General features: G+C 47.7%; 1 protein-coding gene and 12 pseudogenes across 4 annotated transcripts in view; 12 read left to right on the forward strand and 1 right to left on the reverse strand.

Annotated features, from left to right (window-relative positions):
• The first annotated feature begins 3356 nt into the window (after nt 1–3356).
• Nucleotides 3357–3461, forward strand: LOC134946684 (U2 spliceosomal RNA; annotated as a pseudogene).
• An 11468-nt stretch (nt 3462–14929) lies between these two features.
• LOC134946688 (U2 spliceosomal RNA) lies at nt 14930–15034 on the forward strand (annotated as a pseudogene).
• Nucleotides 15035–23818: 8784 nt separating this feature from the next.
• On the forward strand, nt 23819–23942 carry LOC134946694 (U2 spliceosomal RNA; annotated as a pseudogene).
• A 2723-nt stretch (nt 23943–26665) lies between these two features.
• LOC134946702 (U2 spliceosomal RNA) lies at nt 26666–26789 on the forward strand (annotated as a pseudogene).
• A 2729-nt stretch (nt 26790–29518) lies between these two features.
• LOC134946705 (U2 spliceosomal RNA) lies at nt 29519–29642 on the forward strand (annotated as a pseudogene).
• Nucleotides 29643–32371: 2729 nt separating this feature from the next.
• LOC134946695 (U2 spliceosomal RNA) lies at nt 32372–32495 on the forward strand (annotated as a pseudogene).
• A 2728-nt stretch (nt 32496–35223) lies between these two features.
• LOC134946696 (U2 spliceosomal RNA) lies at nt 35224–35347 on the forward strand (annotated as a pseudogene).
• A 2731-nt stretch (nt 35348–38078) lies between these two features.
• LOC134946683 (U2 spliceosomal RNA) lies at nt 38079–38183 on the forward strand (annotated as a pseudogene).
• Nucleotides 38184–39113: 930 nt separating this feature from the next.
• LOC134946692 (U2 spliceosomal RNA) lies at nt 39114–39237 on the forward strand (annotated as a pseudogene).
• Nucleotides 39238–41967: 2730 nt separating this feature from the next.
• LOC134946699 (U2 spliceosomal RNA) lies at nt 41968–42091 on the forward strand (annotated as a pseudogene).
• A 2718-nt stretch (nt 42092–44809) lies between these two features.
• Nucleotides 44810–44933, forward strand: LOC134946700 (U2 spliceosomal RNA; annotated as a pseudogene).
• A 4642-nt stretch (nt 44934–49575) lies between these two features.
• On the forward strand, nt 49576–49699 carry LOC134946701 (U2 spliceosomal RNA; annotated as a pseudogene).
• An 11805-nt stretch (nt 49700–61504) lies between these two features.
• The window catches only part of WDR75 (WD repeat domain 75), a 1043598-nt gene continuing 1033760 nt past the window's right edge, over nt 61505–71342 (reverse strand). For all 4 annotated transcript variants that reach the window (XM_063934110.1, XM_063934109.1, XM_063934108.1 and 1 more), the window contains one exon: nt 61505–62444. In XM_063934110.1, the coding sequence (XP_063790180.1) occupies nt 62240–62444 (205 nt within the window). In that variant the 3' untranslated portion in view covers nt 61505–62239. The remainder of the gene's footprint in view (nt 62445–71342) is intronic.

The raw sequence follows: 71342 nt of genomic DNA on the forward strand, positions 1-71342 counted from the left end.
AAGTTGCTGAGGTCCTCTCCACGGGGGGAGGACCAGACGCAGTTATCGGTCCCCAGGGGGACGCTTCGGCTAACCCTGGGGACACCCGAGGGTTCCCCTGCGCTTTGGCAAAGGGGGACCCACAGTCCTTTTTTTCCCTCAGGGCCTTTTGGCTCTGAGGGTTAGAGGAGTAACGGGGCCCTTCTCCTTTGGGAGAGGGTCCAAGTACCTATGCCCCCAGCACGTTTGGTCACAGACACTGGGTGATGAAGCACCGCACCTCGGGCTTCAAGTAAAATAAAAAATAAAAAAATTTGTTCTTATCAGTGGAGAAAAACCGGGCCGGTCATCCCTACTGCATGGGGGAATAATTCAACCCTATGTGGTATAGGGAGCGGCCCGGTGGAGTATCTGCGGTAGAGAAACATGGGGTGGAGTACCTGTTCTTACACTAGGAGCGTGAGAGGTTCCTAGATGTGGAATGGAGAAACACCCTGTGGAGTACCGTGCCGGGGTAAGGAAGGTCTCTGGTCGAGGATGGAGAAAAACCATGGCTCAGTTCCCTACAGCGTCAAGGAAGGCTACTTGCGCTGATTAGGGTAATGGCCTGGTCTAGTATCCGCCTCGGACGGGGACTGGCAAGGCCCCTAGTTGAGATTGGAGAAAAACTGGGCTGAGTATTCCTATCTTCGTATGGGCTGATGGAACCCTTACGTTGTTTAGGAACAGCCTGGTCTAGTACCTACTCTCGTACTGGGGGTTTACCCTGGCATAGAGCAGTACGAAGCTTGGTCTGGCTGAGAGGCTGGAAGCTGCTTAGAAGCTCGAGGTGAAACGTGCCCCTGGCACGGGGAGCCAGGGGTGCCTGAACCCGCACTGGTGTAAGGATCTCACCATGTGCACAGTAAGGCACTTTGCACTGCTCACCTCCCCAACTTCTGGTGCACCACGTCCTTTGCCCTGGCCTTTTGGCTAGGGCAAGGATAATTTTTTACCCACCCCCGGCCTTCTGGCTGGGGTCTATTTATTTATTTATGCCCACATATGTTTTTGCACTTGCACAAGCATTAGCACTTATTTCTGTTTTTCGTAGTGTGTAGTGTGTCACGTTCACGTTTTTTGTTTGGGGTTTAGGTGAGACCCTTATGGGCCGCCCTCTCCTCTTCGTTGCTGAGGTCCTCTCCACGGGGGGAGGACCAGACGCAGTTATCGGTCCCCAGGGGGACGCTTCGGCCAACCCTGGGGACACCCGAGGGTTCCCCTGCGCTTCGGCAAAGGGGGACCCACAGTCCTTTTGTTCCCTCAGTAGGCCTTTTGGCTCTGAGGGATAGAGGAGTAACGGGGCCCTTCTCCTTTGGGAGAGGGTCCAAGAACCTATGCCCCCAGCACGTTTGGTCACAGACACTGGGTGATGAAGCACCGCACCTCGGGCTTCAAGTAATAAAAAAAAAATTTTTGTAGTCGCTTCTTGGCCTTTTGGCTGCAATCTTGTATCGTGGTTGAAGGGTCTGCTGGAGCCAGGGATCATTTTCTTTGTTGGTGATAAACCGAAGATATTCCAGGATGGAAGGTTTGGGAACACTATCTGTTTTTCAGTTGTGGAAGAGCAGAAAGACCGGATTGGACTACATTCTATAGTAAAGGATATCTTTCTATTTATTGACCCTCCCCTTATACAGTATGTGTCTGTCTTTCAATAAAGCTTCGGGCTTGTGATTCCCTCCACCCTCTTACACTCCACACCCATATTAACTGTTGTAATATTGTATAGTTTAAATGTATAGGGCAGTTCATGATTTATAGTGTAGGCTGGCCTGTGCTGTAGATCTTGAACTGTACTATACCGTCTGCATTTGTATTGTGTTTTGGCTGTGCTGCAACATGGTACTTATGTGTGTAATGTTTATGTATGTTTTTTTCTTCTTTATGTCAATAAAGACTGCTTTTTCAATCCAATATCTGAAAACAATCAATGTTCGTCTTTGATGGCAATAGTAGTAGTATGATATTTGCTGCTTTTGAAAGCCAATATCTGATATGTCCCCTATCTGGGGACCATATATTAAATGGCTTTTCAGAAAAGATGGGAGATGAGCTTTCAGTACTTGCAGGACCGATGCACATTTCCTATTCTATCCTCCAAAAACAGATTCAGTTGCATTTTCCAGTGTGTTTTGGATGCGCCTTTGCAAATGTCTTACATCAACAAACTTATTTAGTACTATTTTGCAAATAGGGTTACATTGTCGCAACATTGTGTTCCCTAATTGCTTGATTTTTTTAAATACAACAATTGATAAAGACACCTGAAAACTGCTCTGTGGAGTCTTATTTTGTGTCTACTGCTTATCTACATTTAATTCCCTACCTCTAATCAAGGCATTTTTAAATGCTGGGGGCTGCCAGGACTTTAGATCTGAATTCGAATGTACTTGTGATCTAACTTAATTTCCTACATCTAAATTCATTCCTAAATTCACTACTTACATTAATCCTGTAGTTGGGCATTTTGGGCCTTTGATTGTGGGCATTGTTTTGTGTCCAGACCAGCGGCAGGTGGTGTGCATTTGTTGGAAAGGCATCGAAGACCTCCGATACGCTGTAGCTCCAGATGTGTGTCTTCCTCAAGTGGCTGTCAGCAAATGCATGCTAGACACCCCATTCCAAGCTGATTGTGACATCACGGAACATGCATCATAAAACAGGCATGCTAGAACATGGGTCTTCAACCTGCGACCCTCCAGCTGCTGTGGAACTACACATCCCAGCATGCCCTGCCTCAGTTTTAGCATACCTTAATAGCAAAATTGTGGCAGGGCATGCTGGGATGTGTAGTTTCACAGCAGCTGGAGGGCCACAGGTTGAAGACCCATGTGCTAGAGCCAAGCCGCAGGTAAATTGAATGCTAGCTAGCTAAATGTTTAAATCCTTTTTTTCCGCAGCATACCAATGCGGAAGATTCCATGGAACCAGGGATCCTTCCATTGAGAAATACATGCTGCCTGGATGACTGCACTGTGCAAATTAAATCACGGAGCCAGTTGGCTTGTGGGTGGCTCTGGTGACTAGGTGTATAGGTGGGCGGTGTGTCGGAGGTGGAGCACATGCAAATGATTGTGTATCATCCAGCTAGTGAGAGACAAAACTCACGCAGGAGTGTGCCTGCTTGTCAGTGGGTTATGCACCTTGCAAGACGTCAAATCTACATGGAGCAGCTGGAGGGGACAAGAGTAGGTTTGCAAAATATAGATAGAAGAGCATATATGCTGGCGCATTCTCCATGATTGTGTCAGCTTATGTTTTGGTGCACTGCACTTTCCTTCACCCCATTTCGGCCTATGGCTAAGTTTTAGCCGTTTTGGTTAAGATCAAGTGTAGTCGCTTCTCGGCCTTTTGGCTAAGATCAAGTGTAGTATCTGTTCTTATCAGTTCACGCTGACTGACGGTGCTACCTTGTTTCTTGGACCGACAATTGTCCTTCTCAGGGCTAAGCTGCACCCGGGCCGAGAAGCCAGAAAAATCGAAAGTCGAGACTGCGAGGAGAAGGAGAAGATCGCTTGAAGAGGGTGAAGATTTGCATCGCTCCCCAGCTACAGCAGAGGGTTAGACCTGTTTGCTCTGCCCTCTGGAGAAGATACCCCCCCCCTCCGCCAGCAAGACCGCGTGGAGAAAAGGGACTTCGCCGGAGAAGCTCTGCAGCGCCCCCTACCTGCACTGGAGGGCTAGACTTGCTGGCTCTGCCCTCTGAAGCGACCGACCGCCTCTCCTCCTCTCGACGACAGCGCTGATCCTCCGCCCCGCCTTCTACGCCAAAGGAGCTGTGAGTATGGCCACCGCTGCCCCAGCCGCCGCTGTTCCAGCCCCCGCTGCTCCAGCCCCAGCTGCTCCAGCCTCTGCCTCCACTCCGGCCACCCTCGCCAAGAAGAGCCAGGCCAAGACGGCGAAAAAAACCGCCAAAGCCCCCACCGGATCGGCCGCACCCAGCGCCACTACCCCTGCAGCAACACCGCCAGCGACACCCACCCAGGTGAGCACCAAAGACAAACCGTCCCTGGAGCCCTGGATGAGATTCACCGTGGTGATGAAGTTGAAGGAGGTGGATGGACGGATGCCGGACATGACAGTGGAGACCTTTGGGAAGAAGATGATCCTGGACCAGGGCTTCTCGACCGCTGAAACCCTCAGCATCCAGAATTACCTGAAGGGGATCTTCTACGTCACCTTCGCCTCCCTTGCCATCTGCAAGAGGTACTGGGAGGCAGTGAAATCGGCGAGACCCGAATCCCCTTTCTCCCGCTTTGTGGGCAATTGCCCTATTCAAAGAGAGGAAAGGCGGGTGACGGTTTCAATGAGGAACCCACACACGCCCATCAAGGACATTGTCACCTTCCTCAGCCGGTTCTGTACCGTCAAGAAGGACCCCACAAGGGTTCTGGATGGGAACAGCTTCTGGACTGGAAAGTGGGCTGTGATCGTCGTCCTGCAAAAGGACACCTCGTGCCCAGAAGGAGTCAAGCACCTCCCACAGTGCTTCTCCCTGGGGGGATCCCAAGGACTTCTCCACTACACCGACCAGCCACGCAACTGCAGGAAGTGCGGCGGGACGGGCCACGTGATGAAGGACTGCAAGGTCCCGGCATGCAAGAATTGCCACATGGCCAGCCATGAGACAAAAGACTGCCCCACGAGGAAAACCTGCAACCTGTGCGGCAAAGTGGACCACGTCTACAGGGACTGCCCGAGTAGGTCGAGAACCTACTCAGCTGTGGTGACCGGACGTGCCAACCCTGCCCTCAAGCTGCTGCCCTCTGCTACGCAGAAGGAAAAGAAACCGCAGGAGGGTAAGAAACCTGTCAAACCCACCCCCCCCCCATCCCCCCTCACCACCTCCCCCCCCATCTCCACCAGCCCACCCCCTGCGACAGTGACTCCCATCCCTACCACTGTCGCAACCCTCCCTGACCCCTCCTCCGACTCTCCTACCCAGCCCATTGTCTCTCCCAACCCAGCCACCCCTGCCCCACCTGACCTTTCTTCCCAGGAAGATTTCCCCGCCCTCCCCTCCCCTCTTACTCCAACTGCAGGTGCCGAGAAGACGAGGAACTGCAAGAGGAAGGAGCTCGACAGCCCGTCTGCGGACTCCGAATCCTCTAAGAAACTGGCGGTCGAGATGATCCCGCTGGAAGAAGAAATGGAGGAGCTGGCGGAGGCATTCAGCAGGGAGGAGGAGGAGGAGCTGGATGCCAACGCCGACGCCTTACTCGACCGGATACTGGGAGACAACTCGCCGCTACCCGAGCAAGGGAACCTGGCATCCGATGCCGAGGAAGCCCCGCCCGACGGAGTGGTAACGTAAATGTAGAACTGTTGCCTAACCTCTCTTTTTTCCCCAACTAATGGCGTCATTTTCAATTTTCACCATTAATGTGAGGAGTATTAAGGATAAGCTTAGAAGACAGTCTGTGTTTACTTTCCTAGATAGTCAGAAATGTGATGTGTACATGTTGCAGGAATGCTCTCTTCCTTTCTCCAGGTCCTACAAACATCTGGGCAGGCAGTGGTCTCACGGCGCCTCCTATTGGTCCGGTGGGGGTGAGTGTAAGTCTGCAGGGGTCGCCATTCTTATTAGGGGGAGCCTCTTCACGCTAGATTCTGTTCAGGAGCTTGTCTGCGGCAGATTACTTGTCGTAGATGGCTCCTGGGCAGGTGAGCCTATTAGGCTTATCTGCGTGTACGCCCCCCCTTTCAAGAATGAGCGTTTGGAGCTTTTCCAGACCCTGCGACCGCAGCTCGCAACCACTAGGGCGGTAGTGATGGCAGGAGACTTCAACTGCACCATGGAAGAGGATGGACGCAGCACCAGCAACTGTACCAAGCTTGATGTGACGTCTAAACTGCTCATAGAAATGGTGACCGAAGCATCACTGCGGGACGCTATGGGCTCCATGGGGTCCGGCTCCGTGAATTATACATGGAGCCGCCCCGATGGCTCTGTGCGTTCCCGCATTGACTTTGTGTTTACCTCTAGAACAGTGAAGCAGACCAGGCATTCTATGGTCCCCTGCTTCTTCTCAGACCACAGGGCCATTCTCTTCCAAGGAGTCCTGGGTAGCGGTTTCGCACCTGGCCCAGGCTCTTGGAAGTTGAATTGTGCCCTGCTGGAAAGAGAGGATGTGCTGGCGGAGCTGAAGGATGCCTACATCACATGGAAAAATGACAAATGTTATTTTGAATGTATGAGCGACTGGTGGGAATATGCTAAGGCTAACATTCGCAGTTTCTTTCAGGTTAAAGGGAGACAACAGGCGTGCGACCGAAAGAGGAACTTCAAGAGACTGCAGAGAAATTTGCAGTCCCTGCTGGACCTCCAACGGTGCGGCTGGGACGTGAGAGACGAGCTGGATGAGACCAAAGAGGGCCTGAAAGGGCACTTTGAGGAGGAATCCAGACGTATCGTCTTCCGTTCCAAGGTGGAGAACCTTGAGAAGGACGAGAAGTCTAATTCTTTCTTTTTCAGGAAACTCCACTCTGGCCACACGCCCCTGACTGAGCTGCGAGATGAGACCGGCATCCCCAGACAGGGGAAGGAGGGCGTGATGAAAGTCGTCCGCGACTATTACAGCGACCTCTACTCCCCCAAGACTACAGACAGCGAGGAGGCCGATAAGTTCCTGTCAGGTATCACTAATTCTATTGATCCTGCAGGCAAAGCCACTCTGGATGCTCCCTTGGCGTTGGAGGAGTTGCACTCTGCCGCCAGATCCTTCAGGCAGGGCAGGACCCCGGGCAGTGATGGTCTCCCAGCAGAGCTCTATGTAGCGCTGTGGGACCTCATTGGACCGGACCTGCTCGAGCTGTACGGGGAGATGGTGGTGGAGGGCAAAATGCCCCCATCGCTGAGGGAGGGAATGATCACGATCTTGTACAAGCGTAAGGGGGAGAGATGTGAGCTGAAAAATTGGAGGCCCATCTCTCTCTTAAACGTGGACTACAAGATCCTCGCCAAGGTGCTCGCCAACAGGTTGAAGGCTGTCATCGGACAGATCATTCACCCGGACCAGACCTGCGCCATTCCTGGTCGCAGGATTGCAGACAGCCTCGCCCTCCTCAGAGACACGGTCCATTACATCAAGGATCGGAACGTTCACGCGGCCCTGGTCAGTCTTGACCAGGAGAAGGCCTTTGATCGTGTCTCACATGAGCTGATGGGCAGGGTTCTGCATAAATTCGGCCTCGGTAAAATGTTTTGTACGTATGTTAACCTGATGTACCTTGATATCCACAGCTCGGTGCTGGTGAACGGCTGGAAGACTGACCCCTTTTCCATCTTGTCCGGGGTCAGACAAGGCTGCCCTCTTTCACCTCTTCTTTTTGTTTGTGTTATAGAGCTCATGGCTGTATGCATCAGACGGAATCCAGAGATCAGAGGGATCGCCGCACCGGGTCGTGACCGACGAGAGGCCAAGTGTTCGCTGTACATGGATGACGTCACTGTCTTCTGCGCGGATCACCGTTCGGTGACAGCACTCGTCCAGACCTGCGAGAACTTCGGCCGAGCCTCAGGGGCTAAAGTCAACTGCGGGAAGTCAGAGGCTATGCTCTTCGGAAAGTGGCACCTGTCATCCTCTGCACCATTTCCTTTCACCATCAAGCCCGACTTCATTAAGATCCTCGGAGTCTGGTTCGGCGGCGAGGGTGCAGCCCTGAGATGTTGGGACGAGAGACTGGCGACCGTTCGCCAAAAGATTGGATTGTGGAGCCTCAGAGACCTTACCATCGAGGGGAAATCACTTGTGCTGCGCAACGAGATTCTTCCTGTTCTGCAGTACACCGCGCAGGCCTGGCCACCCCTGGCAACCGTCTGCAGGGCCATCACGAGGGCAGTGTTTCACTTCATCTGGGGCTCCAAGATGGACAGAGTAAAGCGGTCAGTTATGTACAAGGAGCCCCTCAAGGGTGGAAAGGGTATTCCGGATATCCCAACCATGCTTCGAGCCTTCTTCGTGTGTAACTGCATCCGCAGGACAATGTACGAGAACTTGAACGATTCTGCAGGAAACTCTATGTCCCGTTTCTTCCTCCTGCCTCTTTGGAGGAATCTCGGCTGGGACAAATGGGACAGCTCCATCCCTTACAACTGGAACACCCCGTGGTTCTACCTGGACGTGTCCAAGTTCGTGAGGGAACACCAACTGGAGGGAGTTAAACCTGACTTATGGAAATCAAAGACGATCTACAAGCTCATCAGAGCTAAAGACGATTTGGAGCCGATTCCGGGGCTCCCTTCAGCGACTGCCAAACAGGTCTGGGAGAATGTGGCCTCTAAAAGGCTCACAAACAGACACAAAGACCTGTCGTGGATGGCCATCCAGGGGGGCCTGCCCCTCCGGTCATTCATGCACTCCCGGAACCTGTGCAGGTACAGACATTGCCCCAGGTGCATCATACACGAGGAAACATCTATGCACCTGTTTTGGGACTGTGCCTGGGCCCAGTTGTTGTTGGACGCCCTGGAAAACGAACTGAAAAACTCTGTGCCAAGGAACTGTCTCACGTACCATTCGGTACTCTACGGACTATTCCCTGGCACCCACACCGTTGGGGCGATCCAGGAAGCCTGGCGCCTTATGAACAGTGTTAAGGACGCTTCGTGGCTTGCCAGGAACCGCCTCATTCTGAGGAGGGAGAGGATGTCTATCCAGGACTGTTGCAGGCTGGTTCACAGCTCGCTCAGAGACTATTCCACCATGGACAGCCCTGAGGAAGAAGAGGATTAAAGCCCCCCTTTTTCTGCCCCTCTCCCCTTGTCCGAACCGAAAATGAGACTTTGGGACCGTGGCCCCTTCCCCCTCACTCACAATGTCTGTTGTTTTATTGATGTCTTCTATTTATTGCCCTTCCCCTTATATGTGTCTGTCTTTCAATAAAGCTTCGGGCTTGTGATTCACCCTCCCTCACCCCCCCTACCCTCCACACCCATAGCCTTATTTACTGTTGTGTTATTGTATCGTTTAATTGCATAGTGCAGCCTGAGAACTACAGTGTAGGCTACAGGCCCGCGCCGTAGTTCTTCGACTGCACTATACAGTCTGCATCTGTGCTGTGTTTTGGCCTGTGCTGCGACACGGCACTTATGTTTGTCAAATGTAATCGTCTGTTTTTTGCAACTTTATACCAATAAAGACGCTTTTTCAATCAAAAATCTGTTCTTATCAGTTCACGCTGACTGACGGTGCTACCTTGTTTCTTGGACCGACAATTGTCCTTCTCAGGGCTAAGCTGCACCCGGGCCGAGAAGCCAGAAAAATCGAAAGTCGAGACTGCGAGGAGAAGGAGAAGATCGCTTGAAGAGGGTGAAGATTTGCATCGCTCCCCAGCTACAGCAGAGGGTTAGACTTGTTTGCTCTGCCCTCTGGAGAAGATACCCTCCTCCGCCAGCAAGACTGCGTGGAGAAAAGGGACTTCGCCGGAGAAGCTCTGCAGCGCCCCCTACCTGCACTGGAGGGCTAGACTTGCTGGCTCTGCCCTCTGAAGCGACCGACCGCCTCTCCTCCTCTCGACGACAGCGCTGATCCTCCGCCCCGCCTTCTACGCCAAAAGGATCCGTGAGTATGGCCACCGCTGCCCCAGCCGCCGCTGTTCCAGCCCCCGCTGCTCCAGCCCCTGCCTCCACTCCGGCCACCCTCGCCAAGAAGAGCCAGGCCAAGACGGCGAAAAAAACCGCCAAAGCCCCCACCGGATCGGCCGCACCCAGCGCCACAACCCCTGCAGCAACGCCGCCAGCGGCACCCACCCAGGTGAGCACCAAGGACAAACCGACCCTGGAGCCCTGGATGAGGCATACCGTAGTGATGAAGCTGAAGGAGGTGGACGGACGGATGCCGGACATGACGGTGGAGACCTTTGGGAAGAAAATGATCCTGGACCAGGGCTTCTCGACCGCTGAAACCCTCAGCATCCAGAACTACCTGAAGGGGATCTTTTACATCACCTTCGCCTCCCTTGCCATCTGCAAGAGGTACTGGGAGGCAGTGAAATCAGCGAGACCCGAATCCCCTTTCTCCCGCTTTGTGGGCAACTGCCCTATTTCACGAGAGGAAAGGCGGGTGACGGTCTCAATGCGGAACCCGCACACGCCCATCAAAGACATCGTCACCTTCCTCAGCCGTTTCTGCGCCGTCAAGAGAGACCCCACAAGGGTTCTGGACGGGAACGGATTCTGGACTGGAAAGTGGGCGGTGATCGTCGTCCTGCAGAAGGACACCTCGTGCCCAGAAGGAGTCAAGCACCTCCCCCAGTGCTTCTCCCTGGGGGGATCTCAAGGACTTCTCCACTACGCCGACCAGCCACGCAACTGCAGGAAGTGCGGCGGGTCGGGCCACGTGATGAAGGACTGCAAGGTCCCGGCCTGCAAGAACTGCCACATGGCCAGCCATGAGACAAAAGACTGCCCCACGAGGAAAACCTGCAACCTGTGCGGCAAGGTGGACCACGTCTACAGGGACTGCCCGAGTAGGGCGAGAACCTACTCAGCTGTGGTGACCGGACGTGCCATCCCTGCCCTCAAGCTGCCGCCCTCTGCTACGCAGAAGGAAAAGAAACCGCAGGAGGGTAAGAAACCTGCCAACCCCACCCCCCTCCCATCCTCCCGCACCACCTCCCTCCCCACCTCCACCAGCCCACCCCCTGTGACAGTGACTCCCATCCCTACCACGGTCACAACCCTCCCTGACCCCCCCTCCGACTCTCCTACCCAGCCCATTGTCTCTCCCAACCCAGCCACCCCTGCCCCCCCTGACCTTTCTTCCCAGGAAGATTTCCCCCCCCTCCCCTCCCCTCTTACTCCAACTGCAGGTGCTGAGAAAACGAGGAACTGCAAGAGGAAGGAGCTCGACAGCCCGTCTGCGGACTCCGAATCCTCTAAGAAACTGGCGGTCGAGCTGATCCCGCTGGAAGAAGAAATGGAGGAGCTGGCGGAGGCAATCAGCAGGGAGGAGGAGGAGGAGCTGGATGCCAACGCTGTCGCCTTACTCGACCAGATACTGGGAGACAACTCGCCGCTACCCGAGCAGGGGAACCTGGCATCCGATGCCGAGGAAGCCCCGCCCGACGGAGTGGTAACGTAAATGTAGAACTGTTGCCTAACCTCTCTTTTTTCCCCAACTAATGGCGTCATTTTCTATTTTCACCATTAATGTGAGGAGTATTAAGGATAAGCTTAGAAGACAGTCTGTGTTTACTTTCTTAGATAGTCAGAAATGTGATGTGTACATGTTGCAGGAATGCTCTCTTCCTTTCTCCAAGTCCTACAAACATCTGGGCAGGCAGTGGTCTCACGGCGCCTCCTATTGGTCCGGTGGGGGCGAGTGTAAGTCTGCAGGGGTCGCCATACTTATTAGGGGGAGCCTCTTCACGCTAGATTCTGTTCAGGAGCTCGTCTGCGGCAGATTACTTGTCGTAGACGGCTCCTGGGCAGGTGAGCCTATCAGGCTTATCTGCGTGTACGCCCCCCCTTTCAAGAATGAGCGTTTGGAGCTTTTCCAGACCCTGCGACCGCAGCTCGCAACCACTAGGGCGGTAGTGATGGCAGGAGACTTCAACTGCACCATGGAGGAGGATGGACGCAGCACCAGCAACTCTACCAAGCTTGATGTGACGTCTAAACTGCTTATAGAAATGGTGACCGAAGCATCACTGCGGGACGCTATGGGCTCCATGGGGTCCGGCTCCGTGAATTATACATGGAGCCGCCCCGATGGCTCTGTGCGTTCCCGCATTGACTTTGTGTTTACCTCTAGAGCAGTGAAACAGACGAGGCATTCTATGGTCCCCTGCTTCTTCTCAGACCACAGGGCCATTCTCTTCCAAGGAGTCCTGGGTAGCGGTTTCGCACCTGGCCCAGGCTCCTGGAAGTTGAATTGTGCCCTACTGGAAAGAGAGGAGGTGCTGGCGGAGCTGAAGGATGCCTACATCACATGGAAAAATGACAAATGTTATTTTGATTGTATGAGCGACTGGTGGGAATATGCTAAGGCTAACATTCGCAGTTTCTTTCAGGTTAAAGGGAGACAACAGGCGTGCGACCGAAAGAGGAACTTCAAGAGGCTGCAGAGACTTCTGCAGTCCCTGCTGGATCTCCAACGGTGCGGCTGGGACGTGAGAGACGAGCTGGATGAGACCAAAGGGGGCCTGAAAAGGCACTTTGAGGAGGAATCCAGACGTATCGTCTTCCGTTCCAAGGTGGAGAACCTGGAGAAGGATGAGAAGTGTAATTCTTTCTTTTTCAGGAAACTCCACTCTGGCCACACGCCCCTGACTGAGCTGCGAGATGAGACCGGCATCCCCAGACAGGGGAAGGAGGGCGTGATGAAAGTCGTCCGCGACTATTACAGCGACCTCTACTCCCCTAAGACTACAGACAGCGAGGAGGCTGATAAGTTCCTGTCAGGTATCACTAACACAATTGATCCTGCAGGTAAAGCCGCCCTGGATGCTCCCTTGGCGTTGGAGGAGTTGCACTCTGCCGCCAGATCCTTTAGGCAGGGCAGGACCCCGGGCAGTGATGGTCTCCCAGCAGAGCTCTATGTAGCGCTGTGGGACCTCATTGGACCGGACCTGCTCGAGCTGTATGGGGAGATGGTGGTGGAGGGCAAAATGCCCCCATCGCTGAGGGAGGGAATGATCACGATCTTGTATAAGCGTAAGGGGGAGAGATGTGAGCTGAAAAATTGGAGGCCCATCTCTCTCTTAAACGTGGACTACAAGATCCTCGCCAAGGTGCTCGCCAACAGGCTGAAGGCTGTCATCGGACAGATCATTCACCCGGACCAGACCTGCGCCATTCCTGGTCGCAGGATTGCAGACAGCCTCGCCCTCCTCAGAGACACGGTCCATTACATCAAGGATCGGAACGTTCACGCGGCCCTGGTCAGTCTTGACCAGGAGAAGGCCTTTGATCGTGTCTCACATGAGCTGATGGGCAGGGTTCTGCACAAATTTGGCCTCGGTAAAATGTTTTGTACGTATGTTAACCTGATGTACCTTGATATCCACAGCTCGGTGCTGGTGAACGGCTGGAAGACTGACCCCTTTTCCGTTTTGTCTGGGGTCAGACAAGGCTGCCCTCTTTCACCTCTTCTTTTTGTTTGTGTTATAGAGCTTATGGCTGTATGCATCAGACGGAATCCAGAGATCAGAGGGATCGCCGCACCGGGTCGTGACCGACGAGAGGCCAAGTGTTCGCTGTACATGGATGACGTCACTGTCTTCTGCGCGGATCATCGTTCGGTGACAGCCCTCGTCCAGACCTGCGAGAACTTCGGCCGAGCCTCAGGGGCTAAAGTCAACTGCGGGAAGTCAGAGGCTATGCTCTTCGGAAAGTGGCACCTGTCAACCTCTGCACCATTTCCTTTTGCCATCAAGCCCGACTTCATCAAGATCCTGGGAGTCTGGTTCGGCGGCGAGGGTGCAGCCCTGAGATGTTGGGAAGAGAGACTGGCGACCGTTCGACAAAAGATTGGATTGTGGAGCCTCAGAGAACTCACCATCGAGGGGAAATCACTTGTGCTGCGCAACGAGATCCTTCCCGTTCTGCAGTACACCGCGCAGGCCTGGCCACCTCTGGCAACCGTCTGCAGGGCCATCACAAGGGCAGTGTTTCACTTCATCTGGGGCTCCAAGATGGACAGAGTAAAGCGTGCAGTTATGTACAAGGAGCCCCTCAAGGGTGGAAAGGGTATCCCCGATATCCCCACCATGCTTCGAGCCTTCTTCGTCTGTAACTGCATCCGCAGGACAATGTACGAGAACTTGAACGATTCTGCAGGAAACTCCATGTCCCGTTTCTTCCTCCTGCCTCTTTGGAGGAATCTCGGCTGGGACAAATGGGACAGCTCCATCCCTTACAACTGGAACACCCCGTGGTTCTACCTGGACGTGTCCAAGTTCGTGAGGGAACACCAACTGGAGGGAGTTAAACCTGACTTATGGAAATCGAAGACGATCTACAAGCTCATCAGAGCTAAAGACGATTTGGAGCCGATTCCGGGGCTCCCTTCAGCGACTGCCAAACAGGTCTGGGAGAATGTGGCCTCCAAAAGGCTCACAAACAGACACAAAGACCTGTCGTGGATGGCCATCCAAGGGGGCTTGCCCCTCCGGTCATTCATGCACTCCCGGAACCTGTGCAGGTACAGACATTGCCCCAGGTGCATCATACATGAGGAAACATCTATGCACCTGTTTTGGGACTGTGCCTGGGCCCAGTTGTTGTTGGACGCCCTGGAAAACGAACTGAAAAACTCTGTGCCAAGGAACTGTCTCACGTACCACTCGGTACTCTACGGACTATTCCCTGGCACCCACACCGTTGGGGCGATCCAGGAAGCCTGGCGCCTTATGAACAGTGTTAAGGACGCTTCGTGGCTAGCCAGGAACCGCCTCATTCTGAGGAGGGAGAGGATGTCTATCCAGGACTGTTGCAGGCTGGTTCACAGCTTGCTCAGAGACTATTCCACCATGGACAGCCCTGAAGAAGAAGAGGACTAAGGCCCCCTTTTTCTGCCCCTCTCCCCTTGTTCGAACTGAAAATGAGACTTTGGGACCGTGGCCCCTGCCCCCTCACTCACAATGTCTGTTGTTTTATTGATGTCTTTCTATTTATTGCCCTTCCCCTTATATGTGTCTGTCTTTCAATAAAGCTTCGGGCTTGTGATTCACCCTCCCTCACCCCCCTACCCTCCACACCCATAGCCTTATTTACTGTTGTGTTATTGTATCGTTTAATTGCATAGTGCGGCCTGAGAACTACGGTGTAGGCTACAGGCCCGCGCCGTAGTTCTTCGACTGCACTATACAGTCTGCATCTGTGCTGTGTTTTGGCCTGTGCTGCGACACGGCACTTATGTTTGTCAATGTACCCGTCTGTTTTTTGCAACTTTATACCAATAAAGACGCTTCTTGGCCTTTTGGCTAAGATCAAGTGTAGTATCTGTTCTTATCAGTTCACGCTGACTGACGGTGCTACCTTGTTTCTTGGACCGACAATTGTCCTTCTCAGGGCTAAGCTGCACCCGGGCCGAGAAGCCAGAAAAATCGAAAGTCGAGACTGCGAGGAGAAGGAGAAGATCGCTTGAAGAGGGTGAAGATTTGCATCGCTCCCCAGCTACAGCAGAGGGTTAGACTTGTTTGCTCTGCCCTCTGGAGAAGATACCCTCCTCCGCCAGCAAGACTGCGTGGAGAAAAGGGACTTCGCCGGAGAAGCTCTGCAGCGCCCCCTACCTGCACTGGAGGGCTAGACTTGCTGGCTCTGCCCTCTGAAGCGACCGACCGCCTCTCCTCCTCTCGACGACAGCGCTGATCCTCCGCCCCGCCTTCTACGCCAAAAGGATCCGTGAGTATGGCCACCGCTGCCCCAGCCGCCGCTGTTCCAGCCCCCGCTGCTCCAGCCCCAGCTGCTCCAGCCTCTGCCTCCACTCCGGCCACCCTCGCCAAGAAGAGCCAGGCCAAGACGGCGAAAAAAACCGCCAAAGCCCCCACCGGATCGGCCGCACCCAGCGCCACAACCCCTGCAGCAACGCCGCCAGCGGCACCCACCCAGGTGAGCACCAAGGACAAACCGACCCTGGAGCCCTGGATGAGGCATACCGTAGTGATGAAGCTGAAGGAGGTGGACGGACGGATGCCGGACATGACGGTGGAGACCTTTGGGAAGAAAATGATCCTGGACCAGGGCTTCTCGACCGCTGAAACCCTCAGCATCCAGAACTACCTGAAGGGGATCTTTTACATCACCTTCGCCTCCCTTGCCATCTGCAAGAGGTACTGGGAGGCAGTGAAATCAGCGAGACCCGAATCCCCTTTCTCCCGCTTTGTGGGCAACTGCCCTATTTCACGAGAGGAAAGGCGGGTGACGGTCTCAATGCGGAACCCGCACACGCCCATCAAAGACATCGTCACCTTCCTCAGCCGTTTCTGCGCCGTCAAGAGAGACCCCACAAGGGTTCTGGACGGGAACGGATTCTGGACTGGAAAGTGGGCGGTGATCGTCGTCCTGCAGAAGGACACCTCGTGCCCAGAAGGAGTCAAGCACCTCCCCCAGTGCTTCTCCCTGGGGGGATCTCAAGGACTTCTCCACTACGCCGACCAGCCACGCAACTGCAGGAAGTGCGGCGGGTCGGGCCACGTGATGAAGGACTGCAAGGTCCCGGCCTGCAAGAACTGCCACATGGCCAGCCATGAGACAAAAGACTGCCCCACGAGGAAAACCTGCAACCTGTGCGGCAAGGTGGACCACGTCTACAGGGACTGCCCGAGTAGGGCGAGAACCTACTCAGCTGTGGTGACCGGACGTGCCATCCCTGCCCTCAAGCTGCCGCCCTCTGCTACGCAGAAGGAAAAGAAACCGCAGGAGGGTAAGAAACCTGCCAACCCCACCCCCCTCCCATCCTCCCGCACCACCTCCCTCCCCACCTCCACCAGCCCACCCCCTGTGACAGTGACTCCCATCCCTACCACTGTCACAACCCTCCCTGACCCCCCCTCCGACTCTCCTACCCAGCCCATTGTCTCTCCCAACCCAGCCACCCCTGCCCCCCCTGACCTTTCTTCACAGGAAGATTTCCCCCCCCTCCCCTCCCCTCTTACTCCAACTGCAGGTGCTGAGAAAACGAGGAACTGCAAGAGGAAGGAGCTCGACAGCCCGTCTGCGGACTCCGAATCCTCTAAGAAACTGGCGGTCGAGCTGATCCCGCTGGAAGAAGAAATGGAGGAGCTGGCGGAGGCAATCAGCAGGGAGGAGGAGGAGGAGCTGGATGCCAACGCCGTCGCCTTACTCGACCAGATACTGGGAGACAACTCGCCGCTACCCGAGCAGGGGAACCTGGCATCCGATGCCGAGGAAGCCCCGCCCGACGGAGTGGTAACGTAAATGTAGAACTGTTGCCTAACCTCTCTTTTTTCCCCAACTAATGGCGTCATTTTCTATTTTCACCATTAATGTGAGGAGTATTAAGGATAAGCTTAGAAGACAGTCTGTGTTTACTTTCTTAGATAGTCAGAAATGTGATGTGTACATGTTGCAGGAATGCTCTCTTCCTTTCTCCAAGTCCTACAAACATCTGGGCAGGCAGTGGTCTCACGGCGCCTCCTATTGGTCCGGTGGGGGCGAGTGTAAGTCTGCAGGGGTCGCCATTCTTATTAGGGGGAGCCTCTTCACGCTAGATTCTGTTCAGGAGCTCGTCTGCGGCAGATTACTTGTCGTAGACGGCTCCTGGGCAGGTGAGCCTATCAGGCTTATCTGCGTGTACGCCCCCCCTTTCAAGAATGAGCGTTTGGAGCTTTTCCAGACCCTGCGACCGCAGCTCGCAACCACTAGGGCGGTAGTGATGGCAGGAGACTTCAACTGCACCATGGAGGAGGATGGACGCAGCACCAGCAACTCTACCAAGCTTGATGTGACGTCTAAACTGCTTATAGAAATGGTGACCGAAGCATCACTGCGGGACGCTATGGGCTCCATGGGGTCCGGCTCCGTGAATTATACATGGAGCCGCCCCGATGGCTCTGTGCGTTCCCGCATTGACTTTGTGTTTACCTCTAGAGCAGTGAAACAGACGAGGCATTCTATGGTCCCCTGCTTCTTCTCAGACCACAGGGCCATTCTCTTCCAAGGAGTCCTGGGTAGCGGTTTCGCACCTGGCCCAGGCTCCTGGAAGTTGAATTGTGCCCTACTGGAAAGAGAGGAGGTGCTGGCGGAGCTGAAGGATGCCTACATCACATGGAAAAATGACAAATGTTATTTTGATTGTATGAGCGACTGGTGGGAATATGCTAAGGCTAACATTCGCAGTTTCTTTCAGGTTAAAGGGAGACAACAGGCGTGCGACCGAAAGAGGAACTTCAAGAGACTGCAAAGACATCTGCAGTCCCTGCTGGACCTCCAACGGTGCGGCTGGGACGTGAGAGACGAGCTGGATGAGACCAAAGGGGGCCTGAAAAGGCACTTTGAGGAGGAATCCAGACGTATCGTCTTCCGTTCCAAGGTGGAGAACCTTGAGAAGGATGAGAAATGTAATTCTTTCTTTTTCAGGAAACTCCACTCTGGCCACACGCCCCTGACTGAGCTGCGAGATGAGACCGGCATCCCCAGACAGGGGAAGGAGGGCGTGATGAAAGTCGTCAGAGACTACTACAGCGACCTCTACTCCCCTAAGACAACAGACAGCGAGGAGGCTGATAAGTTCCTGTCAGGTATCACTAATTCTATTGATCCTGCAGGCAAAGCCGCCCTGGATGCTCCCTTGGCGCTGGAGGAGTTGCACTCTGCCGCCAGATCCTTTAGGCAGGGCAGGACCCCGGGCAGTGATGGTCTCCCAGCAGAGCTCTATGTAGCGCTGTGGGACCTCATTGGACCGGACCTGCTCGAGCTGTATGGGGAGATGGTGGTGGAGGGCAAAATGCCCCCATCGCTGAGGGAGGGAATGATCACGATCTTGTATAAGCGTAAGGGGGAGAGATGTGAGCTGAAAAATTGGAGGCCCATCTCTCTCTTAAACGTGGACTACAAGATCCTCGCCAAGGTGCTCGCCAACAGGCTGAAGGCTGTCATCGGACAGATCATTCACCCGGACCAGACCTGCGCCATTCCTGGTCGCAGGATTGCAGACAGCCTCGCCCTCCTCAGAGACACGGTCCATTACATCAAGGATCGGAACGTTCACGCGGCCCTGGTCAGTCTTGACCAGGAGAAGGCCTTTGATCGTGTCTCACATGAGCTGATGGGCAGGTTTTCTGCACAAATTTGGCCTCGGTAAAATGTTTTGTAAGTATGTTAACCTGATGTACCTTGATATCCACAGCTCGGTGCTGGTGAACGGCTGGAAGACTGACCCCTTTTCCGTTTTGTCTGGGGTCAGACAAGGCTGCCCTCTTTCACCTCTTCTTTTCGTTTGTGTTATAGAGCTTATGGCTGTATGCATCAGACGGAATCCAGAGATCAGAGGGATCGCCGCACCGGGTCGTGACCGACGAGAGGCCAAGTGTTCGCTGTACATGGATGACGTCACTGTCTTCTGCGCGGATCAACGTTCGGTGACAGCACTCGTCCAGACCTGCGAGAACTTCGGCCGAGCCTCAGGGGCTAAAGTCAACTGCGGGAAGTCAGAGGCTATGCTCTTCGGAAAGTGGCACCTGTCATCCTCTGCACCATTTCCTTTTGCCATCAAGCCCGACTTCATTAAGATCCTCGGAGTCTGGTTCGGCGGCGAGGGTGCAGCCCTGAGATGTTGGGACGAGAGACTGGCGACCGTTCGCCAAAAGATTGGATTGTGGAGCCTCAGAGACCTTACCATCGAGGGGAAATCACTTGTGCTGCGCAACGAGATACTTCCCGTTCTGCAGTACACCGCGCAGGCCTGGCCACCACTGGCAACCGTCTGCAGGGCCATCACGAGGGCAGTGTTTCACTTCATCTGGGGCTCCAAGATGGACAGAGTAAAGCGAGCAGTTATGCACAAGGAGCCCCTCAAGGGTGGAAAGGGGATCCCGGATATCCCCACCATGCTTCGAGCCTTCTTCGTGTGTAACTGCATCCGCAGGACAATGTACGAGAACTTGAACGATTCTGCAGGAAACTCCATGTCCCGTTTCTTCCTCCTGCCTCTTTGGAGGAATCTCGGCTGGGACAAATGGGACAGCTCCATCCCTTACAACTGGAACACTCCGTGGTTCTACCTGGACGTGTCCGAGTTCGTGAGGGAACACCAACTGGAGAGAGTTAAACCTGACTTATGGAAACCGAAGACGATCTACAAGCTCATCAGAGCTAAAGACGATTTGGAGCCGATTCCGGGGCTCCCTTCAGCGACTGCCAAACAGGTCTGGGAGAATGTGGCCTCCAAAAGGCTCACAAACAGACACAAAGACCTGTCGTGGATGGCCATCCAAGGGGGCTTGCCCCTCCGGTCATTCATGCACTCCCGGAACCTGTGCAGGTACAGACATTGCCCCAGGTGCATCATACACGAGGAAACATCTATGCACCTGTTTTGGGACTGTGCCTGGGCCCAGTTGTTGTTGGACGCCCTGGAAAAGGAACTGAAAAACTCTGTGCCAAGGAACTGTCTTACGTACCATTCGGTACTCTACGGACTATTCCCTGGCACCCACACCGTTGGGGCGATCCAGGAAGCCTGGCGCCTTATGAACTGTATTAAGGACGCTTCGTGGCTAGCCAGGAACCGCCTCATTCTGAGGAGGGAGAGGATGTCTATCCAGGACTGTTGCAGGCTGGTTCACAGCTTGCTCAGAGACTATTCCACCATGGACAGCCCTGAAGAAGAAGGGGACTAAGGCCCCCTTTTTCTGCCCCTCTCCCCTTGTTCGAACCGAAAATGAGACTTTGGGACCGTGGCCCCTGCCCCCTCACTCACAATGTCTGTTGTTTTATTGATGTCTTTCTATTTATTGCCCTTCCCCTTATATGTGTCTGTCTTTCAATAAAGCTTCGGGCTTGTGATTCACCCTCCCTCACCCCCCTACCCTCCACACCCATAGCCTTATTTACTGTTGTGTTATTGTATCGTTTAATTGCATAGTGCAGCCTGAGAACTACAGTGTAGGCTACAGGCCCGCGCCGTAGTTCTTCGACTGCACTATACAGTCTGCATCTGTGCTGTGTTTTGGCCTGTGCTGCGACACGGCACTTATGTTTGTCAATGTACCCGTCTGTTTTTTGCAACTTTATACCAATAAAGACGCTTTTTCAATCAAAAATCTGTTCTTATCAGTGGAGAAAAACCGGGCCGGTCATCCCTACTGCATGGGGGAATAATTCAACCCTATGTGGTATAGGGAGCGGCCCGGTGGAGTATCTGCGGTAGAGAAACATGGGGTGGAGTACCTGTTCTTACACTAGGAGCGTGAGAGGTTCCTAGATGTGGAATGGAGAAACACCCTGTGGAGTACCGTGCCGGGGTAAGGAAGGTCTCTGGTCGAGGATGGAGAAAAACCATGGCTCAGTTCCCTACAGCGTCAAGGAAGGCTACTTGCGCTGATTAGGGTAATGGCCTGGTCTAGTATCCGCCTCGGACGGGGACTGGCAAGGCCCCTAGTTGAGATTGGAGAAAAACTGGGCTGAGTATTCCTATCTTCGTATGGGCTGATGGAACCCTTACGTTGTTTAGGAACAGCCTGGTCTAGTACCTACTCTCGTACTGGGGGTTTACCCTGGCATAGAGCAGTACGAAGCTTGGTCTGGCTGAGAGGCTGGAAGCTGCTTAGAAGCTCGAGGTGAAACGTGCCCCTGGCACGGGGAGCCAGGGGTGCCTGAACCCGCACTGGTGTAAGGATCTCACCATGTGCACAGTAAGGCACTTTGCACTGCTCACCTCCCCAACTTCTGGTGCACCACGTCCTTTGCCCTGGCCTTTTGGCTAGGGCAAGGATAATTTTTTACCCACCCCCGGCCTTCTGGCTGGGGTCTATTTATTTATTTATGCCCACATATGTTTTTGCACTTGCACTTGCACAAGCATTAGCACTTATTTCTGTTTTTCGTAGTGTGTAGTGTGTCACGTTCACGTTTTTTGTTTGGGGTTTAGGTGAGACCCTTATGGGCCGCCCTCTCCTCTTCGTTGCTGAGGTCCTCTCCACGGGGGGAGGACCAGACGCAGTTATCGGTCCCCAGGGGGACGCTTCGGCCAACCCTGGGGACACCCGAGGGTTCCCCTGCGCTTCGGCAAAGGGGGACCCACAGTCCTTTTGTTCCCTCAGTAGGCCTTTTGGCTCTGAGGGATAGAGGAGTAACGGGGCCCTTCTCCTTTGGGAGAGGGTCCAAGAACCTATGCCCCCAGCACGTTTGGTCACAGACACTGGGTGATGAAGCACCGCACCTCGGGCTTCAAGTAATAAAAAAAAAATTTTTGTAGTCGCTTCTTGGCCTTTTGGCTGCAATCTTGTATCGTGGTTGAAGGGTCTGCTGGAGGGATCATTTTCTTTGTTGGTGAAAAACCGAAGATATTCCAGGATGGAAGGTTTGGGAACACTATCTGTTTTTCAGTTGTGGAAGAGCAGAAAGACCGGATTGGACTACATTCTATAGTAAAGGATATCTTTCTATTTATTGACCCTCCCCTTATACAGTATGTGTCTGTCTTTCAATAAAGCTTCGGGCTTGTGATTCCCTCCACCCTCTTACACTCCACACCCATATTAACTGTTGTAATATTGTATAGTTTAAATGTATAGGGCAGTTCATGATTTATAGTGTAGGCTGGCCTGTGCTGTAGATCTTGAACTGTACTATACCGTCTGCATTTGTATTGTGTTTTGGCTGTGCTGCAACATGGTACTTATGTGTGTAATGTTTATGTATGTTTTTTTTCTTCTTTATGTCAATAAAGACTGCTTTTTCAATCCAATATCTGAAAACAATCAATGTTCGTCTTTGATGGCAATAGTAGTAGTATGATATTTGCTGCTTTTGAAAGCCAATATCTGATATGTCCCCTATCTGGGGACCATATATTAAATGGCTTTTCAGAAAAGATGGGAGATGATCTTTCAGTACTTGCAGGACCGATGCACATTTCCTATTCTATCCTCCAAAAACAGATTCAGTTGCATTTTCCAGTGTGTTTTGGATGCGCCTTTGCAAATGTCTTACATCAACAAACTTATTTAGTACTATTTTGCAAATAGGGTTACATTGTCGCAACATTGTGTTCCCTAATTGCTTGATTTTTTTAAATACAACAATTGATAAAGACACCTGAAAACTGCTCTGTGGAGTCTTATTTTGTGTCTACTGCTTATCTACATTTAATTCCCTACCTCTAATCAAGGCATTTTTAAATGCTGGGGGCTGCCAGGACTTTAGATCTGAATTCGAATGTACTTGTGATCTAACTTAATTTCCTACATCTAAATTCATTCCTAAATTCACTACTTACATTAATCCTGTAGTTGGGCATTTTGGGCCTTTGATTGTGGGCATTGTTTTGTGTCCAGACCAGCGGCAGGTGGTGTGCATTTGTTGGAAAGGCATCGAAGACCTCCGATACGCTGTATCTCCAGATGTGTGTCTCCCTCAAGTGGCTGTCAGCAAATGCATGCTAGACACCCCATTCCAAGCTGATTGTGACATCACGGAACACGCATCATAAAACAGGCATGCTAGAACATGGGTCTTCAACCTGCGACCCTCCAGCTGCTGTGGAACTACACATCCCAGCATGCCCTGCCTCATTTTTAGCATACCTTAATAGCAAAATTGTGGCAGGGCATGCTGGGATGTGTAGTTTCACAGCAGCTGGAGGGCCACAGGGTGAAGACCCATGTGCTAGAGCCAAGCCGCAGGTAAATTGAATGCTAGCTAGCTGAATGTTTAAATCCTTTTTTCCTGCAGCATACCAATGCGGAAGATTCCATGGAACCAGGGATCCTTCCATTGAGAAATACATGCTGCCTGGATGACTGCACTGTGCAAATTAAATCACGGAGCCAGTTGGCTTGTGGGTGGCTCTGGTGACTAGGTGTATAGGTGGGCGGTGTGTCGGAGGTGGAGCACATGCAAATGATTGTGTATCATCCAGCTAGTGAGAGACAAAACTCACGCAGGAGTGTGCCTGCTTGTCAGTGGGTTATGCACCTTGCAAGACGTCAAATCTACATGGAGCAGCTGGAGGGGACAAGAGTAGGTTTGCAAAATATAGATAGAAGAGCATATATGCTGGCGCATTCTCCATGATTGTGTCAGCTTATGTTTTGGTGCACTGCACTTTCCTTCACCCCATTTCGGCCTATGGCTAAGTTTTAGCCGTTTTGGTTAAGATCAAGTGTAGTCGCTTCTCGGCCTTTTGGCTAAGATCAAGTGTAGTATCTGTTCGAGGGAAAAACAGGGTGGAGTATCTGTTCTTACACTAGGAGCGTGAGAGGTTCCTAGATGTGGAATGGAGAAACACCTTGTGGAGTACCATGCCGGGGTGTGGCAAGGCCTCTGGTTGAGAGTGGAGAAAAACTTGGCTGAGTATTCCTACCTCGTAAGGGCTTATGGCACCCTTACGTGGCTGAGGAACAGTCTGGTCTAGTATCCACTCTCGTACTGGGGGTTGACCCTGGCATAGAGCAGGTATGAAGCTTGGTCTGGCTGAAGGGCCGGGAGCGGCTTCGAAGCTCGAGGTGATATGTGCCCTTAGGGTGAAAACCCTAAGGGTGCCTTAACTTGCACTGGTGTAGACGCCTTGCACTTTAATGGCACTAGCACTATGCACTCCCAACTTCTGTTGCACCTTATCCTTTGCCCTGGCCTTTTGGCTAGGGCAAGGACAATTTTTATCCCCCTCCCCGGCCTTTTGGCTGGGGCTTATTTATTTGATTGGAAAAGCACAGCACTTATATTTGTTTTTTGTAGTGTGTCACGTGCACGTTTTTTCGTTTTGGGGTTTAGGTGAGACCCTTATGGGCCACCCACTCTCCTTCGATGCTGAGGTCCTCTCCACGGGGTGAGGACCAGACGCAGTTTTCGGTCCTCAGGGGGACGCTTCGGCCAACCCTGGGGACACACGAGGGTCCCTCTGCGCTTCGGCAAGGGGGGACCCACAGTCCCTATTTCCCCTCAGTAGGCCTTTTGGCTCTGAGGGGTAGGGGAGTAACGGGGCCCTTCTCCTTTGGGAGAGGGTCCAAGTACCTATGCCCCCAGCACGTTTGCGCACAGACACTGGGTGATGGAGCACCGCACCTCGGGCTTCAAGTAAAAAAAAAAAAAAAAAATGTAGTCGCTTCTTGGCCTTTTGGCTGCAATCTTGTATCGTGGTTGAAGGGTCTGCTGGAGGGATCATTTTCTTTGTTGGTGAAAAACCGAAGATATTCCAGGATGGAAGGTTTGGGAACACTATCTGTTTTTCAGTTGTGGAAGAGCAGAAAGACCGGATTGGACTACATTCTATAGTAAAGGATATCTTTCTATTTATTGACCCTCCCCTTATACAGTATGTGTCTGTCTTTCAATAAAGCTTCGGGCTTGTGATTCCCTCCACCCTCTTACACTCCACACCCATATTAACTGTTGTAATATTGTATAGTTTAAATGTATAGGGCAGTTCATGATTTATAGTGTAGGCTGGCCTGTGCTGTAGATCTTGAACTGTACTATACCGTCTGCATTTGTATTGTGTTTTGGCTGTGCTGCAACATGGTACTTATGTGTGTAATGTTTATGTATGTTTTTTTTCTTCTTTATGTCAATAAAGACTGCTTTTTCAATCCAATATCTGAAAACAATCAATGTTCGTCTTTGATGGCAATAGTAGTAGTATGATATTTGCTGCTTTTGAAAGCCAATATCTGATATGTCCCCTATCTGGGGACCATATATTAAATGGCTTTTCAGAAAAGATGGGAGATGAGCTTTCAGTACTTGCAGGACCGATGCACATTTCCTATTCTATCCTCCAAAAACAGATTCAGTTGCATTTTCCAGTGTGTTTTGGATGCGCCTTTGCAAATGTCTTACATCAACAAACTTATTTAGTACTATTTTGCAAATAGGGTTACATTGTCGCAACATTGTGTTCCCTAATTGCTTGATTTTTTTAAATACAACAATTGATAAAGACACCTGAAAACTGCTCTGTGGAGTCTTATTTTGTGTCTACTGCTTATCTACATTTAATTCCCTACCTCTAATCAAGGCATTTTTAAATGCTGGGGGCTGCCAGGACTTTAGATCTGAATTCGAATGTACTTGTGATCTAACTTAATTTCCTACATCTAAATTCATTCCTAAATTCACTACTTACATTAATCCTGTAGTTGGGCATTTTGGGCCTTTGATTGTGGGCATTGTTTTGTGTCCAGACCAGCGGCAGGTGGTGTGCATTTGTTGGAAAGGCATCGAAGACCTCCGATACGCTGTATCTCCAGATGTGTGTCTCCCTCAAGTGGCTGTCAGCAAATGCATGCTAGACACCCCATTCCAAGCTGATTGTGACATCACGGAACACGCATCATAAAACAGGCATGCTAGAACATGGGTCTTCAACCTGCGACCCTCCAGCTGCTGTGGAACTACACATCCCAGCATGCCCTGCCTCATTTTTAGCATACCTTAATAGCAAAATTGTGGCAGGGCATGCTGGGATGTGTAGTTTCACAGCAGCTGGAGGGCCACAGGGTGAAGACCCATGTGCTAGAGCCAAGCCGCAGGTAAATTGAATGCTAGCTAGCTGAATGTTTAAATCCTTTTTTCCTGCAGCATACCAATGCGGAAGATTCCATGGAACCAGGGATCCTTCCATTGAGAAATACATGCTGCCTGGATGACTGCACTGTGCAAATTAAATCACGGAGCCAGTTGGCTTGTGGGTGGCTCTGGTGACTAGGTGTATAGGTGGGCGGTGTGTCGGAGGTGGAGCACATGCAAATGATTGTGTATCATCCAGCTAGTGAGAGACAAAACTCACGCAGGAGTGTGCCTGCTTGTCAGTGGGTTATGCACCTTGCAAGACGTCAAATCTACATGGAGCAGCTGGAGGGGACAAGAGTAGGTTTGCAAAATATAGATAGAAGAGCATATATGCTGGCGCATTCTCCATGATTGTGTCAGCTTATGTTTTGGTGCACTGCACTTTCCTTCACCCCATTTCGGCCTATGGCTAAGTTTTAGCCGTTTTGGTTAAGATCAAGTGTAGTCGCTTCTCGGCCTTTTGGCTAAGATCAAGTGTAGTATCTGTTCGAGGGAAAAACAGGGTGGAGTATCTGTTCTTACACTAGGAGCGTGAGAGGTTCCTAGATGTGGAATGGAGAAACACCTTGTGGTGGAGTACCATGCCGGGGTGTGGCAAGGCCTCTGGTTGAGAGTGGAGAAAAACTTGGCTGAGTATTCCTACCTCGTAAGGGCTTATGGCACCCTTACGTGGCTGAGGAACAGTCTGGTCTAGTATCCACTCTCGTACTGGGGGTTGACCCTGGCATAGAGCAGGTATGAAGCTTGGTCTGGCTGAAGGGCCGGGAGCGGCTTCGAAGCTCGAGGTGATATGTGCCCTTAGGGTGAAAACCCTAAGGGTGCCTTAACTTGCACTGGTGTAGACGCCTTGCACTTTAATGGCACTAGCACTATGCACTCCCAACTTCTGTTGCACCTTATCCTTTGCCCTGGCCTTTTGGCTAGGGCAAGGACAATTTTTATCCCCCTCCCCGGCCTTTTGGCTGGGGCTTATTTATTTGATTGGAAAAGCACAGCACTTATATTTGTTTTTTGTAGTGTGTCACGTGCACGTTTTTTCGTTTTGGGGTTTAGGTGAGACCCTTATGGGCCACCCACTCTCCTTCGATGCTGAGGTCCTCTCCACGGGGTGAGGACCAGACGCAGTTTTCGGTCCTCAGGGGGACGCTTCGGCCAACCCTGGGGACACACGAGGGTCCCTCTGCGCTTCGGCAAGGGGGGACCCACAGTCCCTATTTCCCCTCAGTAGGCCTTTTGGCTCTGAGGGGTAGGGGAGTAACGGGGCCCTTCTCCTTTGGGAGAGGGTCCAAGTACCTATGCCCCCAGCACGTTTGCGCACAGACACTGGGTGATGGAGCACCGCACCTCGGGCTTCAAGTAAAAAAATAAATAAAAAAAATGTAGTCGCTTCTTGGCCTTTTGGCTGCAATCTTGTATCGTGGTTGAAGGGTCTGCTGGAGGGATCATTTTCTTTGTTGGTGAAAAACCGAAGATATTCCAGGATGGAAGGTTTGGGAACACTATCTGTTTTTCAGTTGTGGAAGAGCAGAAAGACCGGATTGGACTACATTCTATAGTAAAGGATATCTTTCTATTTATTGACCCTCCCCTTATACAGTATGTGTCTGTCTTTCAATAAAGCTTCGGGCTTGTGATTCCCTCCACCCTCTTACACTCCACACCCATATTAACTGTTGTAATATTGTATAGTTTAAATGTATAGGGCAGTTCATGATTTATAGTGTAGGCTGGCCTGTGCTGTAGATCTTGAACTGTACTATACCGTCTGCATTTGTATTGTGTTTTGGCTGTGCTGCAACATGGTACTTATGTGTGTAATGTTTATGTATGTTTTTTTTCTTCTTTATGTCAATAAAGACTGCTTTTTCAATCCAATATCTGAAAACAATCAATGTTCGTCTTTGATGGCAATAGTAGTAGTATGATATTTGCTGCTTTTGAAAGCCAATATCTGATATGTCCCCTATCTGGGGACCATATATTAAATGGCTTTTCAGAAAAGATGGGAGATGAGCTTTCAGTACTTGCAGGACCGATGCACATTTCCTATTCTATCCTCCAAAAACAGATTCAGTTGCATTTTCCAGTGTGTTTTGGATGCGCCTTTGCAAATGTCTTACATCAACAAACTTATTTAGTACTATTTTGCAAATAGGGTTACATTGTCGCAACATTGTGTTCCCTAATTGCTTGATTTTTTTTAAATACAACAATTGATAAAGACACCTGAAAACTGCTCTGTGGAGTCTTATTTTGTGTCTACTGCTTATCTACATTTAATTCCCTACCTCTAATCAAGGCATTTTTAAATGCTGGGGGCTGCCAGGACTTTAGATCTGAATTCGAATGTACTTGTGATCTAACTTAATTTCCTACATCTAAATTCATTCCTAAATTCACTACTTACATTAATCCTGTAGTTGGGCATTTTGGGCCTTTGATTGTGGGCATTGTTTTGTGTCCAGACCAGCGGCAGGTGGTGTGCATTTGTTGGAAAGGCATCGAAGACCTCCGATACGCTGTATCTCCAGATGTGTGTCTCCCTCAAGTGGCTGTCAGCAAATGCATGCTAGACACCCCATTCCAAGCTGATTGTGACATCACGGAACACGCATCATAAAACAGGCATGCTAGAACATGGGTCTTCAACCTGCGACCCTCCAGCTGCTGTGGAACTACACATCCCAGCATGCCCTGCCTCATTTTTAGCATACCTTAATAGCAAAATTGTGGCAGGGCATGCTGGGATGTGTAGTTTCACTGCAGCTGGAGGGCCACAGGGTGAAGACCCATGTGCTAGAGCCAAGCCGCAGGTAAATTGAATGCTAGCTAGCTGAATGTTTAAATCCTTTTTTCCCGCAGCATACCAATGCGGAAGATTCCATGGAACCAGGGATCCTTCCATTGAGAAATACATGCTGCCTGGATGACTGCACTGTGCAAATTAAATCACGGAGCCAGTTGGCTTGTGGGTGGCTCTGGTGACTAGGTGTATAGGTGGGCGGTGTGTCGGAGGTGGAGCACATGCAAATGATTGTGTATCATCCAGCTAGTGAGAGACAAAACTCACGCAGGAGTGTGCCTGCTTGTCAGTGGGTTATGCACCTTGCAAGACGTCAAATCTACATGGAGCAGCTGGAGGGGACAAGAGTAGGTTTGCAAAATATAGATAGAAGAGCATATATGCTGGCGCATTCTCCATGATTGTGTCAGCTTATGTTTTGGTGCACTGCACTTTCCTTCACCCCATTTCGGCCTATGGCTAAGTTTTAGCCGTTTTGGTTAAGATCAAGTGTAGTCGCTTCTTGGCCTTTTGGCTAAGATCAAGTGTAGTATCTGTTCGAGGGAAAAACAGGGTGGAGTATCTGTTCTTACACTAGGAGCGTGAGAGGTTCCTAGATGTGGAATGGAGAAACACCTTGTGGAGTACCATGCCGGGGTGTGGCAAGGCCTCTGGTTGAGAGTGGAGAAAAACTTGGCTGAGTATTCCTACCTCGTAAGGGCTTATGGCACCCTTACGTGGCTGAGGAACAGTCTGGTCTAGTATCCACTCTCGTACTGGGGGTTGACCCTGGCATAGAGCAGGTATGAAGCTTGGTCTGGCTGAAGGGCCGGGAGCGGCTTCGAAGCTCGAGGTGATATGTGCCCTTAGGGTGAAAACCCTAAGGGTGCCTTAACTTGCACTGGTGTAGACGCCTTGCACTTTAATGGCACTAGCACTATGCACTCCCAACTTCTGTTGCACCTTATCCTTTGCCCTGGCCTTTTGGCTAGGGCAAGGACAATTTTTATCCCCCTCCCCGGCCTTTTGGCTGGGGCTTATTTATTTGATTGGAAAAGCACAGCACTTATATTTGTTTTTTGTAGTGTGTCACGTTCACGTTTTTTTCGTTTTGGGGTTTAGGAGAGACCCTTATGGGCCACCCACTCTCCTTCGATGCTGAGGTCCTCTCCACGGGGTGAGGACCAGACGCAGTTTTCGGTCCTCAGGGGGACGCTTCGGCCAACCCTGGGGACACACGAGGGTCCCTCTGCGCTTCGGCAAGGGGGGACCCACAGTCCCTATTTCCCCTCAGTAGGCCTTTTGGCTCTGAGGGGTAGGGGAGTAACGGGGCCCTTCTCCTTTGGGAGAGGGTCCAAGTACCTATGCCCCCAGCACGTTTGCGCACAGACACTGGGTGATGGAGCACCGCACCTCGGGCTTCAAGTAAAAAAAAAAAAAAAAAAAAAAATGTAGTCGCTTCTTGGCCTTTTGGCTGCAATCTTGTATCGTGGTTGAAGGGTCTGCTGGAGGGATCATTTTCTTTGTTGGTGAAAAACCGAAGATATTCCAGGATGGAAGGTTTGGGAACACTATCTGTTTTTCAGTTGTGGAAGAGCAGAAAGACCGGATTGGACTACATTCTATAGTAAAGGATATCTTTCTATTTATTGACCCTCCCCTTATACAGTATGTGTCTGTCTTTCAATAAAGCTTCGGGCTTGTGATTCCCTCCACCCTCTTACACTCCACACCCATATTAACTGTTGTAATATTGTATAGTTTAAATGTATAGGGCAGTTCATGATTTATAGTGTAGGCTGGCCTGTGCTGTAGATCTTGAACTGTACTATACCGTCTGCATTTGTATTGTGTTTTGGCTGTGCTGCAACATGGTACTTATGTGTGTAATGTTTATGTATGTTTTTTTTCTTCTTTATGTCAATAAAGACTGCTTTTTCAATCCAATATCTGAAAACAATCAATGTTCGTCTTTGATGGCAATAGTAGTAGTATGATATTTGCTGCTTTTGAAAGCCAATATCTGATATGTCCCCTATCTGGGGACCATATATTAAATGGCTTTTCAGAAAAGATGGGAGATGAGCTTTCAGTACTTGCAGGACCGATGCACATTTCCTATTCTATCCTCCAAAAACAGATTCAGTTGCATTTTCCAGTGTGTTTTGGATGCGCCTTTGCAAATGTCTTACATCAACAAACTTATTTAGTACTATTTTGCAAATAGGGTTACATTGTCGCAACATTGTGTTCCCTAATTGCTTGATTTTTTTAAATACAACAATTGATAAAGACACCTGAAAACTGCTCTGTGGAGTCTTATTTTGTGTCTACTGCTTATCTACATTTAATTCCCTACCTCTAATCAAGGCATTTTTAAATGCTGGGGGCTGCCAGGACTTTAGATCTGAATTCGAATGTACTTGTGATCTAACTTAATTTCCTACATCTAAATTCATTCCTAAATTCACTACTTACATTAATCCTGTAGTTGGGCATTTTGGGCCTTTGATTGTGGGCATTGTTTTGTGTCCAGACCAGCGGCAGGTGGTGTGCATTTGTTGGAAAGGCATCGAAGACCTCCGATACGCTGTATCTCCAGATGTGTGTCTCCCTCAAGTGGCTGTCAGCAAATGCATGCTAGACACCCCATTCCAAGCTGATTGTGATATCACGGAACACGCATCATAAAACAGGCATGCTAGAACATGGGTCTTCAACCTGCGACCCTCCAGCTGCTGTGGAACTACACATCCCAGCATGCCCTGCCTCATTTTTAGCATACCTTAATAGCAAAATTGTGGCAGGGCATGCTGGGATGTGTAGTTTCACAGCAGCTGGAGGGCCACAGGGTGAAGACCCATGTGCTAGAGCCAAGCCGCAGGTAAATTGAATGCTAGCTAGCTGAATGTTTAAATCCTTTTTTCCTGCAGCATACCAATGCGGAAGATTCCATGGAACCAGGGATCCTTCCATTGAGAAATACATGCTGCCTGGATGACTGCACTGTGCAAATTAAATCACGGAGCCAGTTGGCTTGTGGGTGGCTCTGGTGACTAGGTGTATAGGTGGGCGGTGTGTCGGAGGTGGAGCACATGCAAATGATTGTGTATCATCCAGCTAGTGAGAGACAAAACTCACGCAGGAGTGTGCCTGCTTGTCAGTGGGTTATGCACCTTGCAAGACGTCAAATCTACATGGAGCAGCTGGAGGGGACAAGAGTAGGTTTGCAAAATATAGATAGAAGAGCATATATGCTGGCGCATTCTCCATGATTGTGTCAGCTTATGTTTTGGTGCACTGCACTTTCCTTCACCCCATTTCGGCCTATGGCTAAGTTTTAGCCGTTTTGGTTAAGATCAAGTGTAGTCGCTTCTCGGCCTTTTGGCTAAGATCAAGTGTAGTATCTGTTCGAGGGAAAAACAGGGTGGAGTATCTGTTCTTACACTAGGAGCGTGAGAGGTTCCTAGATGTGGAATGGAGAAACACCTTGTGGAGTACCATGCCGGGGTGTGGCAAGGCCTCTGGTTGAGAGTGGAGAAAAACTTGGCTGAGTATTCCTACCTCGTAAGGGCTTATGGCACCCTTACGTGGCTGAGGAACAGTCTGGTCTAGTATCCACTCTCGTACTGGGGGTTGACCCTGGCATAGAGCAGGTATGAAGCTTGGTCTGGCTGAAGGGCCGGGAGCGGCTTCGAAGCTCGAGGTGATATGTGCCCTTAGGGTGAAAACCCTAAGGGTGCCTTAACTTGCACTGGTGTAGACGCCTTGCACTTTAATGGCACTAGCACTATGCACTCCCAACTTCTGTTGCACCTTATCCTTTGCCCTGGCCTTTTGGCTAGGGCAAGGACAATTTTTATCCCCCTCCCCGGCCTTTTGGCTGGGGCTTATTTATTTGATTGGAAAAGCACAGCACTTATATTTGTTTTTTGTAGTGTGTCACGTTCACGTTTTTTTCGTTTTGGGGTTTAGGAGAGACCCTTATGGGCCACCCACTCTCCTTCGATGCTGAGGTCCTCTCCACGGGGTGAGGACCAGACGCAGTTTTCGGTCCTCAGGGGGACGCTTCGGCCAACCCTGGGGACACACGAGGGTCCCTCTGCGCTTCGGCAAGGGGGGACCCACAGTCCCTATTTCCCCTCAGTAGGCCTTTTGGCTCTGAGGGGTAGGGGAGTAACGGGGCCCTTCTCCTTTGGGAGAGGGTCCAAGTACCTATGCCCCCAGCACGTTTGCGCACAGACACTGGGTGATGGAGCACCGCACCTCGGGCTTCAAGTAAAAAAAAAAAAAAAAAAAAAATGTAGTCGCTTCTTGGCCTTTTGGCTGCAATCTTGTATCGTGGTTGAAGGGTCTGCTGGAGGGATCATTTTCTTTGTTGGTGAAAAACCGAAGATATTCCAGGATGGAAGGTTTGGGAACACTATCTGTTTTTCAGTTGTGGAAGAGCAGAAAGACCGGATTGGACTACATTCTATAGTAAAGGATATCTTTCTATTTATTGACCCTCCCCTTATACAGTATGTGTCTGTCTTTCAATAAAGCTTCGGGCTTGTGATTCCCTCCACCCTCTTACACTCCACACCCATATTAACTGTTGTAATATTGTATAGTTTAAATGTATAGGGCAGTTCATGATTTATAGTGTAGGCTGGCCTGTGCTGTAGATCTTGAACTGTACTATACCGTCTGCATTTGTATTGTGTTTTGGCTGTGCTGCAACATGGTACTTATGTGTGTAATGTTTATGTATGTTTTTTTTCTTCTTTATGTCAATAAAGACTGCTTTTTCAATCCAATATCTGAAAACAATCAATGTTCGTCTTTGATGGCAATAGTAGTAGTATGATATTTGCTGCTTTTGAAAGCCAATATCTGATATGTCCCCTATCTGGGGACCATATATTAAATGGCTTTTCAGAAAAGATGGGAGATGAGCTTTCAGTACTTGCAGGACCGATGCACATTTCCTATTCTATCCTCCAAAAACAGATTCAGTTGCATTTTCCAGTGTGTTTTGGATGCGCCTTTGCAAATGTCTTACATCAACAAACTTATTTAGTACTATTTTGCAAATAGGGTTACATTGTCGCAACATTGTGTTCCCTAATTGCTTGATTTTTTTAAATACAACAATTGATAAAGACACCTGAAAACTGCTCTGTGGAGTCTTATTTTGTGTCTACTGCTTATCTACATTTAATTCCCTACCTCTAATCAAGGCATTTTTAAATGCTGGGGGCTGCCAGGACTTTAGATCTGAATTCGAATGTACTTGTGATCTAACTTAATTTCCTACATCTAAATTCATTCCTAAATTCACTACTTACATTAATCCTGTAGTTGGGCATTTTGGGCCTTTGATTGTGGGCATTGTTTTGTGTCCAGACCAGCGGCAGGTGGTGTGCATTTGTTGGAAAGGCATCGAAGACCTCCGATACGCTGTATCTCCAGATGTGTGTCTCCCTCAAGTGGCTGTCAGCAAATGCATGCTAGACACCCCATTCCAAGCTGATTGTGATATCACGGAACACGCATCATAAAACAGGCATGCTAGAACATGGGTCTTCAACCTGCGACCCTCCAGCTGCTGTGGAACTACACATCCCAGCATGCCCTGCCTCATTTTTAGCATACCTTAATAGCAAAATTGTGGCAGGGCATGCTGGGATGTGTAGTTTCACAGCAGCTGGAGGGCCACAGGGTGAAGACCCATGTGCTAGAGCCAAGCCGCAGGTAAATTGAATGCTAGCTAGCTGAATGTTTAAATCCTTTTTTCCTGCAGCATACCAATGCGGAAGATTCCATGGAACCAGGGATCCTTCCATTGAGAAATACATGCTGCCTGGATGACTGCACTGTGCAAATTAAATCACGGAGCCAGTTGGCTTGTGGGTGGCTCTGGTGACTAGGTGTATAGGTGGGCGGTGTGTCGGAGGTGGAGCACATGCAAATGATTGTGTATCATCCAGCTAGTGAGAGACAAAACTCACGCAGGAGTGTGCCTGCTTGTCAGTGGGTTATGCACCTTGCAAGACGTCAAATCTACATGGAGCAGCTGGAGGGGACAAGAGTAGGTTTGCAAAATATAGATAGAAGAGCATATATGCTGGCGCATTCTCCATGATTGTGTCAGCTTATGTTTTGGTGCACTGCACTTTCCTTCACCCCATTTCGGCCTATGGCTAAGTTTTAGCCGTTTTGGTTAAGATCAAGTGTAGTCGCTTCTCGGCCTTTTGGCTAAGATCAAGTGTAGTATCTGTTCGAGGGAAAAACAGGGTGGAGTATCTGTTCTTACACTAGGAGCGTGAGAGGTTCCTAGATGTGGAATGGAGAAACACCTTGTGGAGTACCATGCCGGGGTGTGGCAAGGCCTCTGGTTGAGAGTGGAGAAAAACTTGGCTGAGTATTCCTACCTCGTAAGGGCTTATGGCACCCTTACGTGGCTGAGGAACAGTCTGGTCTAGTATCCACTCTCGTACTGGGGGTTGACCCTGGCATAGAGCAGGTATGAAGCTTGGTCTGGCTGAAGGGCCGGGAGCGGCTTCGAAGCTCGAGGTGATATGTGCCCTTAGGGTGAAAACCCTAAGGGTGCCTTAACTTGCACTGGTGTAGACGCCTTGCACTTTAATGGCACTAGCACTATGCACTCCCAACTTCTGTTGCACCTTATCCTTTGCCCTGGCCTTTTGGCTAGGGCAAGGACAATTTTTATCCCCCTCCCCGGCCTTTTGGCTGGGGCTTATTTATTTGATTGGAAAAGCACAGCACTTATATTTGTTTTTTGTAGTGTGTCACGTTCACGTTTTTTCGTTTTGGGGTTTAGGTGAGACCCTTATGGGCCACCCACTCTCCTTCGATGCTGAGGTCCTCTCCACGGGGTGAGGACCAGACGCAGTTTTCGGTCCTCAGGGGGACGCTTCGGCCAACCCTGGGGACACACGAGGGTCCCTCTGCGCTTCGGCAAGGGGGGACCCACAGTCCCTATTTCCCCTCAGTAGGCCTTTTGGCTCTGAGGGGTAGGGGAGTAACGGGGCCCTTCTCCTTTGGGAGAGGGTCCAAGTACCTATGCCCCCAGCACGTTTGCGCACAGACACTGGGTGATGGAGCACCGCACCTCGGGCTTCAAGTAAAAAAAAAAAAAAAAAAAAAAAAAATGTAGTCGCTTCTTGGCCTTTTGGCTGCAATCTTGTATCGTGGTTGAAGGGTCTGCTGGAGGGATCATTTTCTTTGTTGGTGAAAAACCGAAGATATTCCAGGATGGAAGGTTTGGGAACACTATCTGTTTTTCAGTTGTGGAAGAGCAGAAAGACCGGATTGGACTACATTCTATAGTAAAGGATATCTTTCTATTTATTGACCCTCCCCTTATACAGTATGTGTCTGTCTTTCAATAAAGCTTCGGGCTTGTGATTCCCTCCACCCTCTTACACTCCACACCCATATTAACTGTTGTAATATTGTATAGTTTAAATGTATAGGGCAGTTCATGATTTATAGTGTAGGCTGGCCTGTGCTGTAGATCTTGAACTGTACTATACCGTCTGCATTTGTATTGTGTTTTGGCTGTGCTGCAACATGGTACTTATGTGTGTAATGTTTATGTATGTTTTTTTTCTTCTTTATGTCAATAAAGACTGCTTTTTCAATCCAATATCTGAAAACAATCAATGTTCGTCTTTGATGGCAATAGTAGTAGTATGATATTTGCTGCTTTTGAAAGCCAATATCTGATATGTCCCCTATCTGGGGACCATATATTAAATGGCTTTTCAGAAAAGATGGGAGATGAGCTTTCAGTACTTGCAGGACCGATGCACATTTCCTATTCTATCCTCCAAAAACAGATTCAGTTGCATTTTCCAGTGTGTTTTGGATGCGCCTTTGCAAATGTCTTACATCAACAAACTTATTTAGTACTATTTTGCAAATAGGGTTACATTGTCGCAACATTGTGTTCCCTAATTGCTTGATTTTTTTAAATACAACAATTGATAAAGACACCTGAAAACTGCTCTGTGGAGTCTTATTTTGTGTCTACTGCTTATCTACATTTAATTCCCTACCTCTAATCAAGGCATTTTTAAATGCTGGGGGCTGCCAGGACTTTAGATCTGAATTCGAATGTACTTGTGATCTAACTTAATTTCCTACATCTAAATTCATTCCTAAATTCACTACTTACATTAATCCTGTAGTTGGGCATTTTGGGCCTTTGATTGTGGGCATTGTTTTGTGTCCAGACCAGCGGCAGGTGGTGTGCATTTGTTGGAAAGGCATCGAAGACCTCCGATACGCTGTATCTCCAGATGTGTGTCTCCCTCAAGTGGCTGTCAGCAAATGCATGCTAGACACCCCATTCCAAGCTGATTGTGACATCACGGAACACGCATCATAAAACAGGCATGCTAGAACATGGGTCTTCAACCTGCGACCCTCCAGCTGCTGTGGAACTACACATCCCAGCATGCCCTGCCTCATTTTTAGCATACCTTAATAGCAAAATTGTGGCAGGGCATGCTGGGATGTGTAGTTTCACAGCAGCTGGAGGGCCACAGGGTGAAGACCCATGTGCTAGAGCCAAGCCGCAGGTAAATTGAATGCTAGCTAGCTGAATGTTTAAATCCTTTTTTCCTGCAGCATACCAATGCGGAAGATTCCATGGAACCAGGGATCCTTCCATTGAGAAATACATGCTGCCTGGATGACTGCACTGTGCAAATTAAATCACGGAGCCAGTTGGCTTGTGGGTGGCTCTGGTGACTAGGTGTATAGGTGGGCGGTGTGTCGGAGGTGGAGCACATGCAAATGATTGTGTATCATCCAGCTAGTGAGAGACAAAACTCACGCAGGAGTGTGCCTGCTTGTCAGTGGGTTATGCACCTTGCAAGACGTCAAATCTACATGGAGCAGCTGGAGGGGACAAGAGTAGGTTTGCAAAATATAGATAGAAGAGCATATATGCTGGCGCATTCTCCATGATTGTGTCAGCTTATGTTTTGGTGCACTGCACTTTCCTTCACCCCATTTCGGCCTATGGCTAAGTTTTAGCCGTTTTGGTTAAGATCAAGTGTAGTCGCTTCTCGGCCTTTTGGCTAAGATCAAGTGTAGTATCTGTTCTTATCAGTGGAGAAAAACCAGGTCGGTTATCCCTACCTCATGGGGAGTAGCAAACCCCATGTTGTATAGGGAGCCGCCTGGTGAAGTATCTGCTGTAGAGAAACATGGGGTGGAGTACCTGTTCTTACACTAGGAGCGTGAGAGGTTCCTAGATGTGGAATGGAGAAACACCCTGTGGAGTATCATGCCGGGGTGTGGCGGGCCCCTGGTCGGGAGTGGAGAAAAACTGGGCTGAGTATTCCTATCGTCGTACAGGGCGGACCCTTGCGATTGTTTAGGAAACAGCCTGGTCTAGTATCTACTCTTGTACTGGGGGTTGACCCTGGCGTAGAGCAGTACGAAGCTTGGTCTGGCTGGAGGCTGGAAGCAGCTTAGAAGCCCGAGGTGAAACGTGCCCCTGGTGTTCTGGATGCCAGGGGTGCCCGAACCCGCACTGGTGAATCGGCTCCCACCACGTGCACAGTAAGGCACTTTGCACCGCTCACCTCCCCAACTTCTGGAGCACCACATCCTTTGCCCTGGCCTTTTGGCTAGGGCAAGGATAATTTTTTACCCACCCCCGGCCTTCTGGCTGGGGCTTATTTATTTATTTATGCCCACATATGAGTTTTTGCACTTGCACCCGCACTTGCACAAACTTTAGCACTTTTATTCGTTTTTTGTAGTTTGTAGTGTGTCACGGTCACGTTTTTCGTTTGGGGTTAAGGTGAGACCCTTATGGGCCGCCCTCTCCTCTAAAGTTGCTGAGGTCCTCTCCACGGGGGGAGGACCAGACGCAGAAATCGGTCCCCAGGGGGACGCTTCGGCTAAACCCTGGGGACACCCGAGGGTTCCCCTGCGCTTTGGCAAAGGGGGACCCACAGTCCCTTTTTTCCCTCAGGGCCTTTTGGCTCTGAGGGTTAGAGGAGTAACGGGGCCCTTCTCCTTCGGGAGAGGGTCCAAGAACCTTCGCCCCCAGCACGTTTGGTCACAGACACTGGGTGATGAAGCACCGCTTCTTGGCCTTTTGGCTAAGATCAAGTGTAGTATCTGTTCGAGGGAAAAACAGGGTGGAGTATCTGTTCTTACACTAGGAGCGTGAGAGGTTCCTAGATGTGGAATGGAGAAACACCTTGTGGAGTACCATGCCGGGGTGTGGCAAGGCCTCTGGTTGAGAGTGGAGAAAAACTTGGCTGAGTATTCCTACCTCGTAAGGGCTTATGGCACCCTTACGTGGCTGAGGAACAGTCTGGTCTAGTATCCACTCTCGTACTGGGGGTTGACCCTGGCATAGAGCAGGTATGAAGCTTGGTCTGGCTGAAGGGCCGGGAGCGGCTTCGAAGCTCGAGGTGATATGTGCCCTTAGGGTGAAAACCCTAAGGGTGCCTTAACTTGCACTGGTGTAGACGCCTTGCACTTTAATGGCACTAGCACTATGCACTCCCAACTTCTGTTGCACCTTATCCTTTGCCCTGGCCTTTTGGCTAGGGCAAGGACAATTTTTATCCCCCTCCCCGGCCTTTTGGCTGGGGCTTATTTATTTGATTGGAAAAGCACAGCACTTATATTTGTTTTTTGTAGTGTGTCACGTTCACGTTTTTTCGTTTTGGGGTTTAGGTGAGACCCTTATGGGCCACCCACTCTCCTTCGATGCTGAGGTCCTCTCCACGGGGTGAGGACCAGACGCAGTTTTCGGTCCTCAGGGGGACGCTTCGGCCAACCCTGGGGACACACGAGGGTCCCTCTGCGCTTCGGCAAGGGGGGACCCACAGTCCCTATTTCCCCTCAGTAGGCCTTTTGGCTCTGAGGGGTAGGGGAGTAACGGGGCCCTTCTCCTTTGGGAGAGGGTCCAAGTACCTATGCCCCCAGCACGTTTGCGCACAGACACTGGGTGATGGAGCACCGCACCTCGGGCTTCAAGTAAAAAAAAAAAATAAAAAAAAAAAATGTAGTCGCTTCTTGGCCTTTTGGCTGCAATCTTGTATCGTGGTTGAAGGGTCTGCTGGAGGGATCATTTTCTTTGTTGGTGAAAAACCGAAGATATTCCAGGATGGAAGGTTTGGGAACACTATCTGTTTTTCAGTTGTGGAAGAGCAGAAAGACCGGATTGGACTACATTCTATAGTAAAGGATATCTTTCTATTTATTGACCCTCCCCTTATACAGTATGTGTCTGTCTTTCAATAAAGCTTCGGGCTTGTGATTCCCTCCACCCTCTTACACTCCACACCCATATTAACTGTTGTAATATTGTATAGTTTAAATGTATAGGGCAGTTCATGATTTATAGTGTAGGCTGGCCTGTGCTGTAGATCTTGAACTGTACTATACCGTCTGCATTTGTATTGTGTTTTGGCTGTGCTGCAACATGGTACTTATGTGTGTAATGTTTATGTATGTTTTTTTTCTTCTTTATGTCAATAAAGACTGCTTTTTCAATCCAATATCTGAAAACAATCAATGTTCGTCTTTGATGGCAATAGTAGTAGTATGATATTTGCTGCTTTTGAAAGCCAATATCTGATATGTCCCCTATCTGGGGACCATATATTAAATGGCTTTTCAGAAAAGATGGGAGATGAGCTTTCAGTACTTGCAGGACCGATGCACATTTCCTATTCTATCCTCCAAAAACAGATTCAGTTGCATTTTCCAGTGTGTTTTGGATGCGCCTTTGCAAATGTCTTACATCAACAAACTTATTTAGTACTATTTTGCAAATAGGGTTACATTGTCGCAACATTGTGTTCCCTAATTGCTTGATTTTTTTAAATACAACAATTGATAAAGACACCTGAAAACTGCTCTGTGGAGTCTTATTTTGTGTCTACTGCTTATCTACATTTAATTCCCTACCTCTAATCAAGGCATTTTTAAATGCTGGGGGCTGCCAGGACTTTAGATCTGAATTCGAATGTACTTGTGATCTAACTTAATTTCCTACATCTAAATTCATTCCTAAATTCACTACTTACATTAATCCTGTAGTTGGGCATTTTGGGCCTTTGATTGTGGGCATTGTTTTGTGTCCAGACCAGCGGCAGGTGGTGTGCATTTGTTGGAAAGGCATCGAAGACCTCCGATACGCTGTATCTCCAGATGTGTGTCTCCCTCAAGTGGCTGTCAGCAAATGCATGCTAGACACCCCATTCCAAGCTGATTGTGATATCACGGAACACGCATCATAAAACAGGCATGCTAGAACATGGGTCTTCAACCTGCGACCCTCCAGCTGCTGTGGAACTACACATCCCAGCATGCCCTGCCTCATTTTTAGCATACCTTAATAGCAAAATTGTGGCAGGGCATGCTGGGATGTGTAGTTTCACAGCAGCTGGAGGGCCACAGGGTGAAGACCCATGTGCTAGAGCCAAGCCGCAGGTAAATTGAATGCTAGCTAGCTGAATGTTTAAATCCTTTTTTCCTGCAGCATACCAATGCGGAAGATTCCATGGAACCAGGGATCCTTCCATTGAGAAATACATGCTGCCTGGATGACTGCACTGTGCAAATTAAATCACGGAGCCAGTTGGCTTGTGGGTGGCTCTGGTGACTAGGTGTATAGGTGGGCGGTGTGTCGGAGGTGGAGCACATGCAAATGATTGTGTATCATCCAGCTAGTGAGAGACAAAACTCACGCAGGAGTGTGCCTGCTTGTCAGTGGGTTATGCACCTTGCAAGACGTCAAATCTACATGGAGCAGCTGGAGGGGACAAGAGTAGGTTTGCAAAATATAGATAGAAGAGCATATATGCTGGCGCATTCTCCATGATTGTGTCAGCTTATGTTTTGGTGCACTGCACTTTCCTTCACCCCATTTCGGCCTATGGCTAAGTTTTAGCCGTTTTGGTTAAGATCAAGTGTAGTCGCTTCTCGGCCTTTTGGCTAAGATCAAGTGTAGTATCTGTTCGAGGGAAAAACAGGGTGGAGTATCTGTTCTTACACTAGGAGCGTGAGAGGTTCCTAGATGTGGAATGGAGAAACACCTTGTGGAGTACCATGCCGGGGTGTGGCAAGGCCTCTGGTTGAGAGTGGAGAAAAACTTGGCTGAGTATTCCTACCTCGTAAGGGCTTATGGCACCCTTACGTGGCTGAGGAACAGTCTGGTCTAGTATCCACTCTCGTACTGGGGGTTGACCCTGGCATAGAGCAGGTATGAAGCTTGGTCTGGCTGAAGGGCCGGGAGCGGCTTCGAAGCTCGAGGTGATATGTGCCCTTAGGGTGAAAACCCTAAGGGTGCCTTAACTTGCACTGGTGTAGACGCCTTGCACTTTAATGGCACTAGCACTATGCACTCCCAACTTCTGTTGCACCTTATCCTTTGCCCTGGCCTTTTGGCTAGGGCAAGGACAATTTTTATCCCCCTCCCCGGCCTTTTGGCTGGGGCTTATTTATTTGATTGGAAAAGCACAGCACTTATATTTGTTTTTTGTAGTGTGTCACGTTCACGTTTTTTTCGTTTTGGGGTTTAGGAGAGACCCTTATGGGCCACCCACTCTCCTTCGATGCTGAGGTCCTCTCCACGGGGTGAGGACCAGACGCAGTTTTCGGTCCTCAGGGGGACGCTTCGGCCAACCCTGGGGACACACGAGGGTCCCTCTGCGCTTCGGCAAGGGGGGACCCACAGTCCCTATTTCCCCTCAGTAGGCCTTTTGGCTCTGAGGGGTAGGGGAGTAACGGGGCCCTTCTCCTTTGGGAGAGGGTCCAAGTACCTATGCCCCCAGCACGTTTGCGCACAGACACTGGGTGATGGAGCACCGCACCTCGGGCTTCAAGTAAAAAAAAAAAATGTAGTCGCTTCTTGGCCTTTTGGCTGCAATCTTGTATCGTGGTTGAAGGGTCTGCTGGAGGGATCATTTTCTTTGTTGGTGAAAAACCGAAGATATTCCAGGATGGAAGGTTTGGGAACACTATCTGTTTTTCAGTTGTGGAAGAGCAGAAAGACCGGATTGGACTACATTCTATAGTAAAGGATATCTTTCTATTTATTGACCCTCCCCTTATACAGTATGTGTCTGTCTTTCAATAAAGCTTCGGGCTTGTGATTCCCTCCACCCTCTTACACTCCACACCCATATTAACTGTTGTAATATTGTATAGTTTAAATGTATAGGGCAGTTCATGATTTATAGTGTAGGCTGGCCTGTGCTGTAGATCTTGAACTGTACTATACCGTCTGCATTTGTATTGTGTTTTGGCTGTGCTGCAACATGGTACTTATGTGTGTAATGTTTATGTATGTTTTTTTTCTTCTTTATGTCAATAAAGACTGCTTTTTCAATCCAATATCTGAAAACAATCAATGTTCGTCTTTGATGGCAATAGTAGTAGTATGATATTTGCTGCTTTTGAAAGCCAATATCTGATATGTCCCCTATCTGGGGACCATATATTAAATGGCTTTTCAGAAAAGATGGGAGATGAGCTTTCAGTACTTGCAGGACCGATGCACATTTCCTATTCTATCCTCCAAAAACAGATTCAGTTGCATTTTCCAGTGTGTTTTGGATGCGCCTTTGCAAATGTCTTACATCAACAAACTTATTTAGTACTATTTTGCAAATAGGGTTACATTGTCGCAACATTGTGTTCCCTAATTGCTTGATTTTTTTAAATACAACAATTGATAAAGACACCTGAAAACTGCTCTGTGGAGTCTTATTTTGTGTCTACTGCTTATCTACATTTAATTCCCTACCTCTAATCAAGGCATTTTTAAATGCTGGGGGCTGCCAGGACTTTAGATCTGAATTCGAATGTACTTGTGATCTAACTTAATTTCCTACATCTAAATTCATTCCTAAATTCACTACTTACATTAATCCTGTAGTTGGGCATTTTGGGCCTTTGATTGTGGGCATTGTTTTGTGTCCAGACCAGCGGCAGGTGGTGTGCATTTGTTGGAAAGGCATCGAAGACCTCCGATACGCTGTATCTCCAGATGTGTGTCTCCCTCAAGTGGCTGTCAGCAAATGCATGCTAGACACCCCATTCCAAGCTGATTGTGATATCACGGAACACGCATCATAAAACAGGCATGCTAGAACATGGGTCTTCAACCTGCGACCCTCCAGCTGCTGTGGAACTACACATCCCAGCATGCCCTGCCTCATTTTTAGCATACCTTAATAGCAAAATTGTGGCAGGGCATGCTGGGATGTGTAGTTTCACAGCAGCTGGAGGGCCACAGGGTGAAGACCCATGTGCTAGAGCCAAGCCGCAGGTAAATTGAATGCTAGCTAGCTGAATGTTTAAATCCTTTTTTCCTGCAGCATACCAATGCGGAAGATTCCATGGAACCAGGGATCCTTCCATTGAGAAATACATGCTGCCTGGATGACTGCACTGTGCAAATTAAATCACGGAGCCAGTTGGCTTGTGGGTGGCTCTGGTGACTAGGTGTATAGGTGGGCGGTGTGTCGGAGGTGGAGCACATGCAAATGATTGTGTATCATCCAGCTAGTGAGAGACAAAACTCACGCAGGAGTGTGCCTGCTTGTCAGTGGGTTATGCACCTTGCAAGACGTCAAATCTACATGGAGCAGCTGGAGGGGACAAGAGTAGGTTTGCAAAATATAGATAGAAGAGCATATATGCTGGCGCATTCTCCATGATTGTGTCAGCTTATGTTTTGGTGCACTGCACTTTCCTTCACCCCATTTCGGCCTATGGCTAAGTTTTAGCCGTTTTGGTTAAGATCAAGTGTAGTCGCTTCTCGGCCTTTTGGCTAAGATCAAGTGTAGTATCTGTTCGAGGGAAAAACAGGGTGGAGTATCTGTTCTTACACTAGGAGCGTGAGAGGTTCCTAGATGTGGAATGGAGAAACACCTTGTGGAGTACCATGCCGGGGTGTGGCAAGGCCTCTGGTTGAGAGTGGAGAAAAACTTGGCTGAGTATTCCTACCTCGTAAGGGCTTATGGCACCCTTACGTGGCTGAGGAACAGTCTGGTCTAGTATCCACTCTCGTACTGGGGGTTGACCCTGGCATAGAGCAGGTATGAAGCTTGGTCTGGCTGAAGGGCCGGGAGCGGCTTCGAAGCTCGAGGTGATATGTGCCCTTAGGGTGAAAACCCTAAGGGTGCCTTAACTTGCACTGGTGTAGACGCCTTGCACTTTAATGGCACTAGCACTATGCACTCCCAACTTCTGTTGCACCTTATCCTTTGCCCTGGCCTTTTGGCTAGGGCAAGGACAATTTTTATCCCCCTCCCCGGCCTTTTGGCTGGGGCTTATTTATTTGATTGGAAAAGCACAGCACTTACATTTGTTTTTTGTAGTGTGTCACGTTCACGTTTTTTCGTTTTGGGGTTTAGGTGAGACCCTTATGGGCCACCCACTCTCCTTCGATGCTGAGGTCCTCTCCACGGGGTGAGGACCAGACGCAGTTTTCGGTCCTCAGGGGGACGCTTCGGCCAACCCTGGGGACACACGAGGGTCCCTCTGCGCTTCGGCAAGGGGGGACCCACAGTCCCTATTTCCCCTCAGTAGGCCTTTTGGCTCTGAGGGGTAGGGGAGTAACGGGGCCCTTCTCCTTTGGGAGAGGGTCCAAGTACCTATGCCCCCAGCACGTTTGCGCACAGACACTGGGTGATGGAGCACCGCACCTCGGGCTTCAAGTAAAAAAAAAAAAAAAAAAAAAAATGTAGTCGCTTCTTGGCCTTTTGGCTGCAATCTTGTATCGTGGTTGAAGGGTCTGCTGGAGGGATCATTTTCTTTGTTGGTGAAAAACCGAAGATATTCCAGGATGGAAGGTTTGGGAACACTATCTGTTTTTCAGTTGTGGAAGAGCAGAAAGACCGGATTGGACTACATTCTATAGTAAAGGATATCTTTCTATTTATTGACCCTCCCCTTATACAGTATGTGTCTGTCTTTCAATAAAGCTTCGGGCTTGTGATTCCCTCCACCCTCTTACACTCCACACCCATATTAACTGTTGTAATATTGTATAGTTTAAATGTATAGGGCAGTTCATGATTTATAGTGTAGGCTGGCCTGTGCTGTAGATCTTGAACTGTACTATACCGTCTGCATTTGTATTGTGTTTTGGCTGTGCTGCAACATGGTACTTATGTGTGTAATGTTTATGTATGTTTTTTTTCTTCTTTATGTCAATAAAGACTGCTTTTTCAATCCAATATCTGAAAACAATCAATGTTCGTCTTTGATGGCAATAGTAGTAGTATGATATTTGCTGCTTTTGAAAGCCAATATCTGATATGTCCCCTATCTGGGGACCATATATTAAATGGCTTTTCAGAAAAGATGGGAGATGAGCTTTCAGTACTTGCAGGACCGATGCACATTTCCTATTCTATCCTCCAAAAACAGATTCAGTTGCATTTTCCAGTGTGTTTTGGATGCGCCTTTGCAAATGTCTTACATCAACAAACTTATTTAGTACTATTTTGCAAATAGGGTTACATTGTCGCAACATTGTGTTCCCTAATTGCTTGATTTTTTTAAATACAACAATTGATAAAGACACCTGAAAACTGCTCTGTGGAGTCTTATTTTGTGTCTACTGCTTATCTACATTTAATTCCCTACCTCTAATCAAGGCATTTTTAAATGCTGGGGGCTGCCAGGACTTTAGATCTGAATTCGAATGTACTTGTGATCTAACTTAATTTCCTACATCTAAATTCATTCCTAAATTCACTACTTACATTAATCCTGTAGTTGGGCATTTTGGGCCTTTGATTGTGGGCATTGTTTTGTGTCCAGACCAGCGGCAGGTGGTGTGCATTTGTTGGAAAGGCATCGAAGACCTCCGATACGCTGTATCTCCAGATGTGTGTCTCCCTCAAGTGGCTGTCAGCAAATGCATGCTAGACACCCCATTCCAAGCTGATTGTGACATCACGGAACACGCATCATAAAACAGGCATGCTAGAACATGGGTCTTCAACCTGCGACCCTCCAGCTGCTGTGGAACTACACATCCCAGCATGCCCTGCCTCATTTTTAGCATACCTTAATAGCAAAATTGTGGCAGGGCATGCTGGGATGTGTAGTTTCACAGCAGCTGGAGGGCCACAGGGTGAAGACCCATGTGCTAGAGCCAAGCCGCAGGTAAATTGAATGCTAGCTAGCTGAATGTTTAAATCCTTTTTTCCCGCAGCATACCAATGCGGAAGATTCCATGGAACCAGGGATCCTTCCATTGAGAAATACATGCTGCCTGGATGACTGCACTGTGCAAATTAAATCACGGAGCCAGTTGGCTTGTGGGTGGCTCTGGTGACTAGGTGTATAGGTGGGCGGTGTGTCGGAGGTGGAGCACATGCAAATGATTGTGTATCATCCAGCTAGTGAGAGACAAAACTCACGCAGGAGTGTGCCTGCTTGTCAGTGGGTTATGCACCTTGCAAGACGTCAAATCTACATGGAGCAGCTGGAGGGGACAAGAGTAGGTTTGCAAAATATAGATAGAAGAGCATATATGCTGGCGCATTCTCCATGATTGTGTCAGCTTATGTTTTGGTGCACTGCACTTTCCTTCACCCCATTTCGGCCTATGGCTAAGTTTTAGCCGTTTTGGTTAAGATCAAGTGTAGTCGCTTCTTGGCCTTTTGGCTGCAATCTTGTATCGTGGTTGAAGGGTCTGCTGGAGGGATCATTTTCTTTGTTGGTGAAAAACCGAAGATATTCCAGGATGGAAGGTTTGGGAACACTATCTGTTTTTCAGTTGTGGAAGAGCAGAAAGACCGGATTGGACTACATTCTATAGTAAAGGATATCTTTCTATTTATTGACCCTCCCCTTATACAGTATGTGTCTGTCTTTCAATAAAGCTTCGGGCTTGTGATTCCCTCCACCCTCTTACACTCCACACCCATATTAACTGTTGTAATATTGTATAGTTTAAATGTATAGGGCAGTTCATGATTTATAGTGTAGGCTGGCCTGTGCTGTAGATCTTGAACTGTACTATACCGTCTGCATTTGTATTGTGTTTTGGCTGTGCTGCAACATGGTACTTATGTGTGTAATGTTTATGTATGTTTTTTTTCTTCTTTATGTCAATAAAGACTGCTTTTTCAATCCAATATCTGAAAACAATCAATGTTCGTCTTTGATGGCAATAGTAGTAGTATGATATTTGCTGCTTTTGAAAGCCAATATCTGATATGTCCCCTATCTGGGGACCATATATTAAATGGCTTTTCAGAAAAGATGGGAGATGAGCTTTCAGTACTTGCAGGACCGATGCACATTTCCTATTCTATCCTCCAAAAACAGATTCAGTTGCATTTTCCAGTGTGTTTTGGATGCGCCTTTGCAAATGTCTTACATCAACAAACTTATTTAGTACTATTTTGCAAATAGGGTTACATTGTCGCAACATTGTGTTCCCTAATTGCTTGATTTTTTTAAATACAACAATTGATAAAGACACCTGAAAACTGCTCTGTGGAGTCTTATTTTGTGTCTACTGCTTATCTACATTTAATTCCCTACCTCTAATCAAGGCATTTTTAAATGCTGGGGGCTGCCAGGACTTTAGATCTGAATTCGAATGTACTTGTGATCTAACTTAATTTCCTACATCTAAATTCATTCCTAAATTCACTACTTACATTAATCCTGTAGTTGGGCATTTTGGGCCTTTGATTGTGGGCATTGTTTTGTGTCCAGACCAGCGGCAGGTGGTGTGCATTTGTTGGAAAGGCATCGAAGACCTCCGATACGCTGTATCTCCAGATGTGTGTCTCCCTCAAGTGGCTGTCAGCAAATGCATGCTAGACACCCCATTCCAAGCTGATTGTGATATCACGGAACACGCATCATAAAACAGGCATGCTAGAACATGGGTCTTCAACCTGCGACCCTCCAGCTGCTGTGGAACTACACATCCCAGCATGCCCTGCCTCATTTTTAGCATACCTTAATAGCAAAATTGTGGCAGGGCATGCTGGGATGTGTAGTTTCACAGCAGCTGGAGGGCCACAGGGTGAAGACCCATGTGCTAGAGCCAAGCCGCAGGTAAATTGAATGCTAGCTAGCTGAATGTTTAAATCCTTTTTTCCTGCAGCATACCAATGCGGAAGATTCCATGGAACCAGGGATCCTTCCATTGAGAAATACATGCTGCCTGGATGACTGCACTGTGCAAATTAAATCACGGAGCCAGTTGGCTTGTGGGTGGCTCTGGTGACTAGGTGTATAGGTGGGCGGTGTGTCGGAGGTGGAGCACATGCAAATGATTGTGTATCATCCAGCTAGTGAGAGACAAAACTCACGCAGGAGTGTGCCTGCTTGTCAGTGGGTTATGCACCTTGCAAGACGTCAAATCTACATGGAGCAGCTGGAGGGGACAAGAGTAGGTTTGCAAAATATAGATAGAAGAGCATATATGCTGGCGCATTCTCCATGATTGTGTCAGCTTATGTTTTGGTGCACTGCACTTTCCTTCACCCCATTTCGGCCTATGGCTAAGTTTTAGCCGTTTTGGTTAAGATCAAGTGTAGTCGCTTCTCGGCCTTTTGGCTAAGATCAAGTGTAGTATCTGTTCGAGGGAAAAACAGGGTGGAGTATCTGTTCTTACACTAGGAGCGTGAGAGGTTCCTAGATGTGGAATGGAGAAACACCTTGTGGAGTACCATGCCGGGGTGTGGCAAGGCCTCTGGTTGAGAGTGGAGAAAAACTTGGCTGAGTATTCCTACCTCGTAAGGGCTTATGGCACCCTTACGTGGCTGAGGAACAGTCTGGTCTAGTATCCACTCTCGTACTGGGGGTTGACCCTGGCATAGAGCAGGTATGAAGCTTGGTCTGGCTGAAGGGCCGGGAGCGGCTTCGAAGCTCGAGGTGATATGTGCCCTTAGGGTGAAAACCCTAAGGGTGCCTTAACTTGCACTGGTGTAGACGCCTTGCACTTTAATGGCACTAGCACTATGCACTCCCAACTTCTGTTGCACCTTATCCTTTGCCCTGGCCTTTTGGCTAGGGCAAGGACAATTTTTATCCCCCTCCCCGGCCTTTTGGCTGGGGCTTATTTATTTGATTGGAAAAGCACAGCACTTATATTTGTTTTTTGTAGTGTGTCACGTTCACGTTTTTTCGTTTTGGGGTTTAGGTGAGACCCTTATGGGCCACCCACTCTCCTTCGATGCTGAGGTCCTCTCCACGGGGTGAGGACCAGACGCAGTTTTCGGTCCTCAGGGGGACGCTTCGGCCAACCCTGGGGACACACGAGGGTCCCTCTGCGCTTCGGCAAGGGGGGACCCACAGTCCCTATTTCCCCTCAGTAGGCCTTTTGGCTCTGAGGGGTAGGGGAGTAACGGGGCCCTTCTCCTTTGGGAGAGGGTCCAAGTACCTATGCCCCCAGCACGTTTGCGCACAGACACTGGGTGATGGAGCACCGCACCTCGGGCTTCAAGTAAAAAAAAAAAAAAAAAAAAAAATGTAGTCGCTTCTTGGCCTTTTGGCTGCAATCTTGTATCGTGGTTGAAGGGTCTGCTGGAGGGATCATTTTCTTTGTTGGTGAAAAACCGAAGATATTCCAGGATGGAAGGTTTGGGAACACTATCTGTTTTTCAGTTGTGGAAGAGCAGAAAGACCGGATTGGACTACATTCTATAGTAAAGGATATCTTTCTATTTATTGACCCTCCCCTTATACAGTATGTGTCTGTCTTTCAATAAAGCTTCGGGCTTGTGATTCCCTCCACCCTCTTACACTCCACACCCATATTAACTGTTGTAATATTGTATAGTTTAAATGTATAGGGCAGTTCATGATTTATAGTGTAGGCTGGCCTGTGCTGTAGATCTTGAACTGTACTATACCGTCTGCATTTGTATTGTGTTTTGGCTGTGCTGCAACATGGTACTTATGTGTGTAATGTTTATGTATGTTTTTTTTCTTCTTTATGTCAATAAAGACTGCTTTTTCAATCCAATATCTGAAAACAATCAATGTTCGTCTTTGATGGCAATAGTAGTAGTATGATATTTGCTGCTTTTGAAAGCCAATATCTGATATGTCCCCTATCTGGGGACCATATATTAAATGGCTTTTCAGAAAAGATGGGAGATGAGCTTTCAGTACTTGCAGGACCGATGCACATTTCCTATTCTATCCTCCAAAAACAGATTCAGTTGCATTTTCCAGTGTGTTTTGGATGCGCCTTTGCAAATGTCTTACATCAACAAACTTATTTAGTACTATTTTGCAAATAGGGTTACATTGTCGCAACATTGTGTTCCCTAATTGCTTGATTTTTTTAAATACAACAATTGATAAAGACACCTGAAAACTGCTCTGTGGAGTCTTATTTTGTGTCTACTGCTTATCTACATTTAATTCCCTACCTCTAATCAAGGCATTTTTAAATGCTGGGGGCTGCCAGGACTTTAGATCTGAATTCGAATGTACTTGTGATCTAACTTAATTTCCTACATCTAAATTCATTCCTAAATTCACTACTTACATTAATCCTGTAGTTGGGCATTTTGGGCCTTTGATTGTGGGCATTGTTTTGTGTCCAGACCAGCGGCAGGTGGTGTGCATTTGTTGGAAAGGCATCGAAGACCTCCGATACGCTGTATCTCCAGATGTGTGTCTCCCTCAAGTGGCTGTCAGCAAATGCATGCTAGACACCCCATTCCAAGCTGATTGTGACATCACGGAACACGCATCATAAAACAGGCATGCTAGAACATGGGTCTTCAACCTGCGACCCTCCAGCTGCTGTGGAACTACACATCCCAGCATGCCCTGCCTCATTTTTAGCATACCTTAATAGCAAAATTGTGGCAGGGCATGCTGGGATGTGTAGTTTCACAGCAGCTGGAGGGCCACAGGGTGAAGACCCATGTGCTAGAGCCAAGCCGCAGGTAAATTGAATGCTAGCTAGCTGAATGTTTAAATCCTTTTTTCCCGCAGCATACCAATGCGGAAGATTCCATGGAACCAGGGATCCTTCCATTGAGAAATACATGCTGCCTGGATGACTGCACTGTGCAAATTAAATCACGGAGCCAGTTAGCTTGTGGGTGGCTCTGGTGACTAGGTGTATAGGTGGGCGGTGTGTCGGAGGTGGAGCACATGCAAATGATTGTGTATCATCCAGCTAGTGAGAGACAAAACTCACGCAGGAGTGTGCCTGCTTGTCAGTGGGTTATGCACCTTGCAAGACGTCAAATCTACATGGAGCAGCTGGAGGGGACAAGAGTAGGTTTGCAAAATATAGATAGAAGAGCATATATGCTGGCGCATTCTCCATGATTGTGTCAGCTTATGTTTTGGTGCACTGCACTTTCCTTCACCCCATTTCGGCCTATGGCTAAGTTTTAGCCGTTTTGGTTAAGATCAAGTGTAGTCGCTTCTTGGCCTTTTGGCTGCAATCTTGTATCGTGGTTGAAGGGTCTGCTGGAGGGATCATTTTCTTTGTTGGTGAAAAACCGAAGATATTCCAGGATGGAAGGTTTGGGAACACTATCTGTTTTTCAGTTGTGGAAGAGCAGAAAGACCGGATTGGACTACATTCTATAGTAAAGGATATCTTTCTATTTATTGACCCTCCCCTTATACAGTATGTGTCTGTCTTTCAATAAAGCTTCGGGCTTGTGATTCCCTCCACCCTCTTACACTCCACACCCATATTAACTGTTGTATTATTGTATAGTTTAAATGTATAGGGCAGTTCATGATTTATAGTGTAGGCTGGCCTGTGCTGTAGATCTTGAACTGTACTATACCGTCTGCATTTGTATTGTGTTTTGGCTGTGCTGCAACATGGTACTTATGTGTGTAATGTTTATGTATGTTTTTTTTCTTCTTTATGTCAATAAAGACTGCTTTTTCAATCCAATATCTGAAAACAATCAATGTTCGTCTTTGATGGCAATAGTAGTAGTATGATATTTGCTGCTTTTGAAAGCCAATATCTGATATGTCCCCTATCTGGGGACCATATATTAAATGGCTTTTCAGAAAAGATGGGAGATGAGCTTTCAGTACTTGCAGGACCGATGCACATTTCCTATTCTATCCTCCAAAAACAGATTCAGTTGCATTTTCCAGTGTGTTTTGGATGCGCCTTTGCAAATGTCTTACATCAACAAACTTATTTAGTACTATTTTGCAAATAGGGTTACATTGTCGCAACATTGTGTTCCCTAATTGCTTGATTTTTTTAAATACAACAATTGATAAAGACACCTGAAAACTGCTCTGTGGAGTCTTATTTTGTGTCTACTGCTTATCTACATTTAATTCCCTACCTCTAATCAAGGCATTTTTAAATGCTGGGGGCTGCCAGGACTTTAGATCTGAATTCGAATGTACTTGTGATCTAACTTAATTTCCTACATCTAAATTCATTCCTAAATTCACTACTTACATTAATCCTGTAGTTGGGCATTTTGGGCCTTCGATTGTGGGCATTGTTTTGTGTCCAGACCAGCGGCAGGTGTGTGCATTTGTTGGAAAGGCATCGAAGACCTCTGATACGCTGCATCTCCTGATGTGTGTCTCCCTCAAGTGGCTGTCAGCAAATGCATGCTAGACACCCCATTCCAAGCTGATTGTGACATCACGGAACACGCAACATAGAACAGGCATGCTAGAACATGGGTCTTCAACCTGCGACCTTCCCACTGCTGTGGAACTACACATCCCAGCATGCCCTGCCTCAGTTTTAGCATACCTTAATAGCAAAATTGTGGCAGGGCATGCTGGGATGTGTAGTTTCACAGCAGCTGGAGGGCCACAGGATGAAGACCCATGTGCTAGAGCCAAGCCGCAGGTAAATTGAATGCTAGCTAGCTGAATGTTTAAATCCTTTTTTCCCGCAGCATACCAATGCGGAAGATTCCATGGAACCAGGGATCCTTCCATTGAGAAATACATGCTGCCTGGATGACTGCACTGTGCAAATTAAATCACGGAGCCAGTTGGCTTGTGGGTGGCTCTGGTGACTGGGTTTTTAGGTGGGCGGTGTGTCGGAGGTGGAGCACATGTAAATGATTGTGTATCATCCAGCTAGTGAGAGAGAAAACTAACGCAGGAGTGTGCCTGCTTGTCAGTGGGTTATGCACCTTGCAAGACATCAAATCTACATGGAGCAGCTGGAGGGGCAAGAGTAGGTTTGCAAAATATAGATAGAAGAGCATATATGCTGGCGCATTCTCCATGATTGTGTCAGCTTATGTTTTGGTGCACTGCACTTTCCTCCACCCCATTTCGGCCTATGGCTAAGTTTAAGCCATTTTGGTTAAAATCAAGTGTAGTCGCTTCTTGGCCTTTTGGCTGCAATCTTGTATCGTGGTTGAAGGGTCTGCTGGAGGGATCATTTTCTTTGTTGGTGAAAAACCGAAGATATTCCAGGATGGAAGCCTTCGGAACGCTATCCTTTTTTCAGTTGTGGAAGAGCAGAAAGACCGGATTGGACTACATTCTATAGTAAAGGATAGCTTTCTATTTATTGACCCTCCCCTTATATGTGTCTGTCTTTGAATAAAGCTTCGGGCTTGTGATTCCCTCCACCCTCTTACACTCCACACCCATAGCCTTATTAACTGTTGTATTATTGTATAGTTTAAATGTATAGGGCAGTTCATGATTTATAGTGTTATCTGTCCTGTGCTGTAGGTCTTGAAATGTACTATACCGTCTGCATTTGTATTGTGTTTTGGCTGTGCTGCAACATGGTACTTATGTGTGTAATGTTTATGTATGTTTATTTTCTTCTTTATGTCAATAAAGACTGCTTTTTCAATCCAATATCTGAAAACAATCAATGTTCATCTTTGATGGCAATAGCAGTAGTATGATATTTGCTGCCAATATCTGATATGTCCCCTATCTGGGAACCATATATTAAATGGCTTTTCAGAAAAGGGAGCTGGGAGAAGAGCTTTCAGTACTTGCAGAACCGATGCACATTTCCTATTCAATCCTCCAAAAACAGATTCAGTTGCATATTCCAGTGTGTTTTGGATGCACCTTTGCAAATGTCTTACATCAACAAACTTATTTATTACTATTTTGCAAATAGGGTTACATTGTCGCAACATTGTGTTCCCTAATTTCTTGATTTTTTTAAATGCAACAATTGATAAAGACACCTGAAAACTGCTCTGTGGAGTCTTATTTTGTGTCTACTTCTTATCTACATTTAATTCCCTACCTCTAATCAAGGCATTTTTTAATGCTGGGGGCTGCCAGGACTTTAGATCTGAATTCGAATGTACTTGTGATCTAACTTAATTTCCTACATCTAAATTCATTCCTAAATTCACTACTTACATTAATCCTGTAGTTGGGCATTTTGGGCCTTTGATTGTGGGCATTGTTTTGTGTCCAGACCAGCGGCAGGTGGTGTGCATTTGTTGGAAAGGCATCGAAGACCTCCGATACGCTGTAGCTCCAGATGTGTGTCTCCCTCAAGTGGCTGTCAGCAAATGCATGCTAGACACCCCATTCCAAGCTGATTGTGACATCACGGAACATGCATCATAAAACAGGCATGCTAGAACATGGGTCTTCAACCTGCGACCCTCCAGCTGCTGTGGAACTACACATCCCAGCATGCCCTGCCTCAGTTTTAGCATACCTTAATAGCAAAATTGTGGCAGGGCATGCTGGGATGTGTAGTTTCACAGCAGCTGGAGGGCCACAGGTTGAAGACCCATGTGCTAGAGCCAAGCCGCAGGTAAATTGAATGCTAGCTAGCTAAATGTTTAAATCCTTATTTTCCGCAGCATACCAATGCAGAAGATTCCATGGAACCAGGGATCCTTCCATTGAGAAATACATGCTGCCTGGATGACTGCACTGTGCAAATTAAATCACGGAGCCAGTTGGCTTGTGGGTGGCTCTGGTGACTAGGTGTATAGGTGGGCGGTGTGTCGGAGGTGGAGCACATGCAAATGATTGTGTATCATCCAGCTAGTGAGAGACAAAACTCACGCAGGAGTGTGCCTGCTTGTCAGTGGGTTATGCACCTTGCAAGACGTCAAATCTACATGGAGCAGCTGGAGGGGACAAGAGTAGGTTTGCAAAATATAGATAGAAGAGCATATATGCTGGCACATTCTCCATGATTGTGTCAGCTTATGTTTTGGTGCACTGCACTTTCCTTCACCCCATTTCGGCCTATGGCTAAGTTTTAGCCGTTTTGGTTAAGATCAAGTGTAGTCGCTTCTTGTTTTTTACCCCCCCCCCCCCCCCCGGCCTTCTGGCTGGGGCTTATTTATTTATTTATGCCCACATATGAGTTTTTGCACCTGCACCCGCACTTGCACAAACTTTAGCACTTTATATTTGTTTTTCGTAGTGTGTAGTGTGTCACGTTCACGTTTTTCGTTGGGGTTAAGGTGAGACCCTTATGGGCCGCCCTCTCCTCTAAAGTTGCTGAGGTCCTCTCCACGGGGGGAGGACCAGACGCAGTTATCGGTCCCCAGGGGGACGCTTCGGCTAACCCTGGGGACACCCGAGGGTTCCCCTGCGCTTTGGCAAAGGGGGACCCACAGTCCTTTTTTTCCCTCAGGGCCTTTTGGCTCTGAGGGTTAGAGGAGTAACGGGGCCCTTCTCCTTTGGGAGAGGGTCCAAGTACCTATGCCCCCAGCACGTTTGGTCACAGACACTGGGTGATGAAGCACCGCACCTCGGGCTTCAAGTAGAAAAAATGTAGTCGCTTCTTGGCCTTTTGGCTGCAATCTTGTATCGTGGTTGAAGGGTCTGCTGGAGGGATCATTTTCTTTGTTGGTGAAAAACCGAAGATATTCCAGGATGGAAGGTTTGGGAACACTATCTGTTTTTCAGTTGAGGAAGAGCAGAAAGACCGGATTGGACTACATTCTATAGTAAAGGATATCTTTCTATTTATTGACCCTCCCCTTATACAGTATGTGTCTGTCTTTCAATAAAGCTTCGGGCTTGTGATTCCCTCCACCCTCTTACACTCCACACCCATATTAACTGTTGTAATATTGTATAGTTTAAATGTATAGGGCAGTTCATGATTTATAGTGTAGGCTGGCCTGTGCTGTAGATCTTGAACTGTACTATACCGTCTGCATTTGTATTGTGTTTTGGCTGTGCTGCAACATGGTACTTATGTGTGTAATGTTTATGTATGTTTTTTTTCTTCTTTATGTCAATAAAGACTGCTTTTTCAATCCAATATCTGAAAACAATCAATGTTCGTCTTTGATGGCAATAGTAGTAGTATGATATTTGCTGCTTTTGAAAGCCAATATCTGATATATCCCCTATCTGGGGACCATATATTAAATGGCTTTTCAGAAAAGATGGGAGATGAGCTTTCAGTACTTGCAGGACCGATGCACATTTCCTATTCTATCCTCCAAAAACAGATTCAGTTGCATTTTCCAGTGTGTTTTGGATGCGCCTTTGCAAATGTCTTACATCAACAAACTTATTTAGTACTATTTTGCAAATAGGGTTACATTGTCGCAACATTGTGTTCCCTAATTGCTTGATTTTTTTAAATACAACAATTGATAAAGACACCTGAAAACTGCTCTGTGGAGTCTTATTTTGTGTCTACTGCTTATCTACATTTAATTCCCTACCTCTAATCAAGGCATTTTTAAATGCTGGGGGCTGCCAGGACTTTAGATCTGAATTCGAATGTACTTGTGATCTAACTTAATTTCCTACATCTAAATTCATTCCTAAATTCACTACTTACATTAATCCTGTAGTTGGGCATTTTGGGCCTTTGATTGTGGGCATTGTTTTGTGTCCAGACCAGCGGCAGGTGGTGTGCATTTGTTGGAAAGGCATCGAAGACCTCCGATACGCTGTATCTCCAGATGTGTGTCTCCCTCAAGTGGCTGTCAGCAAATGCATGCTAGACACCCCATTCCAAGCTGATTGTGACATCACGGAACACGCATCATAAAACAGGCATGCTAGAACATGGGTCTTCAACCTGCGACCCTCCAGCTGCTGTGGAACTACACATCCCAGCATGCCCTGCCTCATTTTTAGCATACCTTAATAGCAAAATTGTGGCAGGGCATGCTGGGATGTGTAGTTTCACAGCAGCTGGAGGGCCACAGGTTGAAGACCCATGTGCTAGAGCCAAGCCGCAGGTAAATTGAATGCTAGCTAGCTGAATGTTTAAATCCTTTTTTCCCGCAGCATACCAATGCGGAAGATTCCATGGAACTGGATGACTGCACTGTGCAAATTAAATCACGGAGCCAGTTGGCTTGTGGGTGGCTCTGGTGACTGGGTGTTTAGGTGGGCGGTGTGTCGGAGGTGGAGCACATGTAAATGATTGTGTATCATCCAGCTAGTGAGAGAGAAAACTAACGCAGGAGTGTGCCTGCTTGTCAGTGGGTTATGCACCTTGCAAGACATCAAATCTACATGGAGCAGCTGGAGGGGCAAGAGTAGGTTTGCAAAATATAGATAGAAGAGCATATATGCTGGCGCATTCTCCATGATTGTGTCAGCTTATGTTTTGGTGCACTGCACTTTCCTCCACCCCATTTCGGCCTATGGCTAAGTTTAAGCCATTTTGGTTAAGATCAAGTGTAGTCGCTTCTTGGCCTTTTGGCTGCAATCTTGTATCGTGGTTTAAGGGTCTGCTGGAGGGATCATTTTCTTTGTTGGTGAAAAACCGAAGATATTCCAGGATGGAAGCCTTCGGAACGCTATCCTTTTTTCAGTTGTGGAAGAGCAGAAAGACCAGATTGGACTACATTCTATAGTAAAGGATATCTTTCTATTTATTGACCCTCCCCTTATATGTGTCTGTCTTTGAATAAAGCTTCGGGCTTGTGATTCCCTCCACCCTCTTACACTCCACACCCATAGCCTTATTAACTGTTGTATTATTGTATAGTTTAAATGTATAGGGCAGTTCATGATTTATAGTGTTATCTGGCCTGTGCTGTAGGTCTTGAAATGTACTATACCGTCTGCATTTGTATTGTGTTTTGGCTGTGCTGCAACATGGTACTTATGTGTGTAATGTTTATGTATGTTTATTTTCTTCTTTATGTCAATAAAGACTGCTTTTTCAATCCAATATCTGAAAACAATCAATGTTCATCTTTGATGGCAATAGCAGTAGTATGATATTTGCTGCCAATATCTGATATGTCCCCTATCTGGGAACCATATATTAAATGGCTTTTCAGAAAAGGGAGCTGGGAGAAGAGCTTTCAGTACTTGCAGAACCGATGTACATTTCCTATTCTATCCTTTAAAAACAGATTCAGTTGCATATTCCAGTGTGTTTTGGATGCACCTTTGCAAATGTCTTACATCAACAAACTTATTTATTACTATTTTGCAAATAGGGTTACATTGTCGCAACATTGTGTTCCCTAATTTCTTGATTTTTTAAATGCAACAATTGATAAAGAATACCTGAAAACTGCTCTGTGGAGTCTTATTTTGTGTCTACTTCTTATCTACATTTAATTCCCTACCTCTAATCAAGGCATTTTCAAATGCTGGGGGCTGCCAGGACGTGAGGCCTACCTAGACTTTAGATCTGAATTCGAATGTACTTGTGATCTAACTTAATTTCCTACAACTAAATTCATTCCTAAATTCACTACTTACATTAATCCTGTAGTTGGGCATTTTGGGCCTTCGATTGTGGGCATTGTTTTGTGTCCAGACCAGCGGCAGGTGGTGTGCATTTGTTGGAAAGGCATCGAAGACCTCTGATACGCTGCATCTCCTGATGTGTGTCTCCCTCAAGTGGCTGTCAGCAAATGCATGCTAGACACCCCATTCCAAGCTGATTGTGACATCACGGAACACGCATCATAGAACAGGCATGCTAGAACATTGGTCTTCAACCTGCGACCCTCCAGCTGCTGTGGCATGGACACAGAAGCTTGCTCCTGGCATTCAGGGTGATATGCCCCAGGAGGAGTTAATCTGAACCTTCAACCTATGATTCTAACTCAGTCTCCTCAAACTCACCTTCCTCTAGGGCCGACATATCATCATCATCCGATGCAGTAGACTGCAAGACCGTAGGGAGCAAACATTTCTTTGATACGGGCTGAGCTGGGTGAGGTGAGCTGTGTTGTGTACCCATTGTGTTGGTTAAAGTTTCTACAGGCTTTTTTAGCATCAGTGCCCATCCTGGCTCAGAGATTTGCATGGGCTAAGCCTAAAGGACCTGTCTGTCACGTCCAGCCGCAGCCAATTCAGAGGGCAGATCAGACATAACACCAGTAAGTGCCAACAGCCAGGATGGTGCAGAGTTCTGAGCGATGCTGGCTGTCTGTAAATCAGACTCTTCAGTACACTTTTCACAGAATAAAGAAATGTCAGTAGATGTTTGAGTAAACTTCACACCCCTTACAAGTGAACAGCTTATGTGATCCTTTAAGTAATTATTTATCCATACTTTGTGTTCGAATTTAAAGGCCCATTGTTTTATTCTCTAGTGGACTGGATATTAGCCTGTTGTGGTATGGAAGCAGTATCTTTCCCTGTCATTCTTACAATAAAAAGGCAACTCCGGTATCCCCTATGGATGACTGAGAAATTCGGGTTAAAAGGTGGTTTTAAGAACTATTTGTCTGCAATGGTCGAATATCTATGCAGTCAAAATTATTTCCAGTTTATTTGTTTAAATGATCTCGGTCTCTAATGTCAGTCTCTCGCCTCAGTCCTTTATCCCCCTACGCTTTCTTTCTGTATGTTTCGGTCACCTCTGTTCCCTGGAACATGGAGGGGGTGGGGTGGAGATGTTTTCAGGTCAGGAGTATTCTTTCCTGTCTGCATCAACACCTGCAGCCACATCCCCAGCCAGGGTTTCAGATGTCCTAGCAGCACTGGAGTGAGAAGACAGAAGAAAGGCTGTGTCTGTTAAGGCCCTTAACAACTAGTAAGGCTTATCTGAACTAAAAGTCGGATTACCCCTCATGTGCCCAGAAGCTTCCCGGTAGTCCTGCGATTACGATTTGCTACTTGAGTGTTTCTTTTACATCCTATATATCACATCTAATTGATCATCCGCTGTTGCTGGGTGTGTGGTTGGACGTGTCCAAGGTGCCAGTCAAGCACTCCAATGTACACCTTTTTACCTCCGATTGTGATAAATATTCATGGCTGCCATGACGATTTGCAACTCCGATCCGGATCGGAGTCTGAGAAAAATTACATGCAATGTAACACTTTTCATCAGATCCCTTGTTCCGAAACTCGGAATCAGAGTCTGCCAGTCAGTGAGAGCTTTGTGTGGAGGGAGATTTGACTTCCTGCTGTGGTTATATAGTAGATAGTCTACCTGTAACAGAAATGCTTAAAACAAATGTACAGTATATAAACACAAAAGCAAATGTTTAAATAGTCATTATTTAACAGCTTATTAAACAGTAATTGCTACAAAGGAGATTTACTTTACCCCCACCACCTTTAAGAACACAATTTTAAAACCGCAGAGATATGCATTAAGGAAGTTCAGATTTTATTATACTATCAGAAAGCACAGTGATTATATTATTTCTTAATACAATTAAAACAGTGAAGCACACAAGAATATAGGTGATGAGACCATTTCCTTAACAGCAGCTATCTTTGCTCATACTGTATAGTGGGACAGACTGTGCTCTTGATTATGTGGCACAATCTTTATGACCAATGCCTCTTGATCACGATTTATCCATAACTACACTTGTATATACGGATCTTTCCTCCAATTAAGTCTATGGCAAAATGTCCTATCTATTAGTTGGCTCTTGATCGTGATCCTGCTATACTTATAACCAACAGTGGTCTTTTTACATGCAACTGTGAGTATAGCTTGGTTATTCAATACAATGACAATAGAAGAGCACACCGACACCAATGCTTCCCCTGTAGTAACTCTATTAGTGGTAACAGGCAGAATAAACATGGTGGATACTTTCTATCAGTCCCTGCTAACACTGCTCGTCACAATTTAGCAAGTTGCGAATACAATGACTACACAAAGTAACACTAACCACCTGCATTTCATAATTTAAACAGACAAGGAGACAGAATGGAGAGGTGTGTACGGAATATTTAGGCATGCAACAAAAAAATGATATATATATATATATATATATACATACACACACACACATACTACAACAGATTTATTTTTTTAATGGAAATACTCAAGAACAATATGAAAAGTGTGCACATGAAAAGGGATCCTACAAATCTGACACCCAGCTAAAATCGGTCTTTCGTATCCTTCTTAGTTTCTTTTCCTGGGATAAGTTTAGTTTGAAAGGGGCAGTGTGGGAAAATCCGGTAGACATTGGGTCATTGCTCTCTGTTGGCTCATGAACATATTCAACAGGGTCCTCATCTTCCTTCTCACTCTTCATTTCTACATCTTTGCTCACTTTATCTGTACTATATCAAAATTAAAACATATTTATATATTTAAAATACATTGTTTTGATCACTTCTAAACACATTTTTGTAGAAAAAAAAAAAGTTTTGCAAATACATAGTAAATGAATAACCAACAGTTAAATGATAGTAGGGTACTCCTTCCCCCTTTCTGGGCTCTGTTCAATGCAGGTCTTTCCTGGAAATCATTTATTTCCAGAATATGGAAAGACAATTCATTTGTTAGCACTTAAAATGCCCGTGAAAGATTGGTACGAGTAGGTCACACTCAGAAGCAAATGTGTACTTGACAACTCCTGACTAGACATTATGACACACCTCTTCTGCAAGGCCACACAGCAAAATTTTCACCCATGCCTGAGATAAGAGCCCTGGAAAAAAAACAAACTGCTCCATGGACAGACCCCCATGGCAATGGAAAAACCGGGAAAAAATATTACATATTAAGTGCAGTTTCAACAATCATTCCAATTTGTCTCAAAAATAAAGAAGGCCATCAACTTTTTCTCTTAGGAAGTGGGTAAAGGACATGATTTTCTGGGCAACTGTGAAGACACAAAGACAGGAAAACACAGACACCCAACCGACTATTGAAACACTTGAATTCCCCCCAAAGACTTTAATTTTCCATTGTACGGTAGACAAGAAAGCAGCCCACTAACCACACTGAACTGCTGATATATATTCTGCAAAACAATTTACAAAACACCAGAGACCTTGAAAGCGTTAAAAGCTACCATAGTAAATGACAAAGAGGGAGACTCATGAACATATACAGTATTTCTCCATAAATATGTATAGATGTACAGTACTGTGCAAAAGGTTTAGGCAGGTGTGGAAAAAATGCTGCAGTGTAAGAATGCTTTAAAAAATATACAGTAAGTGTCACTAGTTTAGTGTTATCAATTACCAAAATGGGTCATTCCATATCAAATCAACTCAAAAAAACCTAAAAATTTTACTGACCCTCTCCAAATTTCAACATCATAGGTTGGATATTTTTGGAGGTGGAGCCATTTAAAAATGACCAAAATATGCAATTTTACTGTCGCTGGGGTCTTTTCGTTTGCCTGTAACTTGAGTTCTAATTAAGACAGAGAGATGAAATTAGTGTCATTTTGAAGCTTATGACTAGATCTTTTCACTTTAATTTTAATTTAGTAAGGTAGTACTAAAAGAAAGTTTAACAACCTTTGACCTCAATATTTTAAAAAAAGGAATATTTTTTTTCTTTCAATTTATTTAAAAAAAAAACCCTTTTATCTCTTCTAAATGTGTACCAAATTTCTTTTTGGGATTACTATAGGATGTTGAGCTAATTTGTTTTTGTTTACCAGCAGTAATTTAAAATGGGTATTAAATATCAGTAGGTTAATTTTAAAAATAAATGGTAATGCAGTTATGCATACAATATAATATAGACTTTGTTTCAGTAAATATGGCAGATGGAAAAAGAGTTCATGCTCAGAAACGGTTGGTTTTAAGCAATTTAAAAGAGGTGTATACCTTGTTTAAAGAAAAGTTTCCGCTGCAATGTCTAGGGTTTTCAAAGTTTGCAGAACTTCGCCCCAAACACTGCACCTTAGCTGGAGGAAGTGGTGCACATTCAGTGTGTGTCTGCACCATCCACCAGAATGTCAAACTCATGATATTAGGTGCAAAGATTTCTGATTTGACATCAAAGGAAGAGAACCATTGAAATCGTATAAGGATTGTTTGGCATTGATAATATGCAATCCTCCTCAGCCAGCATGCTACCTTAATGAGTGTAACGAATGTGAAGATGCCAACCACCTCAAACATTTTAAGGAACAGTTGAGGCAGTTAATGGATGACGGAATGATGGATAATATTTCTTACAAACAATGGGTCTCTGTTGATCGTTTTAATCATGAGACAGTTACGCATTCATCTGATGACTTTCTGGATGCTTATTGTGACAAGTTACAAATACTGCTGCGCCATTCCTTCATTGCCAGACAACAGTCGTCTTTTCAAGCAGACCTTAAATTAAGTTTGCAACCAGGGGAGTTTTTTTGTAATCGGCGACTTTGCAGAGAACTATTCGTTTGTACTGCAAGACGAAGTGCAAGGTTTCCACTGGAATAACGCACAAGCAACTCTTTATCCTTGTGTAGCATACTTCATAGGTGAGGCAGGGAGTCTAGAGCATGTCAGCTTTGTTATTATACCAGACTGCCTTCACCATGATACTGTTGCAGTTCATTTATTCCAGGGGTTACTCATAAATTTTCTTAAGGAAAAGTATCCTATCGTTACAAAGATCATTTATTTCTCAGATGGAGCAGCCTCTCAGTATAAATATTGAAAGAATTTAAGTAATCTTTGCAGTCACGAGCAAGACTTTGGAATTCCAGCCGAGTGGTACTTTTCAGCCACCTCCCATGGAAAAGGGGCATGTGATGGAGTTGGTGGCACTGTGAAAAGATTAGCTGCACGAGCCAGTCTCCAAAGGCTGTACAATCAACAAATAATGACACCTCGACAATTGTTTGATGGGCCGTTGAGAATGTTCCAGCTGTCTCTTTCAAGTACGCCAGTTCAGCTGACCATGAGGCAGAAGAGAAGTTCCTGGAAGCTCAATTTGAGCAATCCTACATAATTACTGGAACCCAGAAACTACATTCCTTTATTCCCTTATCAACAACTACTCTGTCAACTAAAGTTTATTCCTACTCTACATCTTCGAAAGTGGAACGAGTTTGTTTACTGGAGGACGAAGTAGAATTTAAAGACATTAAAGGATTTGTCACTTGCGTGTATGATGCAGAGTGGTGGATAGCATGTGTTCTTGACGTAGATGAAAAGTACGAATTAGTAAAGGTCAGCTTTCTCCACCCACAAAGACCATCCCCATCATACAAATACCCAGGGAAACACGACATTCTTCTAGTTCATCGTTGTGATATACTAACAACAGTAGACCAAATGACTACAACAGGAAGTGTGTACACCATTACAGAAAGAGAAACTCTGTCTGGAACTTCAAAACTAAACTCATGGAAAGCATGAACAAAACCTGGTCTGTTATATATATTAAGGTTATATTGCTGTTTTTAAAAACTTTATAATACACTGCAAGTGAGAATTTTGTATAATTTAGCTGCCTGCTTGTCAGTATATTATTGTTATCGCATTATCCCATGGTAGTCCCAAAGTGAAATTTGGTATATGTTTAAATGAAATGGCTCCAACTCTTTCTGCGAGGTACACTGGGCTCCACAAGGATGGACAATGGGGGTGTAGAGTAGGATCTTGATCCGAGGCACCAACAGGCTCAAAGCTTTGACTGTTCCCAGAATGCACAGCACCGCCTCCTCTATAACCCCGCCTCCCTGCACAGTAGCTCAGTTTTTAGTGAACCAGCCCAATGCAGTAGCAGGAAAAGAGACGACAACGGTTAGTAGCCACATACACCACACACTCACGACAGGAGAAGTGTCAGCGGCTAATGCCGCGGGCTTGCAGAAACTAGATAGTCAGATCCAGATGGCGTAGGAAAATTTCTGGGGAATTTGCCAGGATCAACATGTCGTCCAGGTACGGTAGGATCCTGACCCCTTGACGGCGGAGTACAGCAGTCATTACCGCCATGATCTTGGTGAAGACTTGCGGAGCCGTGGTCAAACCAAAAGGTAACGCCTTTTGGTAATGGAGGTTGCCAACTGCAAACCTCAGGTATTGCTGATGCGACATTGCAATAGGAATATGCAGGTAAGCATACTGTATGTCCGGGGAGACCATATAATCCCCAGGTTCCAAAGCCAGAACAACAGAGCAAAGAGTTTCCATACAAAACTTGGAGACCCTCACATATTTGTTCAATGACTTGAGGTTGAGAATGGGCCAGGAGGACCCATTCGGTTTCGGGACTAGGAACAGTGGTGAATAGTACCCCTTGCTTCTCTGAGCCAGAGGCACCTGTTCCACCACTCCTGTGTCCAGGAGGGACTGTACCACTGAATGAAGAGTTTTTGCCTTCACCTGATCCGAAGGGACGTCTGTCATGCAAAATCGATGAGGGGGACGATTTTTAAAGGACATGGTGTAACCTGGAGTGACGACTTCCCATACCCAGGCATCAGAAGTGGTCTTCAACCATTCCTGGGTATACCCTAGAAGTCGGCCACCCATCCTGGGATCCCCCAGAGGGCGGCCCGCCCAGTCATGCGGCAGGCTTATCAGTCTTGGAAGCAGGCTGACGGGCAGCCCAGGCCCATTTGGGCTTGGGCTTAGTAGGTTTGGAAGTGCGAGCCTGGTTCGGGTACGCCTGACCCTTTGCTTTCCCTTAAGAATGAAAGGAGGGAAAGGAAGTAATCTTAGCCTTCGGTACCGAAAGAGCAGTACTAGGTAGACATGTTTTAGCAGAAGCTAAGTCAGCCACTATCTTGTTGAGGTCTTCTGCGAAAAGAATGTCTCCCTTAAAAGGGAGCACCTCCAGGGTTTTCTTACAGTCCAGAACCACGAACCAGGACCACAGCCAGAGAATCCGGCGAGCCAGTATGGACGTAGTAGAAGACTTGGCCGCCAGAATACCAGCTTCAGAAGCCGCCTCCTTAACGTAATGAGAAGCTTTGACAATATACGATAGACATTGTCTAGCATGATCAGAAGCGTTGGAAGACATCTCAGCTTCCAACTCCTGAGCCCACGCTTCAATAGCCTCTGCAGTCCAAGTCGCTGCAATGGTGGGCCAATGCACAGCACCAGTTAAGAGTGTAAATCGCCTTTAAACAACCCTCCACACGCTTATCCGTCGGTTCTTTCAGAGACGTGACAGTAGTTACTGGCAGAGCATAGGATACCACCAGCCGCGCCACCTGCGAATCCACTGGCGGGGGTGTCTCCCAATTTTTACTTCGCTCCGCCGCGAGGGGATAGCGAGTCAGCATCTTCCTGTGAGGCGTGAATTTCTTTCCTGGATTTTCCCAGGATTCCCGACGTATGTCAACTAAATGGTCAGAATGAGGCAAAACTTGTTTAACCACTTTCTAACGTTTAAACCTGTCCGGTTTCTTAGGAGCAGCATCCGGCTCTGGGTCATCAGTAATTTGAAGAATTAGCCTGATAGCCTCCAACAAATCAGGAACATCCACCTGTGAAACAGATTCCCCATCAGGATCAGAATCTGTGGGGTCAGTATATACCCCATCCTCATCAGACAAGGTGTCTGGGATGTTGGTGGATTGTGAGGAATAGCCCGCTTATAGGACCCCGTGGTCTTGTGCGGGTGAGGGTTAGATTTCTGTTTAGTCAGTGATTGGTTCAATTGCTGTAACTGAGAGGACAGTTGATCTGCCCATGACGGATTAACCGCATAAGCGGTTGTACTGGCCGAGGAGGTCCCATAGGGGGCGCAAGTCTAGTTACTAGCGTACTCAGTAGCGTGGAAAAAGTAGCCTAAGATGGGTCATTTTGAACCCCCGTTGCTACGGTCCCACTAGGGGGAAAGGAACCCCCAGAACCAGAACCCTCAGCTGCTATATTCTCCTCAAACGTGTCTGCAGCGTCACCACCACGCAATGTGGGATCAGCCCCAGCTCCGTCGCCCCTTGTACTTGACATATCTGAAAGCTCAATGCAAGGCAACCCAGTACAAAAACAGCAGCACAATACCTGACAAGAACCCCCTGTGTAGTGTATGTGCACAAACAAACTGAGTTCCAGAAGTATATGGTGACTAAAAATCACAGAGAAAAATACACAATAAGTATATCTTGCGAAAACACCTATATTAGATAATAACCCTGACGCATGTAGCCCCCTCAGGTTATAGAATATAGGGATAGCAATCTGAGTGAGATACACGAAATGGAGGTCACACAGCAGCTATATGCACACACATAGAGTCACATTGAACAATGCCAAAATTATGACATGCAATAAAACTGCACTGGACTAGCAATACAGAGTAATACTAAGTATGGCTATACAGACAACAGATATAACAATGCACAGTAAAGACTGTATGTATATCACAGGGTACTTGTAATACATAACCCTGACTAAATGCACTCTTTCTTAACTAACACTGTCAACAGACATGTGGAATACTTAAGTGTCCTGTAAAATGCACAGCGCTGACAAGCAGGCGGCTTTACACAGGAGGATTTGCCCATACAGTCACAGGATCAGCTCAGCTTGTCCTAGTGGCGCCCAAATGCTGATAGTGAGTAAGGGAGAGAGAGAGAGAGATACAGCTCCAGGGTGGGCACATTTACTCTAAATGGCGCCCTGGGGCTGAGGGAGGGGCTACAGGTCAAAGCCTTATCCCCCTGGGGGAATTCACCACTGGGTACTGTTGGCTGTATAATAAATGTTTTTTAATAAAACTGACCTGTGCCCTTGCTCTGGTGGTCTAGTGAGGTCCCTGTACTGCCACAGTGTCCATGCCAGCGTGCGCGGCCCGCCTCCCACCGGATGCGCCGGATCGCAAATTCCCGCAGGTCCCGCCTGGGGGACCCTCTTACCTCCTCCGTGTGCGGCCACGCGATCCAGGAGGGCAGCGGGTGTGTGTGTGACTGACAAAGAAGAACCGGAGCCTCCGCTGTAGGTACCAGGCAACCAGAGCGCGGTACTGTACAGCGCTCTGGTTGCCGCTGGAGGAGGTGATGGAGTGCAGCAGGAGATGTCTGACATCTAACACTTACAGTGCCTCTGCTGCAGCCCTTGAAGTCTTCATTATTCACTTTGAAAAGCTCTTCTCAGGGCTGCTAAAGCAGCCCCCCTGTTGTATGCCTGCACTGCATGGCAACAACTACAAAACTGAGCTCCTGTGCATAGAGGCGGGGTTATAGAGGAGGCGGCGCTATGCATTCTGGGAACAGTCAAAGCTTTTAGCCTGTTGGTGCCTCGGATCAAGATCCTACTCTACACCCCAATGTCATTCCCTGTGGAGCCAAGTATACCTCGCAGCAGAAAAAGAAGTATTATGGTATACTTACCATGGTTAACTCTTTCTGCAAGGTACATTGGGTTCCACAGGAAAACATCGGGGTGTAGAGTGGATCCTGATCCAGAGGCACCAACAGGCAATAGCTTTAGGATGTCCCAGGATGCATTGGGGCCTCCTCTATAAACCCCGCCTCCAGGCACTGTAGATCAGTTTCGTTAACCAGTCAAATGCAGGAGAAGGCAAGCTTGAAGGCAGATATTAGTCATATAGAACCACATTCTCACGACAGGAGAAGGGACCAGCGGCTAATGCTATACAAACCCATAGAATCTAGGTGCGTCAAGGTGGGCGCCCTGTGGAACCCAATGTACCTTGCAGAAAGAGTTAACCATGGTAAGTCTACCATAACTCTGTTTCTGCAGCAGGGTAGACTGTGTTCCACAGGAAAACATTGAGGATGTCCTAAAGCTGTTCCTCAAGGGAGGGCATGCACCTAAGCGGGTATGAGAACCCGGCGTCCAAAGGAAGCATCCTGGTAAGTAGAAGTAGCTGCCTGCACAATTGTTCTGCGGACGCGCCATGACGGACCACCCAAGAAGGTCCAACAGAGCGAGTAGAATGGACTTTAACAGCAGCAGGAACTGGGAGTCCAGCCTGCGCATAAACTTGTGCAATCACCATTCTAATCCATCTGGCCAAGGTTTGCTTATTTGCCAGAAAACCACAATTGTGAAAACCAAATAAGACAAAAAGGGAATCTGACGTCCTGAGAGAGGCAGTCCTCTCCACATACTTACGGAGAGCCCTTACCACATCCAAAGACCACTCTTTGGAGGATATATCAGAAGAGATAAAGGCCAGAACCACAATATCTTGGTTAAAGGTGAAAAGATGACATCATCTTAGGTAAATAACCTGGGCGAGTTCTAAGAACTGCCCGGTCATGATGAAAAATCAGAACGGGTGGACAGGGCATAGCACCTAAGTCAGACACCCTTCGAGCAGAGGCAATAGCCAGTAAAAACAAGACCTTGGCTGTGAGCCATTTAAGGTCCACCGACTCAAGAGGTTCAAATGGAGACTCTAGCAGGGCATTCAGGACAACAGACAGATCCCATGGAACCGCAGGAGGGACATAGGGAGGCTGAATCCATAAAACATGTATGAACATCAGGTATAGACACAATTTTTCTTGGAAACCAAACCATCAAGGTAGATAGATGAACCTTGAGGGAGGCCAGACGAAGGCCTAAATCCAGGCCGCGTTGCAGAAAAGCCAGAATTCTGGAAGTTCTGAATCTGTACGCATCATAATTCTTATCGGTAAACCAGGTGAAGCAAGAATTCCAGACCCTGTAATATATCCAGGCAGATGCCAGTTTGCGGGCCTTCAGCATAGTCTGGATGACTGCCTCAGAGAATCCTTTGGCTCTCAGGAGTGTTGCTTCAAGAGCCACGCCGTCAATGCCAGGGTAAAGACAAGGGCCCTGTATGAGGAGGTCTGGGTGCTGAGGAAGTAGAAAGGGACGCTCTGTCGATAGACCATGCAGGTCTGAGAACCAATGACGTCTGGGCCACGCTGGAGTGACTAGAAGTAGTATTCCTCCTCCTTGTTTGAACTCCCGCAGGACCCTGTGCAGGAGTGACACTGGAGGGAACACGTAGGGCAACCAAAAGTTCCTTGGAATTGCTAGTGCATCCACGAACACTGTTTGAGGATCCCTGGTCCGAGATCCAAAGATCGGAACCTTGTGATTGTGTCGAGACACCATGAGGTCTACGTCTGGAAGGCCCCACTTGTCCACTAGGAGTTGAAAGGCTTCCAGATGAGGACTCCACTCTCCGGCGTGCACGTCCTGGCGACTGCGGAAGTCCGCTTCCCAGTTTAGGACGCCAAGAGTGAACACTGCCGATATCGCTGGCAGATAGCTTTCCGCCCAATGAAGGATTTTTGACACTTCCATCATAGACATGCGGCTTCG

This window comes from Pseudophryne corroboree, chromosome 7 (assembly GCF_028390025.1).
Source record: "Pseudophryne corroboree isolate aPseCor3 chromosome 7, aPseCor3.hap2, whole genome shotgun sequence".
In the NCBI taxonomy this organism is placed as follows: domain Eukaryota; kingdom Metazoa; phylum Chordata; class Amphibia; order Anura; family Myobatrachidae; genus Pseudophryne; species Pseudophryne corroboree.